General features: G+C 35.7%; 1 protein-coding gene across 7 annotated transcripts; it reads left to right on the top strand.

Moving 5' to 3' along the window:
• The first annotated feature begins 33,474 nt into the window (after positions 1-33,474).
• LOC113051016 (triadin-like) lies at positions 33,475-69,275 on the top strand. Of its 7 annotated transcripts, XM_026214594.1 has the most exons (29): positions 33,475-33,796; positions 37,219-37,428; positions 40,723-40,776; positions 43,015-43,146; positions 46,075-46,101; positions 46,310-46,336; positions 47,948-49,099; positions 51,551-51,652; positions 54,969-55,031; positions 56,318-56,413; positions 57,012-57,038; positions 58,272-58,316; positions 58,406-58,450; positions 58,570-58,614; positions 59,249-59,305; positions 59,440-59,493; positions 59,625-59,672; positions 59,853-59,903; positions 60,046-60,093; positions 60,199-60,246; positions 60,408-60,455; positions 60,531-60,566; positions 60,643-60,690; positions 61,183-61,221; positions 61,742-61,798; positions 63,320-63,340; positions 65,029-65,073; positions 65,204-65,404; positions 69,048-69,275. In XM_026214594.1, the coding sequence occupies exons 1-28, from the start codon at positions 33,781-33,783 to the stop codon at positions 65,371-65,373; spliced, it is 2,811 nt and encodes a 936-aa protein (XP_026070379.1). In that variant the 5' UTR covers positions 33,475-33,780; the 3' UTR covers positions 65,374-65,404; positions 69,048-69,275. The 7 variants fall into 7 exon arrangements, with proteins under 7 accessions (XP_026070379.1, XP_026070381.1, XP_026070380.1 ...); XM_026214596.1 differs by lacking the exon at positions 69,048-69,275 and having other exon boundaries at positions 61,186-61,221; positions 65,204-66,147; XM_026214595.1 differs by lacking the exon at positions 69,048-69,275 and having other exon boundaries at positions 65,032-65,073; positions 65,204-66,147.
• Positions 69,276-72,089: the final 2,814 nt, after the last annotated feature.

Below are 72,089 nucleotides of genomic sequence, written 5' to 3'. Positions count from 1 at the left end.
AGGCTGGGATATTTTAATAGCGAAGAGAGGTATAGAGGACTCTTGAACGGGGATGCTGATGACAGAATGTCTTGTATTAATGTACACCATCATAGCCAGTACATCTGGCAGGAGACACTCCATGCTTTTCATCTAATGCAATTCATCAGCCAATTCAATCCATCTTATATAAGCCCAGCATGTTAAGTCTCATACTACTTAAGATATTGCTATAGAGCTACCACACACTCATTTCAGACTAAAATACATCATCTGCAATTTCCTCTACCGATGGACCAAAAGAAAGAAAAAACATATATTATATCAGAATGAATAGTCAGAAGATGTTGGTGATGCAGAAAATGGACGGAATCACAGAATCCAGACACAAAAATGGAATTTACTGTACAACACATATTGTCACCAAATTTGGCAAATTTTGAATGAAAACATAAAAAGTAAGGCTGTACACTTAAAGTGCCCCGATAATGCCATTTTTAAGGTTCCTAATATTAATTTGGGAGTCTCCTACATTAGGATTACATGCATGCAAGGCCAATATTATTTTGGGAGTCTCTTACATTAGGATTACATGCATGCAAGGTCCAAAAAAAAAAATGCTTTTGTTTTCTAAAAAATATGCATTTAATACTGCCTCATTTTCCAGCGATTCTAAAATGATTTGTTTGAAGCAGTTCTGAGATTCAGTCTCTCTAAACCCCTTCCTTCTGATTGGTCAGATTGCCCAGTCTGTTGTGATTGGTCTACAGCATACATGTTGCTTGTTGGAAACGATTCGCACAATTGTCATAGTTCTGTTCGATAAAAAATATAAACATCTACTATTTGTCATACTTACAGGTTGTGATTCAGTGGAGCCAACTGGTCTAAATAAACTGTGTATTGAGCCATATTTTAAGAGCAAGTGTTTTTGTAAATCCCCCAATGAATTTACTGAATTTACTATCATCAATAAAATCAGCGCAGTTTCGTCTACTAACTACACACATAACGCTCAAGGTTTTTTAGCATTGGCCATCTCACTATATGAGGAGGACATGAAAATATGAACTTCATCTCCTGAGCTATTTTGAGAGTTCAATTCATGAGCATTTTACTGATTATTTTGATAAACAATATTGTCATATCATGTACACACAGAAATGCTAAGTTTTTCACAACAGTATGTCAAAATAAACTATGTATTTAAATTGAAGAAATTGGGGCAGAAATATATTACTATTATTTAGTAGAAAATACTTATCAAAGGAATAACAGTAATAATAATAATTTGCACTTCTAGACTTTGCCATATTTGACCACTCTTCTTTGCAGACCTGCTCAAGCTCAGTTCAATTTGATGGTGATCGTTTGTGGACTGCAGTCCTCAAGTCATTCCACAGATTTTTATTGGGGTTTAAATCTGGGCTCTGACTATAGGGCATACAAGGACATTCCCTTTTTTCTCTTTCAACCACTGTGTGGTCAGTTTTGCTGTGTGATTTGGATCATTATTTTGGAAGGAAACCTTCTTCCTATTGAAAACTTTCTGGCAGAGGGCAGCAGATTTTCCTCAAGAATTTGATGGTGTTTTTCTCCATCCATTTTTTTCCTTCTATCCTGACAAGTGCTCCAGTCCTTGCTGCAGAGAAACACCCCCATCACACTCAAACTCAGCTAGCATTTACAGTGAATTAAAACTGAAAACACAGTGCTGTTAGAGCAGACATGTAGCGGTATAGACTATACCATTTATTTATTTATTTATTATTATTACATAATAACCGTTGTTAAGCAATCTCAAATTCTCACCACCATTCATAAAAAGTTACCAGGCGAGTAACACATTTCAGTACTGTTGGCGCTCTGAACTATTTGAACCCTTTTAACTGTCCTGGAGATTGCACCGCGAGCTCGTTTAGCGCTCTTAGTACCATTCCGTCCATGATGTATTTAGATAACATAACCTTTTTGCAGTTTATTTAGTTAATTGCTTATTTCACTTTTTTTTCATTACTGACTTGCATGATTCAAGTGGGTAATTTTAGGCTGGATTCATTTTGGAATTCTAATTCTGGATTAATCTGGAAGAATCACATCCCTGAAGTAGAGATGGTCTCACTTAAAAAAAATCCCTCTTTTACACACACACACACACACACACACACATGGCAATAAAGCAAGGGAGAGATAAATTGTGCAGGGAGATAACAGATCAATCAGTCCTGAAGGCTTGACAGCAAGGGACAGTTTGTCTTATTTCCAGCCACCCTCAAGCAGCCAAGTGCTATCAGCTCCTGAGCTGTGCTGAACTTATCCGGGTCGCTTCGAGCTCTTGCTCTTTCGTTCTGATTGTCTCAGTCTTCAAGCCTGTCTCAATCTTCCTCATCTATAGTGTCCATCTACTTTGCCTGGCCTCTCATTTGTACCCACATTTCCTCTCTACCAACTTATTCCTTCTTTCCACCACTTCAGTTTGACTCCCAATCTTCCTTGCTCTTGTTCTACCACTCACATCACTTCCGCCTCTCTCTCTCCAATCATCACTTTATCTAACACAGAGCCCCTCAAACTTTACCCTATTAATTAGAAAATACTAATTATAACTACTATTAAAAATTTTGAATATACATGTGATGTACATATATATAAATTAAATATTTTTTGTAAAAACTAAATGAAATCCAGTTTATAAATACACACACATATATACAGCAAATTACCATTGAATATATTAATATTAAAATAAAATTATTAGCCTACATAAAAGAGTAAAATAATAATACAATTATAACAGGTGGTATTTGGATGCTTCAAATCAATCAAAGGTTATACTTGGCCTGAGAAGTCTGAGAACCATTACTTTTACACATCAGCCAATATCTTTTGCAGCCTGTCACCTTTCAGGCTTTCATTCCAGGCTGATGGCGCAACTTGTTTACCTGGCAGGGTCTGAGTGATCAATCTGAGAAGTGTAAAAGCTGCTGTAAGGTCGTGCAGACTGACCTGAGTTCAGAAGGTCTCTGTGTTCAGCATGTTTGTTTATATCGATGAATGTCACAGACCCACAGCAAAGCTGCTGTAATTCACATGGTGCCTCCATGGTCAGAGAGTCTTTATATCTGAGCACTGAAAGCTAAATATATTTTTTAAGGAATTTTTTTTTTTATTTTAATACACAATCTACCACTGAAATATTATTCAATTTACTATAATTTAGTTTACATAGATTTAGCTTATAAGACTGTTTAAATGTTTTTGAAATAAGCCACCAAGGCTGCATTTATTTGATACTCTGAAACACTGCAAAACATAAATATGGTCAAATATTATTACTATTTAAAATAAATGTTTTCTATATTACTATATTTTAAAATGTAATCTATTACTGTGGTTTATTGCAAGCTTTGGTGTCACAAGTTCCTTCAGAAATTATTTTAATATGCGGATTTGGTGCTCAATAATTTTTTAAAAATATTATTATAAATGTTAAAAATTTTTGTTATGCAAATTATCATTCTTTGATGATCAGAAAATGTAAAAACAGCCTTTATTTCAAATAGAAATATTTTAGAATATTATAAATGTTCCTGTAATTTTTGATCAGCTTAATACATTCTTACTTACAGGTACAATTTGTAAGATATTTGCAGTAAAATATCCAAAAACCACTAGGCTAGTGTTATATATTTTGTCCAGCTGATTACTAACAATATCTCTAATGTTTTCAACTACTTGTAAATCATGAGAAAATTCCCATTCTAAACAGTGACACGGGGCTGTGCAGTCATCTGTCAATGACGTTAGTTACACTTTGTTACCGCCTTTACTGACGTAGAAACCACATGACAACATGGACAAATGTGGAAGTAGTGTTTAGCGTCCAGCAAACCACTAGCTTGCTTCAAGCAGTTCCTTATTTACTTGTTCTTGCACTTTTTATGGTGGATTGTGTTACTTATTTATGGAACATAATTACTGTTTACCGTCTGCTGCTGGTTCTGTCAACAAGGACAGCTCCCGTAAACATAAGCGTACGGGCCAACCAAACGACCCAAGAAGAGTTTGGGACAAGAGGAGAGATAAAGCGAGGATCAATATCGGTGTTGCATTTTCTGACAAACTTCAACTAGAAAGAGATGCCAATCTCGCTTCTGTTTCACTCGACAGGTGAGTTGTTTTGATTCGTATCTTTACAGAAAAAGTATGCTATTGTAACGATTAACAAGGGGGCATACAAGTGGGGCATTGCGTCTCTAGATCCGTGGGAGGACGCGTCTGATCCATAGTCTGATCACGTCTTTGCATTGACTTTGTATGTAATCTACTCGAGCAAATCGTTGAACTCGCGTTTGCTATGTATGCCCAATTATTGTGTTAGAAGACAACTGTAACAATAAAAACTTCATATTGATCGGGAAGAAGGAGGCGGGAACCGGCAGACAATCAAAATGACTTTAATCATAAAAATAAAGACAAAACAGCACAGCAGCCCCACAGACCACAAACAAACAAAACCAAAACATAAAATAAAATAAAACCCAGGCCCGGTCTGCTCTCGTCCTTTACTGTCGTCGCTCCTGTTTTATATCCTTCCATCTCCTCCGTGGGATGCGAGACCGGTGAGTGGCGCAGGTGTCCCTCATTTCTCAATCACTCCACCGGCCTCGCCCCATTCCCACAGCTCTCGGCCCCGCCCCACTCGTCACAACAACAAATCCCATCATTCCATGCTCCTTTTTCGAAGCGTCATCAAACCACGCGATTGTTATTGTTTTGGTAGTGCGCCCTCTAGTGGCAGGTCCTACAACCTGTGCCTTTAAAAGTATTAATTTTGTAAAACATCAAAATAAAATTGTTCTTAATCTGTTTTGGCTGTTTATTTTCAGACTGGTGGACTGGAAAGACAGCTTTGCACTATGCACGTCAGAAATTTTTACATAGTTTATAGCTGTCATTTAGCTAAAGACAACTAAAAAAAAAAAGATTTTTTTTTTCTCTAAAATGTCTGATAAAAAAATCTTGCACAGTCCCCCAGTGAGTCAACCTGCATTCATAAGTCCTTGTGTTCTTTTAATCATGTACTCTAAATGTATGATAATTTTCCTCCATCAACAGTTTTCTGACAGTCTGACACCAGTCATGACCTACAAAATGCAGCGAACACTGCTGTCCGTAGGCCGTGTAGTAATGAATGTGTCAGAAATTTTACCACTTAATTACCAGTCACAGAAGACCGGAGGATATGCTATTTGCTGTGAACCTGTTTTTGGGCTGCTTAGTGCAGACGTGTACAGATTGCAGAGCAAAACTCTGATGACAATTCACAAAGGCGAATGGGATTTTGTCCGGCAAGGAAGGCTCAAGAGAACAGAAGACTACTCAACCCTTTATTTCACCTGGTATACAATTATATATATAAATGTAAAAGTGGTCCCACCATTAAATGCCATCAAATGGTCAATGAACTGATTAAACCTTCAAGCTGCAGCTGTGACCTTTCATTTCATAGGTCAAGCAATTAAATAAATTAAACAGGAAGAAAATATTGACCTGCTCCTATCAAGCCTACCAATGAGGGTCGCAAGGGCATTGGCCTCATTCTCATTTTCCACTATGACTCACGTCCATATGACATCGTCCAGGCTCAGCACATATTTCCCATAAGTGAAGACTCTATTAATGTCAAGCCCTAAAAATGATTATTGATAACCTACTGTACAAGTGCATCCTTAAGAAAATGATGAGTGATGCTACATTACACTGTGACAGTTTAAGGTTTGTGGGCAGAATCTAAATGAAAAATTATGTTAATGGCATAGTTCACACAAAAATAAAAATACTCATATCATTTACTTATCCCCATGTCATTTCAAAACTGTGCAGCTTTCGTTCTTGTGTAGAGAACATTGGCCATTCAATGAAAGTCTATAGAGTCCAATGTTGCTTGAACTCAATGTTCTTCAAATTATCATCTTTTGAGTTCATACAGGTTTGGATCAACATGAGTAAGACAGAATTTTTATGTTTGGATGAGCTATCAATTTATGTCAGCAGACACAACACAACATTATACAGAGTATTTTTCCAAGTTCCCCATTAAACTACACTGCATTATATCAACTAAATTATATTAAGAAATACCAGCGAATTATGTTATACAGGGTAAACAATCACACCATTGTCCACATTCTCATCAAGCAAGCCATAAATGTATTGGATAATCATAAAATAGTTAGATTGTGTATAAAAAAGAAAAATCCTCAAAAAATATTTGCTTTTAGTGCTCAAACATACAGACTTTCTAACCATGGAGGCACCATGTGAATCAGAGCAGCTTTGCTTTTGGTCTGTGACATTCATCAATATAAAGCAAACATGCTGAACACAGAGACCTTCTGAACTCAGGTCAGTCTGCAGGACCTCACAGCAGCTTTTACACTTCTCAGATAGATCACTCAGACCCTGCCAGGTAAACAAGATGTGCCATAAGCCTGGAATGAAAGCCTGAAAGGTGACAGGCTGCAAAATATTGGCAGATGTCTAAAAATAATGGTTAGTTAATAAATACCTAGGTGCCCAGAACATAAATGTGCATGGAATTCAAAGTCTATGAAATCACTTTGGACCCTTCAACAAATATGAGCAACAGGTTTTGATTCCACACCTAGGGATTCTTTTTGAACAAATGATATATAAGTAATAATAAACTAGTATTTAACATGTAACATTTACAGAAGATCATCTGAAGACAGAACTGCTGACTAAGTTTGAGTCATGCAAAAAAAACGTTGTAATCTACAATTACATAAAATGAGACATGTTTGATTAAAACTAGTGTCTTGCTCAACTGGAACTGTAGTGAAGGTGGAACAACGTTTTATTGAATCAACTTTCAACTGAAACATCTAATGTACAGAAGAGTGCAATATTTTCTTTCTAACTTACTAGTATAGAATTACAGAATGCCAGGCTGCATACTATCAGAAGACTAAAATACGATGACACCTACAAAGCATCACTCACAACGGCAACCTCTGGAAACTATAACTGGTTTCTGCAAAGGCTACCATTTCTTTTGTCCTGCTTAGTAATATTCTCAGAAATTAGGTAATACACCCAAAGTATCATGGTAAATTAATTATTCTCTCTCACAAGCTCTTAAAGCCAGAGAAGGTTATGTGTGTGATACATACTTCACCTTCTGTATGTATATCCATTTTTCAGCTCAGTAGCAACAGCTGCATCTGCTGACAGGGATGTATACATCTAATCCTCAACAAACTGGAACAGAATGACTATCCACCCCTGCATGCACTACTAGAGTCATGTCTTCTACTTCACACACACACCAGCATCACTGTCGCTCTAGCCGAATCTCCCCACCAACCAGAAAAATAAAAGTCATATGCAATGAACAAAAAAAAATCTAACTTTTAAAGCATCAAAGTGCCAACCATACCATCTCTGATCCAGCAATGGGCTTCAAGGTATGCTATTGCACAAGTGCACTATCAAATAAAAAAAACGTAAAATAATCTATATTTATTATATATTGTTTCAACTACGAAAATAAGTGTTGTTACAGCATGGTCCATAAAACTAAAATTATTATTCTGTTCGTAAATTGACATGGAACGAGAGATAGAACGATAGACAGAACAATAGAACGATAGATAGAACGACAGAACAATAGATAGAGATAGATAGGGCTGCCATTGACTCTCATTGGTGAAAAATAATAAGAAGAAGAAGGAAACTTTTGGACAGGTTTAATACACCGCTAGTGAAGTTCTAGGCTATTAGCAAGTTGAGATCTCAATTTAGCTAGACTGGCTGTAGTGTCCACAGGACACACAGAACAATAATGGGAGCTGACATGCCTGACCTTTCCTATTAAAAGCGCCTGGCTGTTTAATACCGGCTGCCTCCACATCTTATTAGCCATCTCAGCACCTTGCGCAGCACTACGCTCTGTGTCTGAACCCAGCAACTTCAGCCACAACTCGTTAATTAATTTCTGCCCATTATACACCTCTCTAGCTCGTTTCTGGGGTATACACATGCACATGTGTGTATATATGTATACAGGGCCAGACTGGGACACAATTCTAGGCCAGGAAATTTCATACTCATCCAGGCCACACACAAGGGGTCAAAATTTTAGCTTTTGGGGTACAACAGCTTGTCACTGGAGCAGTACTCGTTCTATCTATCATTCTGTCTATCGTTCTATCTCTCGTTCCATGTCAATTTGCGAACAAAATAATAATTTTAGTTTTATGGACCATACAACTCCAAAAAGAAATTGATGCTCCAGAAGGAAACATGACGCATTAAGAGCTGGGGGTGAAAAGTTTTGAACAGGATGAAGACAATTTTTTTTTTTTTTTGTTGAAATATATATATTTTTTCCATTTAGTACTACCCTTTGGAAGCAACAGAAGATACATGCATGAGAACACAAACACAAATATAGTACAATTTACCTTGATCTTCAAATTCTTAATGCATCGCGTTTCCTTTTGGAGCATCAATGTTTGAACCTTTTTTAATAGTTGTGTTTGAGTCCTTCAGTTGTAATCCGTGTAAAAGGATGGATCTCAAAATCATACAGTCACTGCTGGAAAGGGTTTAAATATGCAAAAGATAGTGGAAAACTGAAGAATATGCAGGAACTAGAGAATTTTTCTGAAGAACAGTGGTCAGTTTAACTGTTCAGAACAAACAAGGGACTCATGATTATAAACAACCATCACAAAACAGAAAGACCTGAGTCATGGATCATCCAGGTAATCACATTTTGAATAGGGTTATTTGAATAATAATAATAATACTACTACTAATAATAATAATAATAATAATAATAATTATATATATATATATATATACACATGGACTATATGTAAACATCTTTTATATAAAATATCAAATATTTTATAAAGTTGTTTTTTTGCATTTAGTATGATCTCTGTTATTTTGTTAAAATTATTCACATTTTCACAGATTCCCAAAATTTCACATGCCACTGTACATCTGTAAGTTTATTTAAACAGAAAACTTTTAACTGTAATAATATGTCACAGTATTACAGTTTTTACTGTATTTTTTATACAATAAATGCAGCCTTTGTGAGCATATTATATGACTTTCAAAAAGCTTTTTTCTTTACATTTTCCTGACCCCAAATTTTTATATTTCACATGTATAATGTATGTTCTTATCTTCTCAAAACGTCCAGAATAAATTACATTCCTTCAGATATGACCATTTAAGATGTATCAAATTCTGTTTCTAAAACACAGTCTTGCCTTTTATTGGCGGCATGGGCAATTTAACTTCCCGTCACTGGAGAACACGTTCAATCCTAATAAATCTGAGTGCAAAATGACACGGCATGGCATTTTAAGTTTTTTGCCCAACGTTTTGTACTATAAAATGAAAAAGAGGTATATTTGAAATCCTCACTCTACAGAATCTTTCTCAGGGGACGACAGACAAGCATGATAAGCACTAGGAAATCCATCATTCCTGACCACTTCCCCAAGTCCAACAAGGTCACTCCGTTGAAACAGACACTCTGACTCTGTTTCTGTCACCTCCAATGCAATCAGAACCTCCCCACAGTGGCGCACGGCTCATAGGTTTCAAGGAAATTATATTTATGAGTCGCAGACAGCAATCACTTTTCCACTGGGTACTACTGACACCCAGTACAATGCCACCAACATGCAGGCAGCCTGACTCACGATCATCGCTTCTTTGAGATTTCTAACATGGGCCATTTTGGGTATTGAGAAGAGACATCCCCAAACAACCTAACAAATGATGAAGGACTACGGAAAAAATGGGTCAAAAACAAACATTTCCAACTGGAAAACGGCACACGTGTGTTAAATTACTCTTCCCAGCAGGGCTCGACAGTGCGAGCATCTCACTTGTATTTGTGACTAAAAATAGATTTAGTAGGCCCTGTGGTCATAGAAAGTTGTGCATATATTAAATAACAAAAGTCTTAATTTTAAGAGATCTTAAACTGAGGCTGGTAAACATAAATTCATATACACCCTAATGTTTAATAAATAAAACTTTTAAAATCAATAAAATAAAATAAAAATCAATGATTTAATGAAATAAACGTGCATATTTGCACACTCTGTGCATTCTTAAGACATATGTCTTCATAAAGGTTGCCATGCATTTATGCTCAGCAAACGCTTATGATCGACTGCTTATGACAATGTTTATGATTTCCGTGTTGTAATATGCATTAGATAGTTGTAAGAGTGCATATTTTATCGCCATCATTTGTTTGAATGAACAGCTGGAAGCAGTAAAAACATTTAATAAGAATCCTGATGTTTTTGTGCTTGTTTATAATTTTAAAGTCCTGCATTATGTAGAAAATATTATATGTACAGTACACACACACACACACACACACACACACACACACACACACACACATGTGTTTGTATATATATATATATATATATATATATATATATATATATATATATATATATATATATATATATATATATATATATATATATATATATATATATATATATATATATATATATATATATATATATATATGTATATAAAGAGAATATAATGCTATCATAGAGGAAATCATTTATTCAATTAGCAGAAGCAACTCTGCTGTGAGATTAGTCTTGACTGGATTTTCCAATGTTTTAAATGAGTGCAAGACGGTGTATCTGTAAAATATAGGCTAGCTCAGCACCCTGGGTTGTAGCCGTGGCATTTGAAAATCTAAGCACACCTACTGTAGAGTACCAAGTGTAGCGGTAGTCATGACGGCTGAACAATAAAGAACAGACTAATGTATGAGGATTGAATCTCAACATGAATAACCAGATGAGCTGTTGACACTAGTCAACCAACATGGCAGTTCTGATTAAAGCTGGTTGACCAAAGAATTCTAGCTTGTTATGCTAGTTAATAATAAAAAAGCCTGAACTCAACACAGCACATTAGCTTCCTTTGAGGATTGCAGGGATGCTTTTCCACTCATTGAGGGAAGTCAAAAACAATAGCAATCAATTTGTTGATTTGTTGAGTTCCACAGATCAGCAAAACCTCATTTTAATTTAGTATGTCTAATACAGCTAATATATTCCATAAAGGCTTCTCTTCCTGTGCTATAAGAATGTAATTACTTTTCCACACTGTAATATGAAGCCATCAGCAATGGCCTGAGGCACATTAAAACATGTGATCTGCCATCGTGTGCCCTGCTAACAATGCCTTCAGTCCTCACAACCTGCTTCCATCCAAACCACTTCATGTGGACAGCACACACCTGCTCCTCTCATTATAATAGCCTTGAACCATATAGATTCCTTTAACAAGTGAAGGAAATGACGCTGGATTCCAGAGCTCTATAGAGCCACTAACTGTGGCTATCTTCTCATAAAAGTCAATACAGCATCACAGTCCCGCCCACAGCTGGTGCCGGAAGTAAAAATTCAATGCAATTTCTGCATTGGCATTTGGAGTATAAGCCATAAAAACGTAACCATACATGGTAGACTCAAAACCAGCTATGGCTGTACTAAGCTATAGTAGTAGCTGATATAAACGCCAAAGGTTCATGGGGCACTAACCTTGTTTTGAGATAAATGCCTTTTATTCACGATGTCTTGGATAAGTACTTCATTACCCACAATCCTGAAGAATCCCACAATCCCACAGTGATGCATCTGATTGGTGGAACTCGTGTAACTGTCTGGTTAAACCCCACGAAGGTCTGTGAAGACTGAAGATCATTAATAAAAAAATTAAATAAAAACTTGTGTTGCGTTTTTGCACGGTAGACTTATCAGTGCAATCATGATTTCCTTGGCTGCCATGATGGCTTTTTTCAAGGAGGAAAACAAAAGTGTTCAAAGGTGGGAAAACCACTTTATATAGGGTCATGTAATGTTAGTTGAGTGTAGCGTGTCCAAGGGTCAGCTTGTGGGTTTTGTAAGGGCCAGCATGAGGGACAAGACCTACAAAGTTTTGGTGAGTTTTTTCAGGGAGGTTGGTAAAGTAGCATTATCGTCCACTTTAGCTAGGCTACTGTAGCCTTCATGCGGTATGAGTCATATCAAGCATTTTATGATGCCACTGTCAAAACAATATTTAGCCTAGGCATACCTTTTTGTGCATTTACTGAACATTTGTGTAATGGCAACAACATGTGTTGACGACTGAGCGGTGATTGCAAGTCAGGTACAAAGCACTGCACCATGTTGGTGACGTTAACCACTTTCAAACATGCACACAATATATAAAATACACGATGATACTGAAAGAACTGCTATTACTGCACATTCACTATATAAAATAAAATTCACTGGAGTAAAAAGTTTGCGCATCCGTCATCAGATTTGGAAGTCGCTCAAAAGGCTCCTTCGCGGTTGTGGCTTCAGTCGAATTCAGTGAGGCGCAGTGGTTTATGGGATTGGGATGAGTAGTTCCTTCGCTCGAAATGAAAATATGTACACAGTCTTTTACTTACTCTTAATTTTTTCACTCTAAATGATATGTTGTATGCTTATGAGTTCAGCCGTAGCTGGTTATCCTCAGACATGCTCTAAAAGTCTTTAGATACGGATTTTTCTGATATAATGTTTTCTATAATGTCACCTAAATAGACTAAATGTGGCCATATGAATGAGACGTACAGATCTTTTTAAAAAAAAAAAAAAAGGATTTCAGTACCATGGACAACAGCATGAAAAATTGGACAAAATTCAGAATTTAAGAATTTGTAAAACTAATATCCTAATACATGAAAATTTTCAAAGCTGACGTTGGATTCAATTAGCCACATCCAAGAAATAGAACAGGAATCTGACAGGAATTAGAATCACAAAAAATCCATAAGTATATAATGCTATAAATTAAATATTATATATTGGAAAAAAATTATAAATAAATAATAATTACAAATAACACCAATAAAAAAAATTGTCCATCCATCAATAGATTAATAAATTACAAAAAAATTACATATTCTAAAAAATCTTAAAAACGATACATAATGCTATAAAATAAATATTATATTCATTAATGTTATTATATATATATATATATATATATATATATATATATATATATATATATATATATATAATATATATATATATATATATATATATATATATATATATTGCTTTTCTAGAATATGTATGGATTTTTTTTTTTTTTTTTTATTTTAATTATTTTCTAAATTTGAATCAGAATACTGCATCCTGAAGTGCAATTAAAAAAAAAAAAAAAAAACTGTATTGGTTAAAAGACCCTGGTTAAGAAAAAAAAGGATTTGAAATAAAGGATGGCTGTATAGTATATAGTGCTAGATATTGTCTTTGATCCTTCAGACCTGCAGATTCTCAGCTGACCAGAACAGATGTGGAACAGCCCACCCCATCAGCGAGAATGCTTCTTCATCTGAGCCATGCCACAATGACAGATCACGCGTCAGGACAGGCCTCACAGCTCCTGCAGCAATGGAGCCGTCCTCAACCAGGCATGCTGTGGCGGTGTGAGAAAATCTCTTATCATGGTACGATATGCAGAGGCACAGTCGTAATCAGGCTAAGTGCCATGTTGAGGCGTGAACCCTGCTGAAATGCCATTCCAGGCACCCATAAAACACTTTATGGAAAATAAAGACCAATCACACTACTAAGTATCGATCGTAAATTATTGTAACATTTGCAGGCATGCATTCAGCAAAGAGATGTTAACCATAAGTTATCAAAGTGTATGTGTGGCTGTTCTGCTTGGTGTTGTTCGTGTGTCTTATAAAGCAGCTCTTCGGATTGGATTACATGTTTCCCTCATATAACTGTTACAGCTACATTCAATCAGTTTAAAGGAACAGTTCAACCGAAAATAAAAATTCTGAGATAATGCATTTATCCTCATGTCATTCCAAATGAGTATGACTTTCTTTCTTCCTCGGTGAAAAATGATGGGATGAATAAAAATACCCCTAAGTTATGAAATTGAAATAGGAAATGTATAGCAGTAGGCCTATGTATACATTAAAGGCTAACCAAGAAATGTTAAACCTAGATTTCAGCTTGGTTATGATTATGAGCACTCATCCTAAAAGCTTTTCTTATAACAATATGTTTTCAGAATACAATCTTTTGGATTATAGGACTACACGCTTTAAACAAGACAGTTATCAGATGCATTATCTGACAATTAATTTATAAAAACATTTTATGCCATTTTTTGGATTTATGCATGGAATTGATCAAAAGTGACAGCAAAGACATTTATAAAGCTACAAAAGTTGTATTTTTAAAATCAATACAGTTTTGAACTTCTGAATTTTCGATTCATCATAAAATCCTGAAAAGGCTGTATCATAGTTTCCACAAAAATATTCATCTGAGAAAAAGATCACAATAATCCATCTGTTTGTAAGACACAAATCCATCGTTAGGGCATTTTTATTTTCCATAATCCATAATAACGATTCCTCCAGTGAAAAAGTGAATCCCTTGTTGACCTTTCATATCAAATATTCCCAGCCAAATATTTGTTTAAAACAGTTTTGGACTGTTTTCACTAGTAAACGGTGCTTTCATTTGTGCATATTTCTCTCCTGATTCAGACAAAACAACTTCTTCACTGGAGAAAGCAATATTACACATAGAAGGCTTGTATTTTTTAAACAGAAACAACAGTTAGAATGATGGATTTGCTTATTTAAAATAAGGCAATTTTGCATTAATGATGTTAACTGATTATTGAGTATTGTGGATTATTGTGATAGAATAGAACAGAAAACCTGTTTTACTATGCTTGAATACACGTACAAACCAATGTAGCAAAAAATGCTTTTACTCACAGCCATTCTACTGCCCTGCCTCGTTTCGTTCTGCTGAAGCACATAAGCACTTTTGTCTGTATTCTCATGGGATCACATCTTCTAGATTCTACCGCTGCAGTCAGAGGTAAAAACCGTTCTGCTGTCGCAACAACGCAGAGGATTTATCGGATAGGTGATACGAATGCATTATGGGTATTCATATTTCCAGACAATAACACAAGGGACTGTTTATTATTAGATCAAAAACTATAGGCAACCGCATTAGGAGAAGATGTTCTAACAAAGCTTGCTGTAACCCAGCCAAACCGCAAAAAGATGATGGCTTCATTCCCAGATGCAAAATGAGGTAACTTTACCGTAAAAAGACTTTCGCAAAGTGGCTGGATACAAACTGTGGTAGCAGAGCATCGAGTGTGGTGGTGAAAAATTTGATGGTTTTTGAAGAATGACAGTAGCAATGACAAGCAAGAAGAGAATTGGTAGACTGTCAGCCTAACAGACTAATTAATGGAACTGATTACACAGCTTAAATGTAACAGCATTCATAAATGTGTTCAAAGACTGACATTTAATCATTCATTAATGATGCAATGTTTAATTTCTGTATAGCATTACCTGTTAATTAAAGGCTGAAATGAATTAAACTGACAAGGATTAATAAAAGTGTATTCTGTAGTGATTTTTTTCAGTTTTCATGTTTTTGTTAAAATGTTCATATACGCTTCCAGTAAATTAATACATAACCTTTGAATATGTGGTTTAATTTTATACTTGATCACCAATTAACATGTTATTTATTTAGTTTCAATAAAATGAGATATCATTTTATTCAGAGTAAAATTGACAAAAATGAAAAAATATGACATTATGAATAAATATATGACATGACAGCAATATGTATATGACAAGGTATAATATTATAACATTATTATACTTTCTAAATAATCTATTCAGTGTTATTTTAGTATTATTGAGATACTTTTATAGTTTTGATAATAATAAGATTGCTAGAAATGCTTGTAGTTTTTATTAGTTTGTGTTGTTTAATGTCAATGCAATGAGGCTGAGGCCTCCAGTACATTCCCGTTTGCCCCCTCGGACTTGGTTGTGGTTTTAGAGGTGTAAGCTCCATTCGAGCCAATTCAAGATATTTTTGATAGACATCTGACCCTTTAAACTGTAGGCCCCTTAAGTGGCCTAAATACCTAAACTTTGCACCCGGTATGGTCAAAGCACTCTTATACCCTCCAGTGGGTTATGTTACAAAAGTTCCCTCTGTCACACCACAATCAATAGTACTGCAGGCCTTCTGCTCACATACGTCCACAGAGCTGCCCTGACGGACCGACGGCCTGTGTGCCATGGTCCCCCCAAAGTGGTCTTCCCCTGCCGTTTTGAGCCAAGGCTCACTCTACACAGGGTATGGCAACCTCTAAGGCCTTCTTAGCAGGTGTATCCCTATTGGACATCTGCAATGCTGCGTGATGGTCCACGCCTACACTTTCTTCAGAATTTACAATATAGATATGCGAGCCGCTCCTGGCTCTTCTGTTCTCTCGCCTTAGCTGTGCTCTTCGGATACACACTAGGCAGGGATTTGGAAGTCTGGCAGTGTGGGCACATCGTTCCCCAAAGCGTTCGACGCAGCTTGTGTTCCTCGAAGGAACGAGACGCTGTGTTGTATCGCCATACTCCCGACACCCCTGCCGGCGCTTGCTTCCCTACTCGAAGCTGAAGCCAGCTGTGTGACATGTGCTTTTATAGCTTCCTGCTCATTACATCACCCCGCCCATGATGTCACGCCCTTCCATTGGACAGATTGCACAAGATATTCAGAGCCAGTCTCGCCAAAGGCGTTCCCCAAAGCATTCAAAGCAGCGTCTCGTTCCTTCGGAGAACTACAGTTACATTCGTAACTTTGGGAAGTTTTTATTAATTATTATTTTGAATTGTAATTTAATACTTCAATTTGAGGAATGACGCCTTGTCAACTAGCCTTGTCAACTAGCTTTTGACTATTATTTTTATATTAAATGTCAGTTCCATATTTATTCTAAATAATGAATATATTTTTATGGTTTTAGTTTTAGTTACCCTCTATTAACCCTTAAACTATAAAATAATTTGAATAAATTACTTCACCACACATTACTGAAATGTTTACGAAAACCAAAAAAATTACAAATAAAAATAAAAAAATAAATGTAAAAAATAAATAAATTAATCAAAATTCTAATTTAAAGTCTATTAGATTAGCCACTTGAAAGGAACATTTTCTTTTGAGATTTTTCTGATTAATGCCATTTTTCTTTTCTATTTTTAATATAAATACATTTGTATTTTCAGTAACCTGTCCCGAAAAAAAAAAAAAAATTAATGTGATCTGTTCACTTTTTTTATGTGAAAGGCTGGGTTGGAAAGGCTGAGCCATGAACATAAAATGCAGATTCAAATCAAATAGCTTTCAATATTCAAACAAAACCATCCAAAAGGCATCATAATACACATAATGCATTTCTTGTACTTTTCTTGGCTTTGATGGGTCAAAAGGGCAACTATGAGGAGTCTGTATCCTTCGTGTTCATCTACCGGGCAACATTCCAACATTTATACCTACTGTTGCTAGGAGACATTCCCGCTAATGTTTATGGCTTGCCTCAATCAAATGGGAAGCTGGCAAATAGTGTGCAGCACAGAACAGGTATCATCACCGTAACCTTTTGTGTTCTGAAATCTCACGTCTATGAAAGAGGCATCCAGGGGAGGGAAAAGAAAGGTTAATTTAATGCTGAAGGAGAGATGTCTGAAAAAATGTCCTGCAGCAAAGACTTATTCCCACCGCATGTTTGAGGCACTTGTGTTTATTGGTTTGTTAGGCTGGGAATGATTTCTAACATTTGAAAAGTCATTAAATCTATCTGCCTTTTTAGATTTGGATTGTGGTGTGGAGAAGCCAATTCAATTCACTTGCCAAATATCAAGGACTTCTTTTCCCTGAGAGACAGCTCTTCAGTCACAGTCACAAAGCCAAAGAGCTTCAGTAGTTCGCTATGCTACTCTGTCTCTATCCTGCTTGTCAGTCCGGGATTCCTTATTGTCAAATTCATGAAAATATTAGCAAACAAAGTGATCTGATTCAACAGTCCCACTTGCATGACAAATCAATGGATTTCCATCAAATACGATGTGAAGGGTTTTCCAGTGATGTGAATGTGAAATTGCTGTCACAATAACCAATCAGAACAGAAGTATTCTTGTTATATGTGCAGCGTTCATGTAGCTCAAACAGTAGAGAATGGTGCAAGCGACGCTGAGGTCTTAGGTTCGATTCCCAGGGGAAGTGAGAACTGATAATTTGCACCTATGATTTCAAGTCACTTTGTGTTTTCCTAATGCGTAAATATGTGATGTTTAATATTCGTGGAGTTAGATTAATGAGATTGCACGGCAGCAACAAAAATCAAGCAAACAACAAAATTTGGCTGATTTATGTGAAAAAGATAGCTTTGCCACATGTCGTTTAATTGTGCTGATGTGTGTGAGAGAGAGTTTGTTTTAAGGGGGAAAAAAGCATGTTAATTAGCCAGTTTAAATTCATGGTGTACAAAAACATTCATTTATACATGGTAGATTTATGGCATCAATGTTTTGATGAGATATGTAAATATTTGTATTCATTATGCAAAAAGGCTTCCTAAACCATCTGTCAGTTTTGGGAAACCAAGGTCACAAGGCAAAGGCTTTGCAAAGCAATTTAGAGCAATATTCTGCCAATGTGATTGCTTTATTTGGCAAAGGGTCTGTTTGAAGTGCTTTCCGTCTGTACGCTAGGAATCTGTTTTCTTCCAATCCAGAAAAAAGCACTTTTACATGCTTACGGACAAAGTGAATCACATATAATATGCAGTATTAATCTAAAGAAAAATGTATGTTTGGTTAATCACCTGCATTCAGGAGAGTAATTAATTTTAAAAGCAAAAAGCCTTTGTCCTGCATATAGCAGATTATGATGATGGAAAACAACAATTAAACCTTTGTCTTTGTGCTGTTCCAAGAGGAAAGCATGACAGCAGACATTCATACCAGTTTGAAAACAAAGCAATTATAGAAATGTGTAGCACCAGGTGTAGAATATTTCAAGAGAGTATGAAATGAACTCAGTTGTGTGACCTCAAGAACCACGGGTCTGGGCAATCTGCTATTCGCCAATCTAACAAATCATTTTCTTTCTTTCTTTCTTTTTTAATATGCACATTCTGTTTTTACTCGCAATGTAACATCTGAGTTAACAATCATTCTTGGGTTTATTTGAGTAAACAAACATTTGTGGCCGAGAATGATTTGTTTCCTATGACAGTACAAAGAGCAGAAGAAAAGCAAAAACAAATAAGAAAACAATAAGATGGATGAACAACATAACCCAACCCTGATTTCATAAATGTATCTGAACTGAAAAACGCAGAAACTGATTAGACCTCAATCATAAATCTTAAATGCACAGAGCATTTCCTTCAGTAGTTTAATTGACAAATGTTACTATAATACAATTAATTAAATAAAATAATAATAAAACTGAACACATTTAATCATACTCTTAGACTCATACAATTCTACAGGAAACTTGCCAACTCACACAGAGAGCAAACAACACAAAACGAATAAAGACAGATGGACAAACTCGACTGCATAACAGATTGCTGAGGACTGTGATAGACTTCAATGATATGGACATAAAACAAACAATAAACTGACTTCTAAAGCAACTTTCTATGATGTCAATTTAACTCTTCTGCCACAAAAGCCTCTTTGAATTATCTACTGTACATTTAAGGGAAATTCTATATTTTTCAGAAAAACATTGATAAGTTTGATTAACTGTGATTGGTTTGATTAATCAACATACTTCATCATGTAATTAGAACCAGACTCAGAATATTGTTTTACAATATTTATGACAATCCAGATTATATAAAACCACATTTTTGACTATCAACACTAATTCTACTGCATATTGTAGCTTATTCTGGCCAAGAACTGCCCACTTAGACAGCCTTCTGACCAACATGTAAAATGACCAACTGTTGTTGATGAGGGTATGCAGGGGCAGATAAATCTGAAATCGATGCAGCCACAACAACAGACTGGCATGCAACAAAGTGGTAAAATATTGCCTGATAAAAAAAAAATAAAAAAAAACTTGTGCACGCCTGATTCCCGGAAGTTCCCTTGTGGGCAGCCAATTGGAACTGGCAGATTTCACCAGCTGTATTCATCTTTGCGTACAATATGCATCAGATGGTCCATAGGGAGGCTGTCAAAGGCTGAAGCTAAGAGGACCACTTTGACAACAGATATCAAGTTTTTCATCAGCCATAATAGAGTTAAACTACTTTACCAGATATCCTTTCTATGAATACATCTTTGAGCAATCTCAATAAACACATCCCTTGAGTATACAATATTATTTTCTTTGCTTCAATGTCAAAATGTTGGGCCTCCAGGCCAGACTGTTGGACCACAGGCATTTATACTTGCCAGACACAAAAACCACCAGAGAGGAAACTCTTATAAATGCTTTAACTATGGACATTTTATCTGTGTTATAGCCTTAAACAATAAAAATGTCTGCTTGCTAATTTAGAAGAGTTGAGTGCAATAGCTCCATTTTCTATAGCCATTCCAACAGAAGAAAAGGGTAACAAACTTTTTATTTACAGTAACTCATGCCAGGATGTGAAATGGGTGCCCTACATCACTGGCCAAAATGGTCGACTAATGCACACATAAAGCCAATCTGTTACATCGTTTTCTTACTAGATTAATATGCAGATTATTTGAAGAAGTTCATTACACAGTCACTGGAAAGAAAGAAAGAAAGAAAGAAAGAAAGAAAGAAAGAAAGAAAGAAAGAAAGAAAGAAAGAAAGAAAGAAAGAAAGAAAGAAAGAAAGAAAGAAAGAAAGAAAGAAAGAATTGCCACTTTTTATGCTATTGATTATATAAGCTCTCAGAAATAAATGTGATTAAAGTAAAAGACTATGAGAGGTGAATGTTATATAAAGTCATTTTAAACGAAACATACAAAAAATATATCACTGCATTCTACTAATGTTTATACAGTATATACAGTGATTTATCATTCACAACGAGTGTGGCAAACACTTTTTAGGTTGTTTCCAAACCTTAAGAACATCTAAATTAAGGGCATCTCAGTTATGCTGAGAATTAACTCTCTCAGAATAGTAGCAAACATGGGAAAAGGGGATCGGAAAAGGTCAGAGAAACAGAGAGGACAAAAAACAGCTAAGGTCAGAAAAAAACAAAAACAAGAACGGCCTTGAAAGTTTTGACATCAGAACATAACCCACCCTAATCCCAAACAATACAAAAGTGCATTATAAGACAACAGCTGCTTAAAAGTAACATGGGAGCTTATGACATTAGCCTGCTATAAATGACTCACTTATGACATCATACCGCTCAAAGACTGGCTTCTAGAGTAAGGTCTGATTAACAGACAGCAGGTGGTGACATCACCCACTACGGCTGATTCTTCAGGATAATGACCTGCGTGGCACATTAACCTACACACGTCCATTTGGATTAGTGTAGTCACGCTTGCCAGTTGTCATGTGATCTATCACGCACGCCTGATTCACCCTGCCAGCTGGTCGGTATGATGAGACTGTCACTGGCCACTATCCATTACAGAGTGATTCAAAAGGTGTCACAGAGATAGTCTGGTAAAAGTAAAATTACTCAGTTCTGTGAATTCTTACAGAGCACAATGTTGCTGTACAAACACCAGACTGAAATCATCTTTTCAAATAGGACTAGATTAGAAAACATTCCCCTATCAAACTCTAGCAGAAGCAATCGTTTAATGCTTTAGTAGGTCAGTGAGACTTGGCTTAGCTTCTTTAACTTAAAACTCCTAATTGGCTGTCAGGGCCTGTGCTAGTGGGAAGATAAGAATAAATAATAGTGGCCCCAGGCTAATGACACAAGCCCAGTCTTCATGAACACCGTCATCCCTCCGGTGTAATATAATAAGCCAGGGTTTCCACATATAGCCCCACATTATTTCCATTAAGATTACACACAGCCGCATACATCTAGAGCTATATCACTGACCACTTGTCGGATGGACACTTGTGCTCTTAAGTTCTCTGGTTCACTTCTGGGAGACACTGCAGTTTTTTGCACTATTACAAGTGACTGACTCTCCTCTTTGAACCAAAGCTTATTCCACAACTGTATAAAATCACATTAAGTTACCAGGCACAGGCTTCAAGAAACCAATTCAGATTAAAATCCTACTGTAGGTAAGTAGGTTGTAGGTTCAATCCCTCTATGAACTTTCACCCAAACTTACTCCAATAAGACTGTCCCTGTTTACCAAAATAACAGTTTTCTTATTAAACTGAAATGCAGTTTTGTAATTCAGCATATTGAATGGTAACCGGAAGGTTGTAGGTTTGAATCCACGAACTATCATCATCACAGCAGGTTTAGAAATTACTTAAGCATTAACACTTACCAATTGCATGCCACATATAAATGCCAGCGTGCATCTACCACTGCAACAGCCCATCTTGCCCTCCGTCGAGTCCGTGTTTCCACGTGGGTCGCTGTAACTCCACAAGATAATGCCGAGGCAATGGGTTTAGAGGGGTCTTTCTTCGCTCCAAAGGCGACAGACGCGAATCAAATACGCCCTTCCGATAAAAGCATCCCAAACACTCCACAATGTAGGAAGAAGATATGAAGAAAACTGCATGTGTTTGTTAGAAAAGTAGAACTGAGATCTAATGCAAACTCAAAGATATACGAAAAACACTTCACTAAGTTAGTGGAGAAATAACGGTAGCTCCAAATCCAGCACTGAAAGACATGTCAATGTGATCTTCCACGGGTCCTGTCCGAGAAACAAAGCCACCCAGTGTTGTTTACGATCTCATTGCTCCTCCCTCGCGAGAAAGAAACCGAATTAACACATTTTAGGAGGCGATGATTTGCTTTATTGCTCTGGAAGCCGCGGCGTGCGTGTTTAGTTGCACATGTAGGAAATCCACGGGAATTGTGATATTAGGACAATAATCCAAGCGCGCGTCCTAGGAGCCCTTTCAGTGCAACATAAATATGTATTCTCGAGTCCCTTAACTAATATTGGTCCATTCCAGTGTTAACTTGAACAGTCCGGGTGTAGAGGAGGACAAAGAAGCGGTGCATCTTGCACCATCTGACGCTCCAGATTGAATGAAGCGCACGCGGTGCTCCTCTCCGCAGGGATGCGACTCGGGTTGTTTCTCACGTAGCGGCTGGTGCTGATGCTGTACAGAGCGCAGATGAGGACCTGGACGTCCCTCAATGCACCGGATGAGCTCTCTGCTCCCTCTCTCAGTGGGCGTGAGAGCAACACGATATGGAAATAATGACTGTGTGGTGTTGAGGGGTCACTGGGCAAGATGTAGATATATAACGGGCTGTAATTGCTTCCTTTGCCCTCAGGAAATTCCAGGTCTGAATTTAAACGGCTCCCTCGGGTTTCAAAGTATACATTGAAAATGCATGTTCTTGTTAGCAATGTAATTCATTTCATAAGCTTCCATTTTCGTAGTTCAAAGGCTGTTTTGAAGTGATTTTCTCTACAGTAGCCTACCGTTTTGGCTGCTTAGAGATTTATTTCGCGATAACTGACTGTATTACCCCGCGTATTACATTGCCACTCACAATATAATAATAATAATAAATGAATAAAAATAGACACACATAAAATATTAATTTAATTTGAATAACTTTTTGCTTTGACTAATTTTAGCTATATATTAGCTTCCACTAAGACTAAATATAGTCACACGAATTAGCTATAACAACAAGACGACTAGACGAAAATAACTAGAATTAATTTTAATAATAGACCTACTAAAATCCTCCGAGGTTATTTTCAATAGGCTATAGCCTACAGTCGATAACTGAGCCACAATATTTTGTTTTTATGAAACGATATGAGTCCGCGGTGTGACACTGAAGTAAATATCTGACCAATCCGCGACTGACCAATCAGAAAAAAGTATTCGATAGAGACGTGTAATATTTTGCAATAAATTCTTCACATAGCCTACTACATATGCACACTTTGTGTATGCACTATACTTAGTATTATAGTGTATAGCATACTTTTATAATTGATGCTGCTGCATGCAATCTCTAATGTTTGAGTAAACACAAGCACAAGCCCACACCCACAAACGAATACACACAATTAGTCTCTCTATCAGTGTTTATGATATGCTTACATTTTCCCAGCAATCTTGAGTGGGAGTATCATGTATTTACTTTCCATGCCCGGTAATGACTTCATGCAAAATTGCAAACCCCTCCTTCCTGTCATGCTTTTGTGTCCTCTGGTCCAGTTCAATCTTGGATTCATTTCAATACTGTACCTGGGAAAGCGATAGAATTAGAGATTGTGTTATGTTTGTGTGAATGTTCCATGCCACATGACTTATCTGAGTTTTCCAGTGATCACCTCTGGACCTTGCATTTGCCAAGTTTCCACTATGTCCAAGCAAGCAAACTGGAATTAACAAATTCGGTGGAAATGCTAGCCATTAACCTCAACACATGACAGAAAAATAAATAAATAAATACACTACATAAAAAAAAAATGCCATATATGAAATTGACTATTTTATTGTTGTTATTACATGCATTTTTATTCTTTGTTCCCATGAAAGTCATTTTAACTCTTTGAGACATAGCTGTCTTGGATTCAAATCTATGCTTTGATTTTATTTCATTCACGTCACAAAATGTAAATGATCTAAATTGGGCAAATTGGGGCGAACCATTAAAGAATATGAAATTAAGGAGGACTGCACATCTGCTGTATGGGGAGATATGGATCCTTTCAAACTCCTTGAGCTACTGCAGATCCCCCAACTTCTGTCACTTTATTTTGGACACCAGACAGATGCACTGTGCTTTAGTGAGGTTGAAGTTGGGTTCTCCTGAATATTTAATTTGATCTGTTCATATTCCATCAGCAAGCCATCATAGGATTTTCAACCGCCTAAAACTCAGTGAAAACTCAGGACATTATTCTTTTAAAGGTACCCTTGCAACTTAAAAACGATCTTGTTTGACAGGTTTAACTCAAAACATTGTATACATTTATTCATGTACGTAGATGGTGATTTATTTGAAAATATATATAGTAATTGTTTATTTATTTTGTCCTTGGCCTTGAACACCCATTATGCAGGCTTGTATATTACCTCAAGTAACTCTATTTGTCACACACTGCAACTTCGGGTATGTGTGACTGCAGCAAGGTACTGTATATTAGAGGTAATTAGTTCACAAAGCCAGTGTTAACAACAGTCTTGCTTTACGCTACCTGTCAGTATGTCTTAATAAGTGTAACACTGAGAGCTGAGTACATAAGCTCCAATAATGAGGTGTTCAATAACAACCTTCAGAAGGGCTGTTCAATTACTGTTTTAATAAGCCAGTGATTGGCCCCTCTGGGTGTTTCAGTGCCCCCTTGTGGATGTGGAATAACATTTCTGCATGCTTATTCTGCATTAAATACTGCCAGCTACTGTATGTCAGGGCTGTCAAATGCCAATAAAAATGTGCTGATTTTAAAGTTTAACATGTGCACCTGGCCCAGAATTCCACATGCTCCCTTTTGAAAATAATACACACAATTATCCAAACGTGCAGACAGTAAAGTTTGAAACAGCAATGCATGGAGTTATAATTAAAAGTTATTTTCACACATGCACAACAGATGGATCATGTTCACCACACAAACAGTGTCTTGGCAACACACAATGACTGCTGCTGTGTTAGGGAGACTACGGCGCTTTTGCAGCTCACTGCCAGTTTTAATCATTCAAAACCTGGATTCCAGAAGGCCATCAGATATTGATGATAATTTCTTGCCCCCAGTTTGTTCGTTGCTCTGCAATTCACAGAGCAGACAAGAGGTGAAAAACTCTCAAAAATTGAATAGTTCATCCTAAAATGAGAATTCTGTCATTTACTCAAGAAACTATTTGAAACTGCTGGTAATAATTACAAAGCAACAACAACGAACATTGAATTAAATGTGAAATTCAGAAGTAGAAAAATGTAAGTATTATTATTGTTTTTTTTTTATAAAAGATACTAAAATATACTCATTTTATTTACATTTTAGGAAAAACTTTTTCACAGTGCAGTATTTTTCTTTCAATAAATCAGTATCTCAATGTGACCAGGTGCTGTAAAGCTACAAAAAGAAAATCATTATAAAGGTGGTCCATTGCACTTTTTTCCAAGCACACAAGTAAATCTGTAGACCATTATTTTGATGAATCTTTTCACATTTCACTCAACTTTCTATTCGTATTTGTTAAGCGTTTGCCTTACAAACACAGAAGACCCATCACCCCAGACATTACACATTACCACCGAAAAAGGCTGTTTGCACAGCCTCTGCAATTATCCTACACATTTACCTAGTGTTTTTCAGCACATTTTCTATCCGGAGGCATCCACATCTGCTTCTATTGATAGCTGCCAGCGAGCTCTGCCAGTGAACTTGCCAGTGAACTTGAGAGAGACTGGTTGAATGTTGTAAAAGTTCATTTTTAGTGGTTCCTTTAAGTGGAGCACTCTGAAATGAATGAATGCCAGAAGAGTGTCTGCAATGCAGGGTTTTTAATTGATGGTACGGTATCTGAACAAAGAAAGTGCGGCAGGCAGGGCTCCGTTCAGGTGTCCGACGAACCTTCCTTGAGTGTGAATCAGTGAAGCATTGGATTGCCCATCTCAGCACTTTAATATACGATGTTGCAGCCCTGTCAACTCTAATTACACATGACCACATCCAGCAGTATTGGGCCACATTCAGTTCAGAGGGATATGCTGCCAAAGAGCATGCCGCATGTAGCATCTGGTTTTTGGAAAACACAACAATATCAACATTAATGAGGAGCGACTGGGTGTAATTTAAGAACATAATGTTAAAGTCTCTTCAAGTAATGTTAACAACATTTTACTCACTAAACTGAAAACTTTAGCTTATGCTAAAAACCCATTCAGAGTTCCAGAAGGAAACCTGTGGTCAAAAATGCTAATTCTCCTCCAGCTTTTATAGGACTATGGACAGCTCTATAAGAGATCCTTATTCATACAGCACGATCCCATTAATACTCCTATTAAACAAGTGGCTCAGTTTGCTCCATGTTACCTATTTTCTTCCTTGATTACGGCACTGATATTGTCTAGTATGGTGAGCATCCAGATGGCCAGTTAGAGCTGACAGGACTAAATTATGATTGGGTTTGGCATGGCATAAAAGGGGTCTGATGCACTCATAACATCCATAACACCCCTCCCTGTGAAATACAATGACAAAGCGCATTAGGCCTATTTTTGTTCTTTTCCACCTCAAATTCTTATTCTCCAAAAGCATTTGAATCAGGGCCTGACCTGTCCTCCCATTATGGTCATTTAGCACTGCTTGCTATTGCACTCCAGACAGCCTGTCTTTAAGTATTAATGACTTCATCAGCAGTTCTTTTAAATTACCCATTAAGATGCAGTTTCGTCCGATCCTTTACTGCTGGGTCTGCTTCTTCTCACCAACAGCTACAGATCTCACCATGAGAGAAGGAACAAAACCTGATGTCTATTACGGAGATGAACACTACTTTAAGTTTCTACTGTAAGTAGCTGAAGGATTATTTCCCAATGAAGTGGCCCAAATCTGTTTCATGCCAGGTTAGTAACAGTAGTTTTACTTAATAAATGAAATTAAATGATTTGGAGATAGTGTGTTGTTGCTTCTGACAACTGCAAACTGTAAAATCCTAGGTTGTCAGACAATGCTATAAAAGTAAATATTTTGTTTTTATAGACAAGTTTATGCATCACATTTTTATTTTACAACCTGCTGGTTTATTGCTTTCTCTTTCCATAAACCACATTTGAATGGCTCTTCTTTTTCTAAATTAGTTCTTTAAAATCATTCATGCATGGAAAGAATGTGGCTGCTTTGCAGGATTTTTCACCATTAGAGACTTGTCCGCTATTTTATGCTTCCTCCTTTGTTTATTCATTTTTTTTGTTTGTTTTCTTTTTTTTTTTTTTTGTATTTCATAGACCAAAGACTGAGATGTAAAACAACAAATCTGCATATATTTCATAAAGCTTTTTGAAGAGACACAGTAAACCGTATGGGTTGTTGACTAGTTATCTGCCTTGTATCACTGATACTGTGTTACATTTTACACATTTCCAAAATATTATCAAACACAAATATGTTAAGTGTATCTGAATTTTTGTTTCTATATCTGCAGCACTGCACTAGCTATACACGTCCACAAAATATCATTGGTCAAAAATCCATCTCCAAATAAAAGTAAATTTTACTCGCTGGCTGGCACTGCATTATGTACCTCAGCAGTTTTCAGTTCTGCATGGACTGCTGATTTTATACAGACATTTTACAACCCCTAAGGTAAAAACAAATTCTTATTCAGAACATGTTCCAATGATACAAAAACACCAGAACTAAAGGATTCTTGCACTACTTTTCTGCACTACCTATTCAACAGGAATATAACACTATGAAATATTATGAAATGTACAACACAAATTATTTTGTTAAATTATGATATTCTTAGTGGTTTTCCAAAAACTTGCAATGCAACCAATGTAGTCTAATTTCCAAACAAGTCACTCGTAGGAGTTGGTTTTCTTTTAGTGGATCAAAAGCATACTCGGCTACAAACGTAACCTCTGTTCCCTGAGATACGAGAACGAGTACTGTGTCTGCTAAGACGCTATGGGGAAAACTCCTTTTTCTCTGATGACAGTGTAACTGCCATTGATTCCTGCAGTAAATGAAAAACAATGAAGCCCACCCGCCAATATGGGCAGGGCCATCTGGCTTTATAAGTGGGTATGTCACCATAGGATTCACAGGTTACTTCAACTGAAGTGACGACTGAGTCGTGCAACTGTACAGCATGGCTAAGTATGCAGTTCTCATTCCCGTATCTCATTCGGGTAACCAGTACAATCCCACCGTGCTATGCTTAGAGGAACGACTCATACTTGCCTTAAGCACCACAAGAGGCTCAAGAGTAATTTTGCAAGGAGACCCTGCAGGAGGTACTATGGTTAAACTCATAGAGGTCAGCCCAGCCATAAGTAAACATTCCAGGAATAAAAACTTACAGCCCTGGCACTCCATGAGAGCCAAGAACACAGGTAGACAAAGCAGGAGACTGGTTCTGCCCTGAGGCAAGACTGAGGCCATTAAGCAGAAAGGACATCCAGATTAGAGAACCTGGTGAATGTGGATGGCAAGGTCCAGATAGCTACCACACAGATTTCTGCAATGGACACACCACTAGACCAAGCTAAAGACAAGGTCATGCCTCTAGTCAAATTGGCTCTTACTCCCATGGGGCAGTGTAGGCCCAGTGAGGAGTAAGCAAGCGCAATAGCATCACCTACCCATTTGGGGTAATGATAGAGTTAATACATATGGTCTGAACAAAATTAAGTATGTACCCGAGGCTCGGTTTCAGGATGACCTTAGAGTCATTGGGCCCAAATTCCAGACAAGAGAGGCTCAGAGAGAACACCTGTAGAGCTCCCATCCACTTTACCTATACTAACACCATTAGCGGAATGGTTTTTAGCATCAGGGGATGAAAATCAACAGATTGTAGTGGTTCAAAAGGAAAAGGAAAAGGGCCCTTTTCCAACAGCTCTTGTAGGAGGGACAATATCAGAGATATGTTGCATGAGGCTGGGGCTGGTTTTAGGAGAGTAGGCCATGGAGCTGCTACAAGCAGCTGGTACAACTCTGCAAACCAGTGTTGGTTCTTCCAGCGTGGGGCTACCAACAGAACCCTGTGCCTTTGTTCCCTGTTTTGCCTGATTACCTGTGGGATCAGAGTGATCGGAGGAAGCGTAGAGGAGGAGGAGGTTCTGCCAGCTGTGGGCCAATGAGTCCATGTCCTTTGAGAAATAAGTTGGGCAGTGAGAGTTGTCTTTTGAAGCAAAGAGGTCCCCTCTGCCAGGCCTCTTCCCATTTGGCAAGGGTTGGATTTATTTGGTTTGAGGATCACATTATGGTTACCCAACACTCATGGTAAGTGAAAGAGGAAATATGCTCTCTTTTTGAAAGTGTTTGTGTTTTATTTTTTTCCGCTATAACAGCGGCTGGATGTGTGTGCACTTTCTGAATGAGTCTAGTGTTCACAAACACACTGCTGCCAGCACCCCGAACTGAACGGGGTGCTTTGAGGCACAACAGAGGCTTCTTAGGGGAGCTCCGGCTTAGCGAGACTTGGCACCCTCCTCTTCCTTTCCTGCAGATCAGGAGGACACCTGAGGTGCCAGGTCCAACACTAACTTGGGCCAGGGGTCACTGACATTTCGTGAATGGAGTTGTGGGCTTCGCAGGCTGCTGAGCTGGCGCTGATTTGGGGCAACTAGAAGCAGCCATAGATCTGGAGCACTTGGGAAGGAACTGTCGCATAGCCTGGGACAACTTCTGTGCAGCATTGAAGCATTCCTTGAATCCTTTGACCGCAAGTCCAAAGAGGCCAGAGGGGAAGACCGGTTAGTCCAGGAAGGGGACTTTGTCTGCATCCTTAATTTCTGTTAAGGTCAACCATAAGGTGCACTCGAGCACCACTAAGCTGACCATCTCTTCAGCACTGTCGAAGCTCTTTGTTGAGGGGTTAGACAGTGTCCCTGCAAGAACCACTCATCCAGGGAGCTGCAATTGGGCTCCTCCAGTGGAGACCACTCCAATCCCAGCTCCTCTACAGCCTTTGACATGATTCAGATGAGTTTGGCATCCATGCCTGGCTCGGGTTCGCTGTGCTCTGTAGGTGGCAGGGGGGTAGGGTCATTGATTGAGCCTGACAGCTCCACTGCGTCGAAGGCCGCCAATGAGAAGCAGTCGTTAAGCATGTCACACTCGCTCCCACCAAATGACACCAAATCGCTTGCAGCCATGGAGGGATGCTGGCTAGGTGAAGTGGATGTGGGAAGCTTCTTACTGAGGAAAGAACCAGGCACGCAGGGTTGGGCCGGCATGAGCTTGCTTGTCTATGGGCGCAGAGGTCCTCTGCCCTGCTGTGTTTTCCTCGGGTCGGGGTCGCTTTCTGAAAAGAAAGCTGCCCACGAGCACAGAGAGGATAGACTCATATACTCGCAATGAGGACAATCCGTCACCTTGAGTGCATCATCAGCGTGGGATCTCCATAAGCATGAGATGCAATTGCCATGACCATCAGCGACATGCAGGGGAGTCCAGAAAGAAATGGGGTGGTGTTTGCATCAATGCCGCAAAATGAATGGCGGATGGGAATCTGGAAGACAGGTGCTGCTGCCGCACAGTAGGCGGCTGCATGATCAGCCGAGCAGAGAGGTCTTGTAGTTTAAGCGAAGACCGTTGTTATTGCTGAAGGAAAATAAATCTTAGAATCCTATGGCAACATGCCCATTTATATAGCCAGATTGCATTGCCCATATTGGCTGGCTCTGGTGGGCTTAGGCTTCGCCATAGGCTTGTTCAGCTCCACCATGGACCAATGGTATTGCATTATTTTTAGTGGATAAATAACCATGCAGTGCAACTAGTGGAGTTGCAAAAATTAATGACTCTTATGTGTTGTTGATTTTCCGTGGATTAAAAATATAAAGCGCAAGCTTTCTCCAAAATAGATAATCCTTAAATCTTAATGAAAGGTAATCAAATGAAATTTTTAAGAGGACTCTAAACCAAAACTGTAAAAAATTTTTTTATCAATTTCCTTCCTTAAAAACAACTGAACCGCTTTTTATTTCTGTACATCTGTTAATTTTCAATTGGCTGTTTTGCTTATTTAATGCAATGACTACTTATCCATCTTCCACTTTTAGCATGACGTTCAAGGCTGATTGAGCCGTCTACAAAACATAATTCTTTTTTTCTCACCTTTGCACCATAGATAGAGATGCAGATGGTTTATTCAGACCTCTTGTCTCATTTCAGGGACTTGAGAAGCTATTCAGAGAGGCAGCATTTAAATGGAAATCTGGCTAATTTAAACAGATGTCATCGCAGTGTCTTTTATGTGGTAGGTGTTAAGAGATGACGAGCTAGGATTAAAGTCTGAGGTGACACAGTGGCACACTAAACAGGAGAGAATGTGTCTGTGTCAACCTTCTCTTAGTGTGGGCTCCGCACACACAAACACATGTGCATAAAAAAATCACCCATGATTCACACCACTATGCCACTCATTTTTCCTCCTCATTGCACCCGATTTCATCAGACTTGCATGTTTCATCTTGACCTGCACAAGGGTAGACTGACTACGACAGCAATGCAGATGAGTGGGTAAGAAATGTAAAGCTTCCGTTGTATACTAAGCTCTGACAGGACGAGAATAAAGATGCAACTTTGTCTTCATGAATATGGGTCTTCCTATAAAATGAAGAAAGAGAAAAGGTCAAATTTTAATGGTAATGTTATTTTTGTTTTGTTGTTGTTGTTGTTTTAGCACATAAACTAAAAGCTGCTATTGCAGGCTGATTCGGATGGTCAAATTTGCTTCAGTAGTAATTTTACATTTTACAACGCAGTAGTTTTACATTAAAAATCAAGCAGAAAAATTAAAACATTCCTTAAATGTATCTTTAAACTTGGATATTTTAACTCAAAATTTAAGTATTTTAGCTTACAGTCCATGTTACCTTCAATGTCTCTATATGCTACTATACTCCTAGACATTGAGAAAAAGTCTTCTAGCAGCTAGATTCTCCAAACTGTTTGGTGAAAACAGTTCGAGCACTTGTGATTATATCCAAAGTTTTGTCAAATAAAATATTAGCAATAGCAAAGCGAGATAATGGCTGTCTACAAAAACAAAAAGTCTAAGCACAACTAAAGCCTACTGGCTATTTCTGAAAAATAAGTTACATCCCAACTTCCTGTTTCAATAGGTCCTTTCAACATATGTTGCTTGTCAAGCTATGTCATTCAATCTTGAAAGCACACTTATGTTCTGACATCTCAGGCTTTTCCCTATTCCCTGAAATATGGGAAAGGTACAGCTGAAAGAATAAAATTCAATTTGCTCTTTAAAGGTCAACTTTCTAAATGTTCCATTTGCACGGTTTATGAAAAAGATTTCCCTTGATTTGCATGAATATTTAACAAGCCACCACAAACAGCTTAACCTGAGTATATCACGGGCTCCGTTTCTTACATGCATTCATTTACTACTGCCTCTCAATTTTAGCTAAAAAAAATCTCCATGAAAGAAATCTGTATGCAGTATGTTATGGTTTTAATGCATAACATGAAATATTTAATTATGCAAATTAGAAGAACATTTTGCTAAAATGGATTAAAATGCACATTTCAAAGATGCATTTTCATGTGAGTGGTTGCCTCCCACACACTCACCTGATGACAGCCTGGCTCCACTTCAGGGGTGAAGAGGCAAAAGATAATGCCGTTGCTGCTGGGGACTCTAAGAATAAACCACACAGTCCAGTCACAGATAAGGTTACCTTGAAACCCGTCCTCCACTCTCTCCCATTTTTCCTGACCCACACACATCATGGGCTGGTAACAAACATAAGGACAACCTAGGGCTTGATTTGCTCTTTACACTGCCTAGCCTTTTTCCCCTTCCTGCTGGTACTTTGTCACCAGCTGAAAGTGTATAGTTTTTTTCCTATGCCACTTTGAGCAACAGGTGCCCTTTTTGCTTCCTTCAAGGGGGCCCTGGCACAAGCATAAGTTTTACTGGGACTCTAACAGGAAAGGCACAGAAAGTCACTGTGGTGCTTTTGATTGGAAAACTATTCCGGACCGGGGAATTGACTCTTGAGATTGTGCTTTCAGCCTGTTAGTGCATGAGAGAGATGGAAGGTACTGTCAACTTCATTTTCCAGTTACATTTCTAAGTGTATTTAACAATAAGGTTGCATAAGTCAAATAAATGTTAGTGTATGTTATGTAAATTGCTCTACTAGCAGCATACATCCAAGATCTTTAAGTTAACTTAGTCATTTAGTCAAGTTAACTGTCTCTTAGATAGTAACCATCTGCTTTGGAGGGGAATTTTGAGGTTGAAAGCAGCTAAAAATACACCATATCAAATGGCTCTATGGGAATCTGTAGTCCTTTGAAGTAGGCCTCTGATGTTGTTGCAGATTTGTAAGTTTTTTTTTTAAATGTAGTTTTATCAACTGAAAAACAGTTCAATCAGCTAGAGAGGAAATATATTTAAAGCAATGGTTGACCCACATTTTTTTAATCATTTACATTTCAAACAATTCATTAACTAATTTACTTACCCTCATGCCGTTCCTAACCCATTTGACTTTATTTCTTATGTGGAAGACAAAAAGAGAAATTACAAAGATTAGTCACTATTTTTTTCATGCACTTGCAATTAAATCTTCAAAAAGGACATAAATTCACCATAAAAGAGATCAATGCAACTTGTATATTCTTCTGAAGTCATTGCAACAAGATCACAAGTCAATGGTTTTGGTTTAAGATTTGGACTAGCATAAAACATGAATAAATCACTCACTGAAAAGATTTGATTCAAAAGAATGATTCATATACAAATCAGTTATCACTATTTCTCTCAATAATGGCAGATGTTAAGATTATCAGTGACCGACAACATATGCTTTGAAAACTTGGAATAAAGTTACAAAACTGAAAAGCTTCAGTCCACATTGAAAGCTGAAGGTTTCAGTGTATCAGAACATTTTCATTGCTAGTTGTCATTTAACTTCTAGATTTAGAAGTGCGGTATTCTCAAAGGTTTTCCCAAGAAACTGAAACTCTGTCAGTTCCCAAACAAAACAAAAAAGAAAGAAATGCGTTTAAAAAGTTAGAAATCTTTTTAAAGTCATTATCAGTGACTTGAGATAGAGTTTCCAAAAAAAAAAAAGCCAATTACTGACGTCAAGGGCCATCTCAAATAAGCCCCAGTCGTGTATGAAATGGCTAAATGTTGCAAAGACTTTAAAGTAAATTTGATATTCTGATTAAACTGTGAAACGACTCTCAGATCAGCCTGAATAAATTATATTTAAAGTGACACTTGAAGGAATAGCGTTGCAGAGTGTTTTTTTTTTACTGATTTCATTGTCTCAACATCTCTCATTTACAAACCTGGGATTAGTTGCCATGGATATCCATACACGGATCTTAGGAGGACAAGGTCTTATATTGAAATAAGCAATGAGAATTATTTTTTATTTCTTGTGCCCCTTTCGGGTTTACAACACAGCAAGAGTTGAAGTGGCATTTGCGCATGTCTAGGCCTTCTGTGTACACTACATGTGATCATATGTTTCTGTACAATCAGACACTGAAGCTTCGACAATCTGCAAGGGTGAAGTCATGATAACACGTAGAAAGATGCCGCAAAACTCCAAACCATATGCAGCTAAGCGTATGGTTTCTACAGAAAATGATTATTGAGTCAGCATTTGGATTGGATGTCTAATTTCTCCAAAATTTCTCCTAAATTCTTAGCTAACACTTTTGGTGTGTGACGTATATCAAACCCCCCCACACAGGAGCACATCATTATCTGTGAGCCTAGAGTAGAGGTAGCAGAAAACACTAGTCCTCTGAGCAAAAGGGCCAGTATAAATAAGAACCACTGCCCTGATCTTGCCTCAGATTCACAATGGATCATCCACAAATACTTTTCTGTAAACACAATCAAAGTGGTCTGTGCAAGAATCAATCATTTATGATGACTTAAGTCAACAATATTGGCAAAGATTAATAAAATGGTCTAGTAAACTTTGCAGCACATATTATAAGGTTTATATTTGCTGTATTTTTGGACTCTCTTGCTGCCGCAATAATTTATATCAATTTAGAAAAGGGGCTTTTAAAGGAGCTCTGGCCAACAGATGACACATCGCCAGCATTCCTCTAGTGGCCTTGGAGATGTTTTAACAATGAAACATTGCAATTGCAGATGTGTGCCCTATCTACAGACAACAAGTTCAATCTCTCTGTCAGGCAATGCACTGATAAAGATAAAAAGCAAACATTCATCTGCTGTCTAGCTGTCTTTGTCTTTATAACTCTTATGTCCTGTCTGCACTAAGAGTGAGAAACGTGACAGAACTAGACAACTTAATGTGCCAACCCGATCTCACGGCAATTTGTACATATTTTATGAGGTGGCTAATTCGTACGAATTTGTACGACCACATTCGTACAAATTCATAATATTTTTGTCAAATTATACGTATTTTACGAGTTGCACAATTTGTATGAATTTGTACGATTGACCTACACCTAACTCCGTCCCTAAACCTACCCATCACTGGGGTTTAGACAAATCGTATAAAATCGTACGAGTGAGGTCGTACAAATTCTTACGAATTAGACGCCTCGTAAAATATGTACGAATTGGTCATGAGATAGCGTTGAATGTGCATACATTAGACAGATTCTTTAAATAGCACTGAGCATCAAAAGCAGCTTCCATAGAAAAAAGTATGAAAAAAATATGCTATTGCCAAAATATATATATGAAAAAAAAAACAAGGCTTTGTTTAAAGCAAAATACTGTTGAAATTGAAGTTGCAGCCACTGTGGCTCATTTATAAAACATAAATTACTCACTGTTGAAAGTGTGCAGACCAAATACTCTTCATTTTGTCTTTAGATGCTCTACACAGACAAAATAAACTGTTTGTAAACTATCACCAGCAGATTCCTTATTCCTTACAGATGGTAGTTAAGAGTGGCCAATCATCTGAATCATTCAAGTAGTTCACACAAAAATTTCTCAGCATTTACTTAACCTCATTTTGTTTCAAAATTGTATGACTTTCATTCTTTTCTGGAAAACAGAATAGATATTTTGAACATTTTCATCTGTTTTTGTTACTGTTATGGAAGTCAATCAGGCCCAACACTTTCAAACTCCAAGAAGGACAAAGACAGAATGAAATTTCCCCGTGAGTTGTATATTGTAGTTCCCCTGAAGTGACACAATCAATTTGTGTGATAAATATTTTGATCAAATAAAGCCAAAACATATAGAGGAACTGACATAATTTTTTTTTATGGTCAATTATTAATTTAAATTGTTCTTTGTACCTGGTTTGTTATTGGTTCACACTCTAACCATCTAAGCTCTAACACAACTAAGATGTCAACTCCACCCGTGAATACTACTGTATGAAACTGGACAAGATATTAACCGTAAATAACCAGCTTGAACCAGTTTGAAACCATGTAGATTTTTTACCTGTCTTGTTTGCATTTATACATTTCCAAACCTCCATCTGTCTTAACAGCACGGTCCTCCACCACCATGACTACACTAGTCGAAATCAAGAATGACGTGAGTCTACATCAAACACGTTCGTCCAAACGCACCTTAACTGATGACCTGTACACCACATTCAGCTCTCCTGTGGCCTGGATCCTCGTGCTGGCTCTCGTTGTAACCTGGTCGACCGTGGCTGTCATAATGTTTGGCCTGCTCAACAGCAAGGGTCTTGAAGGTAGGTCCAGGGCTCTTATATTGGTCTAATTCCCTTCGATGGGGAGTTATTTTGGTACAGTTGTCCCTGAGAGATTGTAGCTTGGGCGCAGAAGTCAATTTTTACATGATTGGGGTGTTTATATTATTTATTAACTCTCAGCTTAAAGTAAAACATGACTCAGATGAGGAGTTGGATGTGCGGATGAGTTTTTATGATTTGATAAAGCACCAAGCTTGTTTTCTTGCTGGAAGTTTATCAGCAGTGCCACAGAGCAAACTTGTGAGGCTTCTAAGACCAGGAGGGAGGGAAATTGACTGGTTCCTGATAGCATTGACAGTGACAAGGATAGATAGGGTGTTCTGTTGGCCAGGCTGCTATCAGCATTCACATGGAGTCAGAGAAAAGTCCTTGTAAGACACCGTTTTACTTTGTATTACCACCAGATGATTCAGTACTTTACAATCCATTCCTGACGAAAAGAAGATTATAGAACGACTGTTTTTGGTTCTGAATTGCTTGAAGCAGCAGCCATTTGCTTCTCAGTGTGATTAACTTTCATAATAAATAGTAAGATAGTTTAATAAAATTGTCATTGTTTAGATGGATTTATTACAGTCATTGAGAACACATCTCATTCACAATTCATTCCATCACTAGGTCTTAGAACACAAACACATAAACCCATTTTTTCAAGTATTTCAGAAAGGAAATATTAGACTTTCATGTCATGTAGTTCACTACATGATTGCACTGCCCCAAATTAGGCTTCACATTTACATTTACTTATTTCTAATAAGTTTCCCTCCTTTTTCAATCCTGTCCATCACCATGCTTATCCTGTTGCCACCCAATAAAAACCCCATACATTATACTGTGACGACCCCGGTTTACAACCTGGTAAAGTCTCTCTGCCTGCAGTTCGGTGCTAATGCCAGTTGTGTGTGCGTTTGTGTGTTTTCCTGCATGCAAACAAGAAACAACTGTCACTCTCATCTCAAAATTTACTGAACCATGTAATCTGTCATGGACACAACATCACTTCCTCTAGAGTCTAGATTGTCTTGCATTCCATTCAGTGTGACACTACACCTTTGACTTTGTGGTATTGGTGAAATGAATTCTGGGACTAAGTTCACTTTGAAAGCAGATTGCACAGTGCTTTGTTTCAGATCGAATATTATATTTACTTCAATCATTTCCATAAAAAAACAAATCTCCTATGGATTTTATTGCATTGAAATGCAACATGAAACTAATTTCAGCTCAAGAGACAAATAAATCTGTTTACTTATTAGCCTATATTTAAAAATATGTAGGCTAAGTTTATCACAAACATCATAAATTTAGACCTCATTTCATATGGGCTTTTATGAGGGACATAAAACAGTATGACATCATAACAATGCTTCCGACAGTACTTTCATCAGGAATAAAATAACATAAATGGGATGAACACCATTTTGATTCTAAGTGCAAAATGGCCCTAAAAAAAATCATACACATGCTGCAGTGATGTTAACAAGAATCTGAAATTCTCAAAGCAAAAATATACTGGACTTTTTAACTCAAAAAGTGCACAGTATATCATTTCAGAGACTTAAAACCATCATTTTATTTGAGCCAGCATGACATCAATAAGCTTTGTGCCAATTGCTCCATTCCACCCTATGATACTCAACATCCATGTGTTGACGTCTACTTTGCGATATTGCTTTCAATAAGCCTCAAATTATTATCTTCAATCAATTAATTTTACTCTAACATCGATAACTATGCTTTGAAAGCACTGAAGCGTGACTTCGTTTATTAACTGTTCTGTATTGAACGGCAACACCTCTTTGCCATGCACAATGATTTTAATTCTTTTTTCATTAAATGCATTGAGCAAAACAATAATATTTCACCAGTAGAATATTAAAGAATTATTCTATGTTGCAGATAAGGAATATATACTTTAATTTCCCTCTTAAAGAAGATATAAGCCTGGAGAATTGGGCTACACAATATAGAATCTTATACTATCTATACTTTTTTTCCTGCATGCCATGTGCAGGGATCCAGATTAAAAAGAAAGAAAGAAAGAAAGAAAGAAAGAAAGAAAGAAAGAAAGAAAGAATCCAGATTAAGAAAAAGATTTCTGCATTGAAACAAAGAGCAGGCATGTTCCTTTATCATCATAGATCAGACAGAAACCAGCACATTTGTGCTCTGAACTCTCTGCACTTTGTCCTCAGGATAAGTTAAAAACATCAAGGCATTCATTCAGTTTGAGCTCACTGTATCTTAATTTAAGCATTCATCTGCATGGCTTTGTGTCTCTTTTCTTGATTTCAATGGTTCAGCAGCATTGCCCAGAGAAAACGGTCTGTCTATTGGAATTATCTTTTATAGATATCCAATTTATCTTTTTTTTTTCTCTCTGTAGGATTGAAACAAACGTGACACAAAAACAGATAATTATTGTGGTTATAAAGCATGTTAGATTATTGGTCTAATTTTAAATAGCAGATTTTGGCATCTTGGCAAATCTGATCATCTTGAAACACAGCTGAGAACTCTAGAGGGGTCACGTGTGAGATTACAGGGTCTTCACATTTGAGAAGCAGAAGACATAAGTAAAAGTTTGAATTTTCTCTCATTGTATTCTTATAACTGTCTAGAGATATATAAAAAAAAAAAGTTTAAAAAAAAATCGCAATTGTAATTTTCCTTTCCTGTGAGTTTACGTCACACTCAAGCACCCAAAATTTTTAAATGTTTTCAGTTTTGAGTGTGAGCGCTTAGACGGCAATATGAATTTCCATGAACTAGGTTAAAAAGTTAATCAAACCAATGTCACTGAATTCATCAGTATTGCATTAGCATTTCTAGGTAAAGGAGATGTCACAATAACGTTATGAGGCTTGAATTTCAATGCAGGCGTAAGCAGATGTGTGATAAAGAAAAGAGTGTGACAATTTCATTTGATATGAACCAGTAAATGCTCTAAAAAAAAGAGACCATATAATACAGTGACTTATGTAACACATTCACACGTATGTATCCTGCCTCTTACATCAATGTTAATGTTTGTGGTTTCATTTACAGTCAGCCGAAAGTGTTTTTGTAATCTCTGTGACATGTCTCTTTTCACACCTACCCTGTGATTTTGTGCCATAAGTGTATTGTGTTTTATTTATAATGGTGGCTACATTATCCTGCCTAGAGTTTGGAGCGTGTTCAGTGAGGACGACCCAATGAGAGCATGTGTGTATATAACCTTGTGTGTGTTATTATCCCACACCTCTGCTTCTGTGTCTCTCATCCTTACAGGACCCCAGCCACACCATGTCAGGAAAACATTAAAGGAAGCAGCTAGCCTTAGAGGCAAGCCATCTTATATCTTACACATACAGTAGTGGTCTTGGTAGGCAAAACATTTGAAGTTGTTATTTAAATGACTAAAGCAAGGTCATTGTAAGGTATTAAAAATGTGACTAGAAAAAAAACTAATTAACTGTAAATTTAATTCAGTCATCCAGAACAGCATCTTCCAGCAGCATTCTTAAGAGATATAAACCCTTTACAATGTCAAGGTGAATGTATTTGTAGATCTATAAATGTGATGTGTGCAATTTTCATTGGCCCTAAAATATTGACTCCTTTCCCAATTTAATTTGGAAAAAAATAAGTAATTCACATGTCGATTCGGCAGAAAAACATTGCAATCAATGGTGAGACTTCTGTTTGCCTGGTTTTTAAACACCTATTTAATTACTTACATTGAAAGAAATAACAAATTTCAACAACTGATATAATGAATTATGATTAAGCAATATCAACCTAATAGACTTTTTAGATTTACAATGTTTTGAAACTAAAATAGCTTTACTGCACATCTAATGTAAATTCACAAGCTGATTTTAACACATTCTTGAGAATTTTATAATGGCTACAAATAGCTGGCAGCCAGAATATTCTATAATCAAATACTAATTTATTCTAATGGGGTAGTAAACATCTGGTAAAATGGCTATAACTCGGGTCATGCTGTTTGCCTGCTAATAACTGCAACCAGACAGGCACTTCATGATGATGTGTGAAATATGAGTATTCCTGTCAAAGAGCAGTGGAAAGCAGGAAAACTCAAGAGTCTCCCTAAATGAAAACACGTTTTTCTGACTTGGCATTTATATTTGTATCGGCATATGCAAGCATACACCTAGCTTGTTTTATGTGGATGTTCAGCCTTTTTCAGTGCAGAATTTTACACTGCAATCATTAGGTGGTCTTACTGAAGATGCCATTCAGGAATGATACACTGATAATCTGAAAACAAAAGCAGCATGCAGTACATTGACAAAAGTATATACATTATAACACCTGCTTCTGATACAATTATTTGGCTATTGCAACTAGAAAACTCTACATTTTCCAATGTTTTTACATTTAATACATAAATAATTTTTAATTTCTACTATCTATTCACTGTAAGAGCAAGATATATCTGTATAGAGAAGCAAATAAACATATATATATATATATACACACACACACACACACACACACACACACATACAGTTGTGCACATAAGTTTACATACCCCTTGCAGAATATGATGCAAAATGTTCATAATTTTAACAAAATAAGAGGGATCATGAAAACTGCATGTTATTTTTTATTTAATACTGTCATGAATAAGTTATTTCACATTACAGATGTTTATATACTGTACTCCACAAGACAAAATAAAACTGAATTTATAAAGATGACACCATTCAAAAGTCTACATACCCTTGGATCTTAATACTGTGTGTCATTTCCTGGAGTTTAACTGCCTGTTGTTCTTCTGAAAAATCCCCAGCTCCTGCACATTCTTTGGTTGTCCAGCATCTTCTGCATATTTCACCGCTTTTTCAGCAGTGACTGCATGATTTTGAAATCCATCTTTTCAAACTAAGGACAATTGAGAGAATCACCCTCCGGCTCTTAATGCATTGTGTTGCCTTCTTGAGCATCAATAAATGTTTTGACCTTTTGTAATTCTTATGTATGAGTCCCTCAATTGCCCTCAGTTTGACTGCTGGAAAGTGGTCAAATATGCTGGAAAACCAAAGTATGTGCAGGAGAGGATTTTTCTGAAGAGCAACAGACAGTTGAAATGTTCAGGACAAACAAGGGACTCGTGAACAACTAACAAAACTTTGTAAATTTTCATTATCCATCCATTTAGCAACAAATATGACCATTTTGCATATTCTGCAAGGGGTATGTAAACGTATGTGGACAACTGTATATATATATATATATATATATATATATATATATATATATATATACATAACAAGTGAACAAACTGTCAATGATTTTGAAACCACAAATGGTTAAAGCATTCACTTTTCACATACTTTTGGCCATTTAGTGTATTTTGTTAGTAATTATTTTTGCACTGTATGATATAGAGATAAATATTTTTGAGTGGTTTTGAGCATTGAGATTCAAAAGACTGTGAAAGGTTTGAGGTTTTCTCTGTTGTTAGAGCTGGTTTAAAGAGAGGTTTGAGTGAACGTATGTTGAATGCATTGAAACGTGTCTTAAGATGCCCTGTCTAAAACATGCTTTTAGGAGGTATTCAGCACATCAGCCCTGATCCCATGAAGACAGTGAGTGAAGCCATGGAAGACTCTACTGATTGGATAACATCAACCTTGACTTTTATGACTAATTTGCTAGCCCCGGAAGAGGAGGAGGAGGAAGGTATAGTAACTTGTAGCCTCCATTCAACATTAACAGCACGATTCCATAACAAAGTGTTTAGTGTAATATCAACAGCATCTCAGAAACCACAGACTAACCCACAGTGGTTTGATGACGAGCCGTGTGTACTAATAGGTCTTATTAGAAATCTGAGCTGGCTTTTAAGGTCACGTTTTCCTCCTTCTACAGAAAAAAAAACAAAAAACAAAACATGCTTTAAATGGTTTCCCAAAGGGATTAAATAATATCATGGATCATTTTTGTGGCAATATTTTATTTCAAGCAATCTATATTCTGATACATTATCACCTTGAAAATGTTTCACATCTGTTACAAGACTATCCAAAAGTACCCATAAAGGATGGTACAGTAGACTCGTAGAATAGCAAACAATGCTGCCATTAAAACTGACACTTTTATTATAGGCAAATATAAGCCTTAATCTTCAATCAAAATCTCCAAAGATAAATAAAGCCTATGCTATGAAGATTAAATATGTCTTATGAAGTTATGAACCCACATTTTAATGTCATTTACTGTCTGGCTAAGTACCAGTGACCACAGAACAGTAATCAATTAATAAACTCCCACATCTGCTCAAGACTCATAATTAGACAAACATGAAGAGCTACATGATTTACATTACTACATTTAGTAACATTATAGCACATGAGTTTGGAATCTTCCTAGTCGAAATACAGCAGAAATAAATGTTTATGGAGCTGTCAGAGGACAAAGTACGTACACATATGTACAGTGAAATTTTCAGAAACATTCATAAAGAGAGCTCAAAGCAAAGAGACACAATAGTGACATTGCCAAGATTGTTGAACCAATAACGCGCTTGACTAAGATTCCTCATAAAAGTCACCTTGAGGTAGTCATTTAAAATAAATGCATGTGGATTGACTTCCACATTGCTTCAGCAGCTCCAGTTATCAATGAATGCTTTTCAAATTGATGGTTACCTCACATACCAACAGAATCTTAAGTGGGATATATCATCTGGCAAAAAAGAAAAGAAAAAAAAGAGGCAAGAATGCAAATTAGCTTATACAAACTTCTAACAACACTATGTACACACAGATTATACATTTACACTGTTATTTATTTATATATAACAAATGCATAACTTCCCATTACCAGTGGCATTTCATAGCTTCTTTAATGCCCAGACAGCCAATCGCAGTGTCTTGGTAGGCCACCGTTTTGAAACTTGTTTAATGTATTTATCTGAGGTACGAGTCATTCACAAGCTCCTAGTGCAGGTGTTGAACTTAATCAAGTCTTTTAAATTGCTGCCAACGATAGGATGATAGATTATTTTGGCTCCCTGTGCACTTTAGTAGACCTATTCCCTGCTTGAGGCAGGATAAGCTGCTTCAGACGCTTTAGTACGTGAGTGAAGTAAATGATTCACTTTGAATCGTGAACCCATTCAGATCATTTGTTAAATCCTCTAAACGATTCATTAATGAGAACTGTTTCATAAGTTTGATTCGAATGATTCATGTGACTCCCTAGTTTTGATTGCAAACGGCTGACAGAAATAGGACAAGATTAGCTTATTAAATACTGTGAGGTAAAATGTTTTTCCGACAGTGAGTCATCAATATATTGTTCTGTTTCAACATCCTGTGGAGTGTGGTCTGTTTAATTCAAGTTCCAACTCATGAGCTTAAAGTAAACTCTTAAAGCTGCAGTTGGTTATATTTTGACGCTCTAGCGGTTGATAAACAGAACTGCTTGCGTCTTGCGGAAGAACATTGTAGCCGGAACTACTTCTCTCTGTTTATGTCTATGAAGAATCACAAAGGAACTGGGTTACTCCGCCGCGGTACCCCCGAAGCAATCTAAAATAGTCCGAATATAAACACTTATTATAGGTGTACCCTAGTGATTCAGGAACGGCTAAAAACACGGTTTGGAAAATGGATTCATGGTGTACTCACTTATTATATACATTTTGTATACTTTGCACACAAAAAAAAAGTTACGGACCGCAGCTCTGATTGGTTGTTTCTTACCGGGAGCGGAGATAGGCCAACAGCCTTACAGAGTTACAGAGTTACAAACAAATCCTTGTCATTTAATATTATTGTATGACCCTGATGTATTGTTTTTATGCACTTGCAATGAGGTCAAGAAAGAACTTCAGGGTCAGGAGCAGGTTTGTGCAAAATTCTTAATTAAATAATTGACTCCCTTCCAATTCAAAAGTTGACAGGAATGACAGGAAGAGTAATTCACTGAATTGCAATTTAAATTATGCATTCTGGAAAATGATGTGTTCAAATTATCAGTTCAATACAATATGCATTTCCATATATGTGGCATTTCAGTGTCAGTTATGAATGGTGCACAACCTGATTTACTAGATTTGACAGTAGGCTATACATATACAGTAATGGGAATTTATGAAAATAGCACAGATATTCAAAACGTAAAGCAATTTCATAATCTTTTCTGTAAATTAGAAATATAATATAGATAAATACAGATGTATTTTTGTATCAGACTGAGTAAAACAGGCTCGCCAGATCAAATCAAACAGACAAACAAGCTGATTAATTAATCATTTGAATTGTACACATGCAAAAGCATTACCAGGCATAAAGGTAGCTTCACAATTATTTAGATTTAAACCTGTTATCTGCATGCAAATTAAATATGTAAGTGTGAAAGACAAAGATTGCAAAAAAAAAAAAAAAACACTGTGTGTGTACTGGTGTTGGCATGCCCTTTTTCTATTTTATAGAAGACCTTCAGGGATATGGGAATAAAATGCTGTGGATCGCAGACAAGCCTTTTCCCATCTCTGAGCCACATTTATAATTTATGCAACTCTCATCAATGTTTCAAAAGATCTATTTTGTAGGTTCTTCTCTAACACTGTCTTTTGTCTTCCTTCCTCTTTTACCGATTTAGGTGAGCGTCATTTTGTGAGGAAAAAAGGTTAGTATCAAACTCTGTGCTTCACTTTGATCATGTAGCCTAGACAAATAAGAAATGCCAACTTTGGCTAGCAGGCCCTGGATTGAGCATCTCTGACTTACAGTCACTGTGCCATATCAACAATTGCATTTTTGTACCGTGCATTAAACCTCACATTATCCAACTAACTTAATCAGTTTTTCTCATGTTCTGTGTCTCTCTCCTCTAGGAGAATTCTTGCCACCGAGGAAAAAAGGTTTGTGTCTTGATGAGCGCTTGATGAGATTGCATTCATTAGAGAACACATAAACTATCAGCATAACAGATAACCATTTGCTTGTATCTGTAATTAACATATTTATATTACAGTTGCATTAGGAGGGCAAGCATTAGAGTATTTTGTGGAGAATGGGCACTAAGCAGTCATTGATTGCGCTGTTACATTCAGTGCCATTCATAATCATTTTCCTTTGTTTTCACACACCCTAATTGTGCTCCCATGCTAATCAGTGTTCCATAAAGCTGCATGTATTAGTCCATTAACATCTTCATGAAATGATCATTAAGCCACCTCTAAATGGCAAAGCTAATGCAATCAGAAAGCATCTAAACAACATTATTAGTTTCAGCTTATGCAAATGTTTGTGACATATATATACTAAAAGTCTGTATTTGATTATACGGGTGACAAATTTATATATATAAATTTATATATACGGGGGACATATAGGCAATGTCACTGGAGGACTATGATATATTGTAATTATTATTCTAAGAGGATGCTATACACCGTGCAGCAACACAGTAATTTCAGATGCTGTGAACTGCCCCTTTACAATGCCTGTTATTGTAAAATGTTCAAATAACCTTGTAAAGATATTATGATATGGGTAAAGACCATTTTCCTTCCTGTGTGGAAAGAGGAAATTAGGGCGGGACATATTTTTTAAATAACCACAGATTATGTGCTGTACTTTTATAGACAAAAACCCGGAAACCAGTTAGCATTTTAGCCCTTCTGGTTCAATCACCCTGAAGTCAGTGAGTTTTCTAAGTTGATTTTTGTTCAAATGCCTGACATAAGGTCTGTGGATAACACAAGCTTTTATTGTATGACGTAAAATACATCAGTAATACCCCCATGTGATTTTTAAAGCTTTTACTTGAAAGCTTTTTGTCTTGAAAAAGGACTGGCTGAATGGGACAACAGAAGTTGTCAGGAACATTAAACGTCATCATCCCAAACAGAAAAGAAATCTTCAATTCACTAGTCCACTTTTAAAGCTTCACTGTGTTCATAGTACTCTTGCAAACTACTCCAACTCAAACTTTGAGAAAATATATATTTATATATATATATGTAAGAATCATAAACTTTTGTTGGTCACGGAGCTTAATTTCTGCAATAATCCAAAAGCCAATGTCAAGGAAACCAGGTTGGTCTTCAAAAATGCATAATTACTACATACTCTATAGATATATAAAGATGTGTTTACACTATACACTAAAATTATTTTTATGATTATTATTTGAGCATTTTGAAGACCTCATTAAGCTGTTACTAGGAATTCAAAACTGTCACATATGTTACAACAGGTAAGAAAAGATAACCACAATTTCAGTTTCATGCCTACTTTAACAGACACTGACTAAAATATACAAACATTTGTAATTCTGCCAAGTACTGAATATCATTATGAGGTCTCATCAAGTTATGATTGATGTACTCCTTTATCAATCAATCATTTGCACACTGAAGGGATTATGTCAGAGTTAAACACTAATTTGCAATATATAAGTCTTATTATATGTTATCCATTACGGCTTGATCCATTACACTGATATTTCTGAAAACCTAATGATATAGTTGCAGAGATATGGGCCAAGGAGATGTTAGAAGACGAAGGGGATTATGAGGAGGAAGAGGAAGATGAGGTGCTTGCTCTTGAAGAGGAGGAGGAAGAAGAAGAAGAATATGGGGATGAAGAGGAAGAAGAGGTAGAAGAAAGTGATGAGGAGATCGTAGAGGAGGAAGAAGAGGAGGAGGAATTAGCAAAGGAAGCAGTGGTGGAGGAAAAGAGAAAAGAGGAGGCTGAAAAAAAGGAGAATGAGGAAGCTGATGCTCATAATGAGGAAGAAAAAGAAGATGAAGAGGAGGAAGCAGCAGCAGAAGTTGTGCAGAAGGAGGAGGACAAAGAAAAGGAGGAAGAGGAGGCTGATGCTGAGCAGGAAGAAGAACATGAAGAGGAAGCTGCTGCTGCTGCTGCTCCTGCTGTCAAGAAGAAAGATACTCCGATCCCTGCTGATTCTGATGAGGAGAAAGAAGAAACTGCAGAAGTCACTTCTAAAGAAACCGAGAAAAGAAAAAAAGATACTCCTGCTGATGACAAAGATGATGACCAAAAAGATGACCAAAGCGAGGAAAAAGATGTTGCCGATGAGGCCCAAGAGGCTGATATCGCCATAGCTGTTGGTATTATAGCTGATGCTGGTGCTACAGTCGCTGATGTTAAAGTGCAAGAAACTGGTGAGGAATCTATACTTCTTAAAGCTGATTCAAAGCTATTAACAACCATAGAGGAGAGTGCTGCTAAAGCTGATAATGCAGTGGCTGATTTAGCTGACTCACAAGATGGCTTAAGCGCTACTGATGACCATGATGATAAGATGATAAAAGAGCTACCTGACGATCATGGTGAGGTTACAGAAGACGGTCTTGAAGATGAGACTGGTAATGGACTGATAGACGCTGACTCTGAGAAAGATATAACACGTGAAGTTGAGGGTGTTTTTGAGGAGCCTGAGCTAGCCGATGATGTTGCAGATAAGGAGGAGCAGGAGCAAGAGGGAAAAGAGGAGGGAGAGGAACAGATAAGGGTTGAGGATGATGATGATGATGATGCTGCTGCTGCTGATGATGATGATATTATAGTAACAGCACCTGTAGTTAGTTCTGACGCAGGTGGAGATGAGACAACAGTGGTGGCTGATGAAGATGGTGACTCTTCACCTGAAAAAGGTACCAAGATTATGGTTATTGACTCTAAAAGATCATTTATTTTGTTTTGTTTGTTTGTTTTTTAAATGTGTCTAGCCAGTGATCCCTGAACAACTCTTTGGTTCTTTTTAGTGAATCAAAAACATACAGTGTGACCAGTGTAGTCTGATTTCCAAAGGAACGAGTCAAAGTCTGGTCTTTTTAGTGAACCAAAATAGAGCGCATCCAGCGTAGTCCAATTCCCAAATGAATCACTCTGAAATGGTTAATTTTAGTGAATCAAAAACATACAGCACAGGTAACACTTTAGAATAAGGTTCCATTAGTTAATGTTAGTTAATGTATTAATTAACATGAACAAACAATGAATACATTTATTACTGTATTTATTCATCTTCGTTAATGTTAGTTAATGAAAATACAGTTATTCATTGTTAGGTCATGGTAATTCACAGTGCATTAACTAATGTTAACAAGCACAACTTTTGATTTAAATAATGCATTAGTAAATGTTGAAATTAACATGAACTAAGACTTATAAATGCTGTAGAAGGATTGTTCTTGCTTAGTTCATGTTAACGAAAGTAGTTAATTCACATTAAAGGTGCTGTAGGGAACTTTTATAAAAAAAATATTTTTTACATATTTGTTAAACCTGTCATTATGTCCTGACAGTAGAATATGAGACAGATAATCTGTGAAAAAAATCAAGCTCCTCTGGCTCCTCCAAGTGGTCCTATTGCCTTTTGCCGTTACAGACCGCTCCTGGTAAGAAATCAACCAATCAGAGCTGCGGTCCATAACTTTGTTTGTGTTCAAAATGTAGAAAAATGTATATAATAAGCGAGTACACCATGACCGTGTTTTTAGCTTGTCCTGAATCACTAGGGTGCACCTATAATAAGTGTTTATATTCGGACTATTTAAGATTGCTTCGGGGATACCGCGGCGGAGTAACCCAGTACCTTTGTGATTCTTCATAGACATAAACAGAGAGAAGTAGTTCCGGCTACGATGTCCTTCCGCAAGACGCAAGCAGTTCTGTTTATTAACCGCTAGAGCGTCAAAAGTTCCCTACCGCAGCTTTAACTAATGGAACCTTATTCTAAAGTGTTACCTACAGCACAACCTACATTAATCCAGTTTCTGATAGAATGACTCTGTATGGAATTTTTTTTTTTTTTTTTGTGATTCACAAACATATAGCACTACTAGTGTAGTCTAATTCTTGAACCAATCACTCTGAGCCACATTATTTTTAGTAAATCAAAAACACACAATGAAGCCAATATAATCTGTCTTCCAAACAATTTACTCTAATACTTTGACTCTTTTTGGTGAATTTATTATGCTTTTTCATTAGAATTTTATAAAATAATGAATGGACTATTTTAACACATTTGTTTTTTTTTTAATATTGGATTGTTTTATAGCCTATATATACTGTATAAGGCCAGTTATTTGGATTGCATTTATTTATTCCTTAATAGTACAAAAAAACAGGAACTGTTAAGAAACCATAACAAGAATTGGAAGTTAGAACTCTTTATATATCCTCAAGAATTCTTTACAATTCCTATGTGTAGGTTTTCTCAATTTTAACTGAATACTTTAGTCATTTAGACATCACTTGCTATCACACAAAAATAGTTCAGTATAAGTTTCTGCTATACATATCCAAATATGCTTTTAAGAAGGGACCCCATTTGAGGTTGTGGTTGAAGTCTAATTCATGCTGAGTGGATCAAAGAACAGCAGCTGGTGCATTGCCGTTCAGCTGCCAGTGAAACAGTTAGAAAACATAAGAGACTGCTTTCGTGTCATCTGTCACCAAACACTTGTCTCGAAAAAGTTCATTCAAGGTCATCAAAGTTCTGGATGATGAATGAAAACACTGGAAAGAGATTAAGCCAATATGCACTTGCAAACGAGAGAAAATCAAAATAGGTTATTGTAGCTAGAATGAGTAAAAAGCTAGGAATAGTGGTTATAGTCATAGTTTTAGCTGGAGCAACACATAAAGTTAATGGTAAGTTATGCATACTGCCTATACCTTTTGCTTTTTACTTAGGTAGTCAAACAAAGGGCAGCTTGACTAACTTAATTTATCTGATTCGCTAATTGCCTTTGCACAAAGCCAAACCACCTGTTCCATCTCCTAACTCACCGCTGATGATGCAAATGCAATCTGAAGGATCAGTCTCAGTAGAATAATTGAAAAAAAAAAAAGATTCTATTTGCAAATTAAATCTGATTATATCTCTTTGTCAAACGCTAATGCAATCTAGCCACCAACAAAGGGGACATTTTAGCTCCCGCCAAAATCACTTGGAAGAGTCCAAGAATAATAGGTCAAGGGAAAATGAATTTTTACTGTTTACTAAAGGTTGGAAAGACTTTGAAACAAAGTCATGCATACTTCTTGTGATCTATCCGGTGAGCTTTATAAATATGTTTGCTTTCCTTTCAAAGACATAACAACCCTGAAAGAAGAGGAGAAAGATGAAAAGGATGAAAGCGCAGAGGAGGCGGAAATCGCTGAAAAAGCACCAGAACCAGAACCGGTCCCTAAAGGTAACAAACATAGCAACAGTTTGCTTGCATGAAGCATATAAAATGAACCAGAATTAAAATGAGAATATCATGCCAACACTAATGAGCTCCAAGGTCTCACTAAGGAGCTCAAAAACTGTGGAGGAGTGGTGTTCTACAACAGGCAGAAGTCTGATGGAGGTGGATGATGGGAGAAGAGGGCAAGTGTGTGTGTGGCTGTGGATGTGAGGGTTGAGCAGACCCTTAGGCCTTAAACTTTGATCTCCAACGACTTCCTTATAGCTATTTTTCCCCATCTACTTCACAGCATTAGGATGATGTTGGTGTGTGTCTAGTTGCTTGATGTTCTGCACTGCTGCACTCTCAGAAAAAAAAGGTACAAAAGCTATCACCTGGGAAATATCTTTTCAAAAGGTACAATTTGTAAATTTTTAGGTACAAATATGTACACTTCAGGTGTTAATACTTACCTTTAAGGAACTAATATGCACCCTTTAGGTACAAAGGTGTACCCTTTGAAAAGGTACCGCCACAGTGACATATTTTGTACCTTGTTTTTCTGTGTGTATAAAAAGACAAAAATTAGACTCAGTTATAGATCAAAGGGGTCTGGCCTCATTTATTATATCCTTGACTGTTATTAAACTGTAATGTTAAAGTGACCAATTATTGAACTTTATTTATTGAGCTGAATATTTAAGAAATGCTATGTATTATAGTTTATTTGTTTATTTATTGAATAATAATTATTCATTATTTATTAAAATATGTATTTTCAAAGATCAATTAATAATAATTTTAATTAGTATATAGGCCATGTATACAGATGTTTTTAAAAATGCACTTTCTTTCTTTCTTTCTTTCTTTCTTTCTTTCTTCAACAGTTTTTAAACAGTTCTTGAAATTAATATGTACTATTTTTAACTGAAGCCATATTTTTCATTATTTACCTAAAATACATATTTTAAAGATAATGCAAAAAAGGTGTAACCTCAGCCATGGTGAAATGAACATTATAAAAGCACAAGGATCTCTATAATATGATTTCATCCTGTGAGATGTATTCCTCCCTTTCCAATTATTCTTGTTATTTGATTTATCGATATGGTGTTGAACTAGAATTTTTCTGAATTCCTCCTGAGGGCAAAAGATCCTACTGGGTATCCGATTAAAATCTGGAGAGGAGATTGGGGATAAAGCCATGTGTGTATTGCAAGATGGAAAACTAATCCCACTCTGAGACAGTGTGTGACAGAGCAGTATCACAGACTCACAGATGAGTTCAGAGTACTGACTGCTGCTGCTTCTGTCTGGGAACAACAGAATGAAGTGTACTTGTGCCTGTAGAGACAACAGTGGAACATGGTGAGACTGTGGTTACACACAGTGCAGAGAACTGATACTTATACAGAGAGATTCAAATAAATTTCAAAAAGGAGAAAAGCTCTCTAAACTGTCAATTCAAGCGCACCCTATAACAAACGTAACAAGTTGTTGCTAATTTTCTCTGACTTGTTACTAGGGAGTCACAACTTGGTAACTAAGGTGTTCTGAGATGCTGTAAACAAAATTATATTTTGTTATAAAGCTGTTCTTATTTTTTTCAGTTAAAGTCAGTTCATTGCTGATTCAGTGATGTTCTCATCCAGCTCAGTTCAGTTTTCTCCTAATTGTGTCTGTGCAAACAAGTCGATAATATCGGCAGATATAAAGTGTCCCCAAATAAGTGAGCCAAAAAAATCAACAGTGGCAAGGAACCCAAACTTCTTATTTGACAGAAACGGAGATAAAAACCTTGGGAGAAACCAGGTTTAGTCATGGGGCCAGTTCTCCTCTGGCCAGATGAACCAAACATGGTGTGGTTTAGTTCAAGGCAGCATCAGAAGTCAGAACGTGGACTGGCATCACTCAAAACATCCATCCAGTGAAGATTGGAGTACATCACATGGTGAAAGAGTCAAAGCTGGGCACAGGGTCTATGCAGAGGACCTGGTTCTCATGGTCTTTGCTGAGGATTTTTGCCCAAAAATGGTAGATTGGTCTTAACAACCTTAGCAGCCATTCTGAAGACCAGGCAACTGTGTAGCAATCATGAAGATAAAAAAATTGCTCAAGTAAGCCTTAACAATTTATAATAAGATTATTTACATTTTTAGGCAAGGATTTGTCAAGACAACATTCGAAATTTGTTCAGAGTTTGTTTTCACCTTCATTGATTTTGCAGCAACATATTGATTTGCATTCAATCTCCTGCTGTTTGTGCACTGGACAGATTAAAAATGTATGTCAAGTTTGGGGGCATTTATGCACACTGAATATAATATGGCTCATGCAGATCTCAAGTTGACCTTTACCTTTATGAAGTGAAAGGAAATCATTTTATTTTTCAGACATGCCTTCATTAAATTTCCACAGCAACATCTCTGATCACTACAAATTTTATTTTATTTAATTACATTTTTATACAAAACAATGTATAATTCAGTATTCATTACACAATAAAGTGTGTAATTATTACTCAGTAAATAAATGGCAGCAATACAATCTGATTATAATATGTTCAGTGTATACATTGGCTCTATCATATATATATATATATATATATATATATATATATATATATATATATATATATATATATATATATATATATATATATATATGTTTTTTTTTTTTTTTTTTTTTTTTTTTTTTTACAAAAGAGTGTATAATCCAGTATTCAGTAAATGTGTGTGCTTGCTTTGGCCCCATCATCAAGCAATATTTGGGAGTCTTTTTCCACCCGTTTCATGTCCAAAGATATCCCAGGATTGTATCATGCTGATCTGTTTCATTGACAAGGCTACCTCAAATAGATCTGACTTGTTTTTGACTTTACTATTTTGTACTTTAGTTCTTTAAAATGTTGTGCTCTGCAGAAAATTACAGCAATAACAACACCCCATTCCATTTACTACAGAGCGTACGCCAGAAAAATGAGAATCTCGGCCTTGCCTGCAGGCAAGCAGCAGATACTCTATCATTCCTCTATCAAGAACATCATTAGATATGTTTCACACAACAGAATAAATCCCTGCTGAGAGAAAGACTCCTGCTGCTAGGCGAGAGAGCAAAAATGTGGGACTTGAAGAGATCCATTTTGACCCATGGGGTTGAACAGTCCGCACAGAAAGCACAAATAAAGCACAAAAAGATCTGAACATCAAAGTTGACATTGTGTGGATGTATGTGTGTGTGTGTGTGTGAACAAGTACATGTCAGTGTCTTTTGTCTTTCTATTTTCTTTCTGGGCTGTAAGACTCACCTTTTGTTTTGTTTGCTTTATTTCTTAAAACAGCGGCAGCCAAGGAAGCGAAAGAAAAAGAAGCAGAGGAGCCTGTGGCAGAGGCTGAAAAAGAAGGTCAGTACATAATTAAAGTGCTGCTGTTGTCTCCAAATAGAGAAACTTTTTTATTTTATTTTATTTTATTTAAAAAGAAGGTCAGAGCAAAATTACAGTTTAAGTGCTACTACTGTCTCTAAATACGCATCTTATTTCACATTACATTTTTTATCCTATTTAATTTTTTATTTAAAAAAATGCAAATGCAAATTTACACAAATGTAATATATGAAGTTTCAATGGCAAATCAAAGTTATAGTCATATCTTATATATCCATAGTCATATCCTATAATATCCTACTTTACGCCTTTCAATGCCCCTGCTGATCTTAATAATCAGAAAAGAGTAAATGCATTTTGTTAGCTAATAAACTTTAGCACCAAAGGTCAGTGAGAAAACAGAGGAAGAAAGAATGCATGCTGTTTTAATAACATATATCATGTTCTCAGCTGCAGCGTTGAGTGATATCAAAAATGGCATTAGCATTTAAGGTTAAAGACATTTTGAATGACCCCCCCCCCGCCCCTATAATTCCCAGCGAGCATGTAAATAACATTATTCTAAGAGACTTTCTTGGAATTCTTGCATCCGCTTAAAACATTTCCCTTCTTCTCAGCCATTATCTTCAGATTTGTTGTTACTGTTAATCTCCGTTTGTTGGTGAGGTTGTCAACCTGTTTTTATTTTTAGCTGGCGTCCTTCTTGTTAAAATAATCCAATCTCTTTACTGACAGGGTGGCATTTAATCCAAAATTTGTCACATTAATTCTGGCAAAATTATGCAATCCAAATTTATAATGAAGGTGTCATATTTGTATCCTGTGATTTACTACCACCACTCTAAAAATTAATTTCAGTAATAACATTTTGATTTATGGATGTAAAATCTGGAATTGGCCTCTGATGTCATAAGCACATTATGGGTTTTAAAGATAATGACACTAATATATTCATCAGTAGAAGACATTTATCCTCGTGTTTAGCTGCCAATGTGATCTTTATCACCCTGTGTTGATTTAAACAAGGCTAATCTAATACATCTCTCATTAGTTTGTCTGTTTTTGAACAGTTTCACATTATTTTATGTACATCATAATAATTTTCAGATTTAGTATATTTTTTTGTGACTGATTCGATTTTTTTTTTTTTTTCGAATAAGTCTGAGGGTGCCTCCAAAAAAAAAGATTTAGATTACCCAAACGAACTGAACCCTGACACCAAACGAACCCGTGTGTGCACAAAAAATGCTCATTTGGAAGTCCTTAAAAATTACACTCACAATTTTTCATTTGTTTGTATCCAGACAAACACAAAGAGGCCTCTGCCTGTCCTTGTATGCATTCAGTAATACCTAAAGAGCCTCAAAAAGCCCAAGACACTAAACCAAAGGAAGAAAAAGGTATTTGGTATTGACTCGCAAGGTCAATATCATGCATGTTGTTTTAAAATATAATAAACAAAAGCCTGGGCATATTCTATTGCATTCTAGAGCCATTCTATAGCAAATTACACTGGCTCATGGATCAACTGTAGATCTAGTTAGAGAAATGGAATCTTGTGATTATGTTCTAACAAATATTGTGAGCTTTTCATGCAAAAATAACTGATATTCTGTATTTTGAACATGCAATAAAATATAATCACTGATTGGTGAATGATGTGTACCTAAAAACACATTTGCACCAGTGGTATAGAAGTGACTGAAGACGTGGATGTCTCCGTACTTTAAACTCATACCATCCTGCTTTCTACTGTGCTTACAGGATAGCATATAAAAAAAAAGATTCAAGATTAAGTTTTGTTTCTCTTCCTAACAATTTGCTGAAATTGCTAGGCAAAGTTTTTGCCACTAATGGATCAGCAAAGCCATGTTTGGTGGTTTGCATTGTTGTTTAGAGAAATCCACTCATATTCGCCATCTAGTGTAATGATAAATTAAAGTGCTACATTAATTGTCACTCATTGTCCTTTTTTCCTTTTTTCTTTGTTTCTTCCAGCTGAACCTGAGAAAGAAAAGAAAAGAGGTGTGTTTATTCAATAATATTACTGAACAAAATGTTATTGCCGCTGATATATATATATATATATATATATATATATATATATATATATATATATATATATATATATATCAACTGCAAGAAGTTAATAATAGATACTTTAGAAAATAGTTACATATGCATTTATTATATAAAGTATGTTTTCTTTGAGTATCATGGATTATGCTTGGCCAAGTAAATTATCTTTTTTTCAATAACAAACTACACACATTATTTAATCTTAGACATGGGACCACATATTTTTATACAACAGATCTATGAACATAAGTTAATAACAAGTAACTTGTATTTTATATCAGATATGGTCTGTTAGTTTGTTTAATTTTGTTCATCGAAGCGATAGCTTTGCAAGTTAATTTTTCAAATCATTTTAGAATAATGAAAAATATACAATGATCTCATCTATATAATAACATAGTAATCTGTTTTACAGGACATCACTGAGGATCTTATATCAGTAAAATAGTTGTATTTTTTTGACAAACACAATAGTGCCCCCTGGTGCATAATAATTAATGCAGATTTTGTTTTGTTTTTGTTTTTAAATCGAAACCCCAGCCTTAAGAAATACTAAAGATAGTATTTCCACTCTAATATGCTTATTTGTATAATCAATTTGCAACAACAATCATGACTGCTGATACAGCTGATACACTGACAACAAACACTGGCAAAGTGTTTATATATATATTAATAGTTTATAGTATCAGTGATTTAGTCAACATGAAGTGCTTCAGTTTTCAGCTCTCTCTAAACAAAGCAGTTTAGCTTGATTCATGTCATGTCTCTAGTAAATTAGTATAAAAATCTATTGATAAATCATATTGATGTGCTTTAAAAGATTGTTCTGTTATTTTAACAAAATGGTTAAAATAGTCTAATTAATAATGCAATAAAATATAAAAAATCAAATAATTGTGAGCCAACGGCATTATGGGACATTTCATGCCAAAATCCACTTTAGAAAATGTATTTATTCCTAAATTCAATTTTGATTTGTTTATTTCCACATTTAGTAAAATGACAAATATATATTTCCAATTAGATGTCTTTCATGGTGCATTTGACACAGTGTTTTAATTTTGCCAGCAAACACTGTATATTTTTACAATCATTTTCAGCTGACTAAATTTCTGGCAACAAATTTGGAGATAATCATACTAATTTTATATTGTTTATTGTGTTTTCCATCTCCAGAAGCTGAGACTAAGAGAAGGGAACCCCTGCTTAAAGAGAGGAAAGGTCCAATAGCCCTCTTAACATCAGAGTTATTGTTTTTTTTATTGAATATTGTACTAAAATTAACTTCATAACTAATATTTGCTCATCAGAAAAAGAGTCTCCAGTAAGAACAAGACTAGAAAAAGCAAAGAAAGGTGCAAAAGAAAAAGCACAATGTGTGCCTGCTTTATCATCAAGCCCTGAATGACATTTTTCAAATGACTTTATAATCTTTGAAATTAATACTGACTCAAATTTGCTTTCTGCTTCACAGCTCCAAAAGCAAAGACAGCGGCTGTCAACATACCCAAAAAGAGAAGTAAATCCACATGATCTGACCATACTTTACTTCTTTAAAGGGATAGTTCATCAATAAATGAAAGTCCTGTCATCATGTCTTCACACATTTTGCTAAATTTTCACATGCTGTTTTCCATAAAACACACATTAATGGCAAACAGGAACTTTTCAAACTCAACCTATATGGTAAAATAATAATAATAATAATAATAATAATAATAATAATAATAATAATAATAATAATAATAATAATAATATTAAATAAAAAACATACAAGTTATCCATGTAAGTTGTGAGCAATATTACAGATCTTCTGCAACTTTAAACATGCACATATTCAAATCACACAAGTTTGAACTACCAGTGAGGAAGATTAAGAGTGTCAAACAACTTATGATTTCAGGATACTTTATGTCAGGCCCTGGTCAAAATTTATTTTCATTACATGAAAAAAAGAGTAGCATGAACATACTGCTTAACATCTTCTTTTGTGTTCTACAGAAGAAAGAAATCATACAGGTTTTGATCAATGAGGAAATGATGACAGATTTTTCATTTTTGGCTGAACTTCTAAGTTGATGTCAAATTTAAAAATTCCATTTGATTTAACTATATGACAGCAGTGCTCTCCCTTTCCCTTTTCCTAATAACAGGATCTCGAGCCTCAGAGGATGTGGAAGTGTCAGCTGCTCCAGCTCTGATACAGGATCGTGAGTGCAACTCATATCCTTGTGACTTTTTAATATGTGTTACATTCACATTATGCAAAAAGACAGCATCAGTAACACACAATCTACAGTCTGGTGTAACTCTGAATCTTTCTTTTCACAATCCGGTGAAACAGTTCCTATGTGCCGACCAACACCTGTGTACTGCCCAGCGCCCCCTGGCTGGTATGGTGAGTAATGCAGCCACTCATAATTACTGTTGTGATGTACTAGGTGTACTTTACACACAACACCTTTAAATTTAAACAAACCAAAAATATTCCTTAAAGCCCTGAAATCTACTTTATCTTTTATCTTACAGTGCATCATATAGTTACAAGTAGCCCATTACCACCATCCGATATTCCAGGTATTCAAAACTATTTTAATTTAAATCCATTCATAAAATAATTAACATATTATTGCTTACTAAATAGTGTGTCTGTCAATGAAAAAAAGAAATAATAAAAACAAAAAAATGTCAATTTCAGTGAAAGTGCAGTATGTTTCCTAGAAATATATTTTTAACAATAGTTACTGTGTTTTTCAGAATCAGAAGTTCAAATTTCAACAACTAATCAAGCTCCTACTCTACTGAAAGGTGTTTATCCTGCAATATATTATTAATTTAATTCTATGTGACAATAATTTTGTTTTTGTATTTTTCTTTTTCTTCTTCTTCTTCTTTTTTTTTATTTTTTATATTTTTTTTTTTCTTTGAATGAATGTTTCCTTTGCTTAAGAACCAGAAGCTGCTTTGGCAAAACCAAAACAAGCCACTAAAAAGAAAGGTATATTGTAGTAATTTGTTTTGTGCCAATAGTAAGAATGTATTATAGTTTATAGTTATGTTAACAGACCCGAAGCAAGTAATAACCTTTGACCTCCAATTTCAGAACCAGCAGTGCCTAAAGAAAAAGCCAAAGTAGCTCCTACAAAGAAGGGTGAGATCCAATTTAAATTAAATGAAATGAAAGGCAATATTAAAATTAAATTTTGGAGAAGATGCTGATTTGTCATTATTATAACAACTTTGTTATACATTTTATATTTGAATTTGTGCATCCCTATTTGATTTTATACATTTGTACTGTATGTCTTAAAGACCCCACAGTTACTAAAGCCAAAGCAAAACCTTCAGTGGCAAAGAAAGGTAAGAATAATAGAAAAATGATGGCTAAATTTAGATTTTAGTTTCATACTGAATAAATCCTTTTCTATTATTTAGAGCCAACAGCTGTGAAAGAGAAGTCTAAAAGGACAGGTAATTATGGTTCCGGAACTGACTTGGAAGTAGTTTTATATTAATGAGCAGTAGCTTATAATTTCATATTTTACAGAGCGAATGATCTCTAAAGAAAAGGCTAAACCTATCTCTACTAAGAAAGGTACATATTGTTGTTGTATTTTATTTGTATTATTCCCTTTAATACTCACAGAAAGAGGTTCAACTGTATCCTATTCTGGGTGTTTTGAAATTGATAACATTTTTCACACTGGATGATATTTGTTTGCTTCTAGTGCCTGCTAGCCGCACCGTTAGCAATGTCAACGAGTAAATGTAATGTTGCTTGGAGTAAATGTAATTGTCCCTGCTACTTGTTAGCTGAATTCCACATTGCACATTATTTTTGCTTATCAGTTGCATCTAGATTGGCACACATGGACAATGATTTGTTGTTGTATGCTTTTTTCCACTTGCCATTTTGTTTATTTGATGCCATAAAATCCCTGTGGTCATACAGTCAGAGCAACAGTCTTATGAAACATGGTGTCTTTAAGATGTGCAGTATGATTTTGATAAATATCGAACAATATTTGATTATTTCATAATCAATTCAATAACAATATACTCTTTTTTTGTGCCCATACATTGGAAGAAGAGAAAGCTGGAAAAGAAGTGAAGCCCAAAGCAGAGGGTATGTTATTTTATTGTATAGAATTTCAGTAATAGTTTTACTAGTGCTCATATTTAAGGGTTAGGGGTTTAAACAACCCCCTAATATTAAATATTAAACTACTGAAGTCTTATTTTATTAGTAGTAATAATAAGGATTGCAATCTTGCTCTGAATGTGTTGAAGACACTTTTGTTCTAGTGAATATTTCAGTCAGTAGTCCTCCAAACAACAAATACATTCGATTAATGATGTTGTCAATCTTAAGTGATAGGTCACTGCATTTTAGATTGCTAATGGATTGTATAGAATTATTGCATGCAATACTTCATGACTTCTTGACAGGAAACCAGTACACAATATTTATGTGCTTTTTAACTCCTTGACATCCTGTAAAGGGCTAAAGTTAGTAAATCCTGTTTACAGTAACATGACAAAAAGTAAAAGTGATAAAGTGGTGTTATATATAAATATATATATATATATTGTATACTGTATACTATATCATCAGTGTAATATGATTGATTATGTTTGATCATTAGTCAAAAAGAAGGCTGCACCAACACCGAGAGTCAATCAAGCCACTGAAGAAGTTGTGGGTAAGTTTTAATGATTATCATAAAAGTCTGATAGCCATCTCTGTAACTTTGAATATCGCCCCTAAAAGAGAGAAAATATCTTTGGTTTCCATTGCTAACAAGTGTAAAACTGGATCAGAAGTTCTCACACATTTTTATTCTTGACAGCTCAAAGCACAAAATAGACAGGCATGGCAAAATATTGAGGAATTGTTTTTATATTAATTTCCCAATGGATGCTTTGTGTTTTGAAAACTGGTACACAGTTTCTTTGTTTTCACTGAGAACTCACTGCAAGGTGGATCAAGTCAGCAAAAAATTAATAAATAATAAAATCTTGCTATAGACTTCAGTTGGCACAAGAAAATTAGATCTGTCAGGTTATGTAACTTCAGATGAAGCCATTAGAGAATTTCTCGATTTTGTGACAGGAAGTGTACCTTTCATGTTCTTCTCCATAACTATGTAATCACAAAACTGCGCATGTGTTCCAGACACCTTAAGAATAGAAATAACTCTATTCCTAAGGTGTTGTTTCACCTCCAGGAACACAGGTTCCCAGGTATGAAGCAGTCTGTGCGTCTTCTTTAAAAACTAGTGCTGACTATTTAGACAGCATTTTAAAGAGATAAGTTGACCAAAAAAAAAAAAAAAAAAAACAATATATATATATATATATATATATATATATATAGCCTATATATTTAAATTATTATTATTATTATTTTTTTGGTCAACTTATCTATTTAAAATGTTGTCTAAATATTGTATATGATTTTTTTTCATCCTCATGTCATCTGAGTTGAACTCAAGAACTGGAAATTTGTTATGTGAACTGGATCAGCTATTTAATTTCAACAGTCAGGCTCAAAAGAATAAACTTGTATTTTTAGTGATATTATATTATATTATATTATATTATATTATATTATATTATATTATATTATATTATATTATATTATATTATATTATATTATATTATATTATATATTCCTTTATTTCACAAAATAGGAACATATTTAGTGATTTTTTTTTTTTATATTTATTATAACATCACAAAATATATAGGCCTAAATTTAAGATTCATGTATTTGAATTGCTTATAACATTTCCACCCATTTTGATTACACATTTAACTAATACATAAACTAATAAACTTAAAAGCATATTTTTCAGTCATACATCAATGAAAAAGGGTGAGAAACTGTAAAAATGACTGCACTAAATATAATGGCATAGTTTATTATTAAATATTTGCATCTACATTTGATATTAATTAATAATTATGTTTTCAAAAGACATTTATTCAAATTGGTAAAACAAACAATTATTCTGTTAGAAAGTATTAACATGGTAAAATATGGCTAGCTGTAGGTGTAGCTGTCTCTTCTGAAGTTCTATTTTAGTTAGAATGCTGCCTAATAACGCAGTGAGAAATCTCTCTAGGTTTTGGAACAAAGCCCATGTTTTTTGCCATCGCTTTAAGGTTGATATTTGCTAACCACGATTCTGTCATTACATTTCTGACTTCAAACAAACCAGCTGAGACACCAGCACCAGCAAGTAAGTTCAGATGTTTTCTTGCATCCATGAGTTGTGAAAGAGTATGCTGTGAAGCGTTTTTTATTTATTTATTTTTTTATGTAGACTGTTTGCTTCATATATAGTAATGCTGTCCCTAATCATTCAGCAAGTCATAAGCAATAATCAAATGCACGCATTTGTGTAAGCAGGTTAAAACATCTGCAGATACATTTAGAAATGCATTGCTAAGCATTAATAGTGATAATGTGAACCTGCATATTGTAGAACTTGGGAGAACTTCAAAAACTTCCAGGTGACGCTGAGGTACAATTCCCCTTTTGATTAGATGTATTCACTTCACCATCAGTTTCAATAACTGAACCGCAATAATTCACTGGAAATCAAATAAACCACATTGTTACTATTCAAGGTTCCCACTTAAACCAGAGATTAAACTATTTTTAAACAGCATTAGTGAAATTACAAATTAAATGCTGCTATTAAAACACTAATGCTGCTGGCAGTTTGACCCTGTGAACTCCTAATGTCACTCTTCCACTTTAACACCCACCTACTGTCCTTTTTTACATAAATCACTTGACATGCTTGTTAGAGTCAAGTTTACTAACTAGTGTGCCACTTTAGTGCATGTTAAATCAGTAAAAACCCTGGGTCTTACTCAGCAACCACTTGCAGTCTGATTTAGCAAGGCACTATTCACTGGAAAGCATAATTTAATCAGTATAATTGTCTTATTTTACAGTGAACACAAAAGTATACTCAGAGAGATATAGTGACAGATCCCATTGAATTACATTACAAGCTACCAGAATTTCATAATAAGTTTTGGTCATACCGGCAACTTCACCAGATTGCAAATTTTTGCTCAGTTTGGACCTAATGTTTGAGCACCATATTCTCCTATATTATGTTATATGAGACATAAAAGCCTGATTTATCAAATAAGATATTAAATTATTATTATATTTAATAATAATATTTAGTATGAAGGCTCAATAAAATTTGTCAGACTTTAAGAAAGGTAAAAAAAAAAAAAAAGGATGATTATGAAAACAGATTATGTTAATCCGGCAAACATTCAGAAATTTTGTCTTTGGGCATGGTACACTCTGAATTTCCTCCTTTAGTTTTTGTCTATTTTCTGTTTCCTTCTGAATGCAATGCTACATTACATTGACAAATTACTTTGATCAGGACAAAGCTTTCAGTTCATCTGCGAATGCAACTTTTGTATTGTTTCATTGTTGAAATTCGCCAAGGTCTCAATGACTTTATTCACAGCCTGGTTTTCATCCATTTAAAATAACTTTTGAAGGCCGCTTATACTTTAAAATTCAAGTCTTTGACTCTGCCTAAATGGGTATTTGCAGATATAATTTTCCTCTGAGAACTGAGCTTTGTCATGTCTCCTCATAACAACCCTGATAAATGTCACATTAACATATGTTATGTTCTAAATAGAAAGTCCTTGCCCTGTCAATTAAAAATTTGCTTCTGCATAGTATACGTACATACATACATACATACATACATACATACATACATACATACATACATACATACATACATATATATATATATATATATATATATATATATATATATATATATATATATATATATTTATATATATATATATATATATATATATATTGAAATTAGTAAAAATGTTTCTTCAATTTTTTTTTTCTAACAACTTCAATTAGAAGATCTGAAAGCAGAGGAAAATGTCACGGAGGGGAAAAAGCCAGGTAAAGATATTTGATATTTCGATAAATGTATGAATGTTGTATGAATGTTTTTAAAAGTGTTCATTTAATCAGTTTTTATTTTATTTTATTTTATTTCAGAACTGATAATCACTCATTCTTTGTATTACAGGCAAGATACCATACTTCCAGTGTGTTTTAATGAGTTCTAAATCCAGCCAGTATCCACTGCGGCCCATGTCCCCAGCTATGAGTCCAGCTATTAACCCCACCATGATGAGAGCCATGATGGAGCAGAGGGCTGCGTTACTGCATCAGAAAACCTGTGCAGCTGGCCAGTAACTGGACGACAGACCTCGTCCGGCCCTGGCAGGTGCAAACTGCTCATGAACTTCTGTAAAAACACAGTGCTGCTAGGCTCTCAAGAGCTGTCCACCTAAAACATAAGAGACTTTAACAAATAATGAGTTGAGGTCCCTGGTTTTTCAGTGAACACTCTCCATTCGTTCATAAGTGGTTTTTTTTTTTGTTTTTTTTATCTGTACGGTGGCCGAGATAGCTCAACGCGCTGCAATTTAAGAAAACACATGCAAATTGAAAAAACATCAGTAAATAAAAAAAACAAACATCATCAATTTGACAACACAATGCATATATCTAAACGTGCTGCAAAATCATCAAAACACATGCTTATAATGAAATGAGCTGCAAAATCTCATAACACATGCATATAACGAAATGCGCTTCAAAATCATCACAACACATGCATATAACGAAGTGCGCTGCAAATTCATCACAACACACGCATATAACGAAATGCGCTGCAAAATCATCACAACACATGCATATAACGAAATGCGCTGCAAAATCATCACAACACATGCATATAACGAAGTGCGCTGCAAATCCATCACAACACATGCATATAACGAAATGCGCTTCAAAATCATCACAACACATGAATATAACGAAGTGCGCTGCAAATTCATCACAACACACGCATATAACGAAATGCGCTGCAAAATCATCACAACACATGCATATAACGAAATGCGCTGCAAAATCATCACAACACATGCATATAACGAAATGCGCTGCAAAATCATCACAACACATGCATTTAACGAAATGCACTGCAAAATCATCACAACACATGCATATAACGAAATGCACTGCAAAATCATCACAACATGTGGTTTTATTAACAAAGTTCGGGAAAAGCACGATCAGATAATCATTCAATTTGGCACAGGTGCATCTCGTTTAGCTAATCATCTTAAATAGCACACAAGTGTATATATATCCAGTCTTCCTACCTCCTGTCTCACGACAGTTTTTTTTCGGCATCCCTCCTCCACCCCAACTCCTCACTTCTAATCTATTTATCCCAAATTGGGGATAGGGGGAGTTATTTGGGTTCGGGCTGTGCTCCGGGCACAGACCCCTCCCCCAGGACAGCACGCCAAAATATGCCTACTATTCGCCTTCAGATTAGATGTGAAACATGCATATAACGAAATGCGCTGCAAATCATCACAACACATGCATATAACGAAATGCGCTGCAAATCATCACAACACATGCATATAACGAAGCGTGCTGCAAATCCTTCACAACACATGCATATAACGAAGCGCGCTGCAAATCCTTCACAACACATGCATATAACGAAGCGCGCTGCAAATCCTTCACAACACATGCATATAACGAAACGCGCTACAAATCATCACAACACATGCATATAACGAAGCGTGCTGCAAATCCTTCACAACACATGCATATAACGAAGTGCGCTGCAAATCCTTCACAACACATGCATATAACGAAGCGTGCTGCAAATCCTTCACAACACATGCATATAACGAAACGCGCTACAAATCCTTCACAACACATGCATATAACGAAACGCGCTACAAATCATCACAACACATGCATATAACGAAGCGCGCTGCAAATCCTTCACAACACATGCATATTTTTAATTTAATTTTAATTAAATTTTATTAGTTTATTTGACAGGGACCGTGAGAGTTAGCTATAAAGCTAATTTACATCTGTGGTCCCTGGGCAAGGAAGATTAAAAAAAAACAATAATAATAAAAGTAAAAGAAAAAAAAGAAAAAAAGAGAAGCAATACAGACAATATAGACAATACTATCAAAACACATAAAAACAAACAAAATGTAACAAACAGTACTCGCATATAAACCAAAACACAGATATAGTTACACATTCCATGGATTAATGATCACATAATTGATTCGCCTTCAGCCAAGTTTTTTATATAACGAAACGCGCTACAAATCATCACAACACATGCTTATAACGAAGCGCGCTGCAAATCCTTCACAACACATGCATATAACGAAACACCCTGATTGCATGATTCCTTTATCTTTTGGATATGACTAGCCTAAATAAGCTTAATAATTACCAGATTAAATGTAAAACGTTACTTAAGATGGCTAACTTTAACATCCTCAGCTAAATATAATTTCAAGGTTAATGACATTTTTTTTGCAATGCTTCATTAATTGTTTCTTAATGTGCATGTGCTGTGAGGATTTGCAGTGCATTTCGTTATTTACATGTGTTGTGATGATTTGCAGTGGGTTTCGTTAAATGCATGTGTTGTAGTGTGTTTCGTTAAATGCTTGTGTTGTGATGATAGTAAGGAAGATGTTTTCTATATCTGCAGGTGTTTTTTTCAGTTTGCTTGTGTTTTCTTAAGTTACAGAGTTTTGAGCTTTCTTGGCCACCGTAAATCTGATCAGTTACATAATTTTGACAAATAAAGAATATGCAATTACAAATTAATTATAATGTACATTTTGGAATATATTTAATGCATAAACACCTGTCAAATAAATGTTGTGTTACTGTGTAGATTTACTTTTCTTTCTTTTTTTTTTGAGATCTTAAATCATCTGTTTACAATTTATTTTTATTTATTTATTTATTTATTTTGCAGAATCTGATGTTTTTTCTTATTGTACATGACACTAGCGGTGAAGCAAATTTAGGACTCGTTAAATGATTTAAATGTTGCTCTAAATATTAATTTATTTATTTTTCTATGTCTGATTATATGATCCCATTACGGAAATAAGTCAAACAGCACACATTCACTAAAGGCCTTATCTTTTAGCCCAGGCCATTTCCTTTGACTCACTGGTAATGAGATTATGTGTAGAGCGTCTGGGTTCTACCAGGGTCTGCGGTCTCTCTGCATTTGTATGCATGACCATTAGAAAACAGGAGGACGCCATTTGGACCGAATCCGATTTCTATCTTAACCAATGAAAAGAGCTTGCATGCTTACAGAATCGAAAGAGACATTAAGAAATGAAAGCACACAAAAGCCTACAGCCTCTAAATAATGAAAGGCTAGCATATTACTTGACTGAGACTTTTCTATTATCTCTTTAGTTAATTGAAAACCCTTATTGAAAGTTATTAGATTTATGGTAGCAAATTGAATTGTGTATGAATACATAAAATCTAACTTTTCATGTACAGATAAAACCCAAAGCAACTGTGCTACTTGTATAAAATTAAAGTATACAGTAAATACAGTGTTTACAGTCTTTGTCCACCATGCCATAGTTGCCATAGATAAAACACCAAGAGATGCTAACATCTGGTCATGTTTGCATTTGTTTTCCATCACTGGCCATAATTCTAATCTTGAAGTCAGGATTAGGCATAAATTAGTCTTCAGAATCATTCATACATATGAAAACTGGCTTATAATTGAATAAATAGCTACAACCATGTCTTTGTGGCAGTTTTTTTTTAAGTTTATTACAAGACTTCAGCACTTCTATGCCTTAGAAATGGTTGTTGAAAGAAAATATGCTACTAAATTCAACATATTTTGTGAGAATTATGTGTCAAATATTGTGGCACTATTTTTAAGAAACAAATACTGGATTTCATTCAGCAAATATGATGGCAATGCAATGTAATAATATTAATTACTTAATATTTGACAAAACAATTCTTGTCATTAACAGAAATGGGCAGACCCCTTGCAGTCCCACTGTTGAAGACTCCTGACCTAGACAGTCATCAAACAGTATTTTATTGTAAAATATAGTAGTATAATAAAAGAGATATATGTGTATAACATTTGACTTTGCTTCGACCAACAGTGATTTTCTAGATGATGATCTAAGATCACTGTTAATTCTTGTTCCTGTAACATATTGCACTGTTGAGTGCAAATATTGTGGGTATGAGAGTTTCAACCAGGAAAAAACATTGTCTTATTCAAGAACACACTAGCGTATGATCTTTATTTTCAGTAACTTAAGGATTGGAACAACCTAAATATGTCCTTGAATATATTCTCATCATCCACTGCAGTGGAAAAAAATCAAAATGACAAGAACAAGAGTGAACAGCCGGACGCATCTTGAGTGCTGCTGTGCATATGGGCTGCATATGGTCGTAAGACTGCATAATGTTTCTACTCTATGCAATAACTGCAGCAGAAAGCTGTTTCTCTTTAATCAGGACATATTGAGAAAGGTAGATGTAGCTGTCTGACTTTGAACAGAGAAGTAGGCCAGAGAAAAAATCTCACTTTGAAGTTGCTACATATGTAGAGCCGAGAGGATGTCAACTGAACTGGATATTCCTAAAATTTATATATGAATGAACAATACAAATATCAATGACACTGTCTGAAAAATGCACAAGATAGATGTAATTGTTGTCTGATTTGGAGAAAAATCACTGTCTTACTGTAAATAAGAGACAGTTTACAGTAAGAACGCAATGTTTACGAGATGGAACCTCAGCTGTTGATTCTTAGATGACTTCGCGTACTATAGATGTATACATTCATTTTTAGGGCTTTCAGAACTTTAAGAGGTGATAGTTGTTGCTCCTATTTATTTAAACAGTGACAATGTCCGTTTCTGAGGTGCTAAATAGCTTGCTAGGTTGTATTTCAATCGAGGCTGCTAAATTGTCTTTCCTTCATAAATCTTGCACTGATGACATGACATGAGGATGGATACCTAAAACTTGTCACCCTTGTTAAGGCTTGCTGTGTGTTTATCTTATGAAAGGATAGATTAGTTTTCCTTCATAAAGTAGATAAATGGGATTTTGTGGTTTGATTTAGCAGTTTTATGTCAGATTGTGCCATTATTTATCATCACATCACAAAGACCTAATTCACAGTTTTAAATATGTGAAACTGTCATGTTCTTATGAATGTTGAATAAGATCTGTCAGTGGAACAAAAGGAAATTTGTGACTAAACCATTGTTGCTTTTATCTTTCATTCACATCATGCTAGATTTTATCTTGGAGTGGGCAAAAGTCTGATAATAAAGTAATTACTTTGTGCAAATTGTCTGTGACAGAATTGTTTTTTTTTTATTCATTTGGGTGAATTTTTGTTTTTGCATAAATATGTGTCAAGCCAAATATGTGAAAGCAATTATAAATAAAAGAAGCGGTCTGTGCAATTCAGTCTACTAAAGTTTTGTTATGAATTAAATATCAGAGTATTTTCTATGTTGAGCATGAACTCTAGGAAAAGAATATATACAGTATATATATATATATATATATATATATATATATATATATATATATATATATATATATATATATATATATATATACAGTGATAATTTGTTACATTTCTGGCTCTAGAACCTTACTTATTGCTCACAGAAAATATAAGAGCACAAATGAACCATTACAGAATATTAGAAGCAAGTGATATCCTGTTTTTCTAAATGTTGTTTTTGACAATTTAATGTATTTTCAGTTTTCCACGTACAACAAAAATATCAATATATCTTAAATATATAAAAAAAACTGTTGTGAAGATGTGTTTAGTCAGCAAAAAAATGGAAACTAAATGGTTAGTTTACTCGCTACACATTAGCTCAAATGCAAATACTTTTCAGAGTGTATTTAGTGTTCTTTTTTTCTAAAGTTTGGTATAAACTGTGTTTTCCTAGCATGCTGCTACTATGACCAAAGCTAGCTGATGTGATCCTGATTTTTTGGTCTTAAAAAAATGTAAAAAGTACCTTACTTTGCAAGACTGAAACCCAGCTGTCAAAACTTCAGAGGAAAGAGTACAACACAGGATATTCATTAAAAAACTTTTTTCACATATTAATAAGCTCCAAGTACAGTAGCTATACTTTCAGTCAACCCTTCCATAACATGGGCTGGTTTCAGAATAACATACTAGCATACATGCTACATGCATTGCAGAGATAGAGTAGTATGCTAATATGTTATTCAGAATTAAGACTCTTCCCCTGTATTTAGCAAATCTAGTATTCCAAATATCTTTTTTTTTTTCTTCACAGTAGCAGTTGAAACCTTTTTTGCTCTGTGTTCTTATTAACTTTTAACTATATTTTAAGCTATATGCACTTCACACAGCTGTTAATAAACATCCTGGACTAACAATTGTGAACTTTCTCTGGTTTCTTATGAGATTACATGGCCACTGTCTGGACACCATTAGTAGGGCCATTCATATTTTTAACTGAATCTAATCTGCTCAGGAGAAGCTGGTGAATAAATTCTGACTTTGCTGCTGTAATGCCCTCTAGCCTGCCCTCTTTAAACCCTCATCTGTTAAGAGCAACATAAAACGGGTCCACTATTTTAAGCCAAATTCTCTATGGCAGCCTGGCTATAAAAAATTCAGAATCTAAGCCAAGGTTCTGGATTCTAGGCCTCAGTCTGGATAAGTAGTGTGGCTCAAGCAGGTCACATCAGCTGATGAGTGAAGATATCTGGGTCAGCCAGATAACTACATGATTGCAATGTGCTCTATCCTGAGCGCCTCTATATAAATAATTCAGAAAGGGGTGGGACTTTTTTTTTTTTACTATATGGAAAACCAGAGCATAGAGTGACAGAGTGACAATTATAGTACATATACTCTTAAGTATATGTTTGCAAATCTTCCTTCAAATAATCATAAATATATATAATAATAATAATAATAAATCAGAAATAGAGTAAAAAGGTAATATTGGTAAATAAAAATACAACATAACATAATCATT

This window comes from Carassius auratus, chromosome 31 (genome assembly GCF_003368295.1).
Source record: "Carassius auratus strain Wakin chromosome 31, ASM336829v1, whole genome shotgun sequence".
Taxonomy (NCBI): domain Eukaryota; kingdom Metazoa; phylum Chordata; class Actinopteri; order Cypriniformes; family Cyprinidae; genus Carassius; species Carassius auratus.
Note: the sequence above shows the minus strand (reverse complement) of the source record. Positions and strands in the feature narration are given on the sequence as shown.

Excerpts from the sequence above, each read along its gene's own strand:
- LOC113051016 (XM_026214594.1), top strand. Across the intron at positions 60,456-60,530 it reads ACCTTCAGTGGCAAAGAAAG|AGCCAACAGCTGTGAAAGAG; the intron begins GTAAGAATAATA and ends TCTATTATTTAG. Across the intron at positions 61,799-63,319 it reads AGCCACTGAAGAAGTTGTGG|CTGAGACACCAGCACCAGCA; the intron begins GTAAGTTTTAAT and ends CAAACAAACCAG.